We start from the raw sequence: 72,089 nt of genomic DNA, 5'->3' as shown, positions 1-72,089 counted from the left end.
TTGTGAATTCTTAAATTTTCGAAAGGAAGAAATATAATTACATATAGGAGATTTTATTATTTGTTGTATCACTATTTAAGTTAATTTAATAGAAAAATAAATCTGAAAATCGATAAATATGTCGCATAGGAGTTATTGCAGAAACAACGACGACATGTAGCTACACACAGGGTTGCCAGGTGATGAGTGATATTATGGTAACACGATACCGGTACTGAAGTTATCCTTTTCTACCAAAGATTATAATAAATTCTTACACTACGAAATATGCAGTTTGTATCAGAACTTTATTTTTCACTAAATAAACTCAACCTTAAACCAACAATTCTCTTTAAACCTTAAAACCTTTGATTAAACCAGTTTCATAATGTTGAAAAATTAGACAAGCTAAATGTACAAAATTGTGTTTGTTTTTGAGCAACATTAAACTGACACTGAGAATTTATTTTAACAATACGATAAAATTAAAATTCAGTCATTCAACATTATTCATCTCATATCTATATATAATCAGCTCATGATCTTTGTTATTCTATCAGAATAAATCACAATCTTAACTAATCATTACAGCATGCAGACTTACGATGTGGATTCGTTTCAGCCTAGCAAAATCTTTAAGTGCCACGGCCAATCTTCACAGGAAAAGGAAAACATCTTTTAGAATTTCAATAATTTCACCAAAATCCCACAATATGCACAAAAAAAAAACTCGGTGGGCTATAATTCAATTAGTTTTAGAGAAAAACCCAAGTACAGTGGCCAGTTTACCTTCACATCATAGGTTGAGATATAGGCCTATGGTTCCCAAACATGGACACCAAGCCTTTCCGGTCTGGGCTGATGGCTCCAGCTCTAGTCAGCTACTGTACAGACTGACTCAGTCTGCACCATCGAACTGGCGGCCAAAGGGCGATCGACGCATGCGCGTAGAAACGAGAAAACATATCAGAATTTACCACATCGAAAATCCTTCTCTGAATGCACATGCTCTAAAATTATAAATAAACAGCAATCATACATGTCATTACATCCTGCCGGATTACAAAGACAAATCATTCATACACATACCGTTACAATATCAATATTTACAAATGAGGGGATGCTTGGATTGTTTTTTTTTTTAACGGCAGGTCTGCAGTTCTTAACTAATCATGTACAACAGATGGCGAGGGATAAAGATTTATGTTTGTCATGTAATTCAACGTTTTCGAAGTTACATGAAATTCTGTCCCAACCTTGTATGCATTAAAAGTAAATATGTCAGTTGCTACATTAACCATTTTTTTAGTAGGTTATTTTACGACACTTCATCAACATCTTAGGTTATTTAGCGTCTGAATGAGATGAAGATGATAATGCCGGTGAAATGAGTGTGGGGTCCAGCAGCGAAAGTTACCCAGCATTTGCTCATATTGGGTTGACGGAAAACCCCGGAAAGAACCTCAACCAGGTAACTTGCCCCGACTGGGAATCGAACCTGGTTTCGTGGCCAGATGCGCTGACCGTTACTCCACAGATGTGGACTTAACCGTTTACTCTCCGCTGCTATACTCCCACCCCCCTTTGCGCTGCATATGTCTCCACATTGTGAATTTTCTCTTCATTCAATTGCACTTTGGAATTTTTTCAATTTCACTTGTCGACTATTGACTGTTTCTCAGTTGGGATTGTAGCCTGGTTCGTTACGAATCATTTACACAATTCTGAACTTTCTATCGCTTCGCATTCTCGAGTTACACTGCCAAGGCTACTATGGGACCTGCCAATTCGTGCCTAAACTTCCCCTCTATTGCAGTGAAGATAGATGATGTGACTCACTCAACTCAATGATACGTTGGATACATTTACCCTACTGTCGGTCTCCATTTACTTTATTGGAATGTGTCGCGTAGTTTAGGAATTATATGCATGACAAAACTGGCCTGAAAATGTATCGACCGAATTTCTGGGATATTACTTAGTGTTGAACAGAACTTATACACGCTAAAAAAATAAGAATGGCTTTAGTATAAATTTTCTGGCTTAAACACATTGGAGATTTGAAAGTAGGCTCTATTAATATCCTTCCAGCCTGTTACTGACCAGAAGAAACTAATACACAGGGAATAGGGGTTGCCAATTTCAGCTCTAGAACATTATTATCATTAAATGATACAATGAGTCTACTAGAGCTTAATATTCACAGAGTGAACAGTAAGTAATATCCATAATTTCAGGGAGTTGTTTGAGATATTTCAAACAAAACAGTTTAATACAATTTTGCTCGTTTTTGCTTCCTTTTGGAGATAAAAATTTTTTTATATGAAACATTTCATAGCATGTTTTGGGAAAGCCACTGATTTAATCCCAATATACTCAGTCAATTTAAGAGAGCAATGAATAAAATTATGATAATGAATGATTGAAAGAATTTTAGTTTTGTTCTTCAAATGTGCACAAATTTAATCCGGATAAATGTAAGATTGTTGTTGTTTTCTAATGCCAGGCATATGACAATAAAGTCATTTGACCTCTTGCACTCCAATATTTTTCAAAGATATTATCATGGTCAGCCACTGAAGCACAGATTTTGAGGTGTTCCGAATCCATTTCTTGGTTTCAGTTGCACAATGGGCAGTTAGGGGACTGATATATTCCAATTCTATGCAGGTGTTTGGCCACATAATCATGGCCTATTGCCAATCTAAATGCAGCTACAGACGATTTTTGTGGTAAATCGGGAATTAACTGTGGATTATGATGCAGAGAGTTCCATTTTTTCCCCTTGAGATTGTGTTATCAAATTTTGTTTGTTGAAGTCTAAGTATGTTGTAGATTTAATAAATCTTTTCACAGAGTAATATGTAGATTTAGTAGCAGGCTTGTTCTCTGGAGATCAAGGATCCATTGGTGTATAAATGAAGCCAGTTTTGTGGAAGGTACCTAATATTAATTGTCTCTAAAGACAATTGCTTCAGTATTTCAGTGTTTACTTCTGATTTCAGTATTTCTTCTGTTAAATTTAGATTATATTCTATATGTAATAGAGTTAAAGGGTTTGGTTTAATTTGTAAGTTTTCTTTTAAATTCGGGATATTGATTTTCTGTTTTAATTCTTGAACCATGGATATGAAACTTTTTTGAGTTTTCAATCTACAGAGAGGACTGTATGAATGCCAATTGTTTCCTGGTAATCTGATAAGTTTTTCATATTGAATCAGTGCTTTTTCTTCTATTGTCATTTTGATGCTGTTAATATTAGTGAGGAATCTCATAGAATCTATTGGAGTTGTTTTGATTCCACCAGTAATGGCCTGTGAGCTTGGTTTTGAACATATTCTACTTCGTTTATGACAGGTGAAGTAATTAAAATTTCTCCGCAGTATGTCAGCACTGACTGTATAGACATTTTGTATGTAGTGTTTAAAGTATTCCTGGAGCATCCCCAATTCTTTCCTGTTAGATTGTAAAATTCTTTTGCTGAACGAGAACGAGAAATTAATGACATTACTTACGGTTCAATCTGTATAAGGAAAAATACAGAAAATTGATTTAAAAAGCAATGGAATATATGAGGCACTGCGTATAGCAGGGTGAACTCAACAAAGAATCACGATTTCAAGTTTGCTCCTAATACAACGTATCCACAACGCCTCATACTCTTTCCAGCATAATTATTACTATTTTCTTTTCTTCTTCATAGCTGCCGAGTGGTGCATTGCAGTTATCTGATTCAAAGTAGGATCTCCTATAAGATATTCTGCACAACAGTCTTGCTAAGGAAAACAAGGAGATTCTAAGACTGAGAAAAGTACTGGTATTGAAAGTAAGTAATACTTTAGTATATATAAGTTAAATAAATCAAAATGTATGTTGCTGACAGACCTTTTATAAATGTTTTAACACTGGCTCTTCATATGACAAACATTTATTGAAATCAATTTTTAAACACATACTTCTTTACTTTGTAGAGAAGATATATTCATATCAGCTTTGGGATTGTAAGCTTTCCATTAAGAACTTTATTTTATTTTACTTCCACAAGGAAATACGTATGTGTTATTATCATCTGCTTTATACCCACCTTCCTTTTAGTACATAATAATGAATTGACACACATATCAGTAGAGCCCGGATTTTATGTAATATGGAAATGAGAAATATGTACTGTACATAAAGTGGCAAAATATGTAGATAAATATGTAATAAATAGGGCAAGGTAATTAATGATTTTGCATCTTTTTCTTATGAAGGTTTAAACATTGCTAGCATATATGGAAATGTATGACATTAAAAACCGGGTTAAATAAAAGCAATTTGTTAGGGCATTTTTTTGCATTTTCTTAATTTTTTTACAGATATGTCATTTTTTTAGCAATTTTTAGGTCATTTTGAGCATTTTTTACACTTTTTAGGAAGGCTGTGACATTATTTGTATTTGATTTGAGATTTTTATTATAATTCAGTATTTTCCTTGTCAATACAATTTCTTGGAATTAAGTAGATGTTTGCTAGCTTCTACCCCTATTTTTCCTAACTCTGCCAGCGAAAATAAAACATTATTATTATTATTATTATTATTATTATTTTTCAAGGTATGTGCATAATGAACTTGCCCACTTCTAGGAATTTTATTCAAATTCTTAGAGCGTATGCTAGCTTGTACCCCTATTTTTCAAGGCATAATGAACTTGCCCACTTCTAGGAATTTACCCACACTCCCACAGAGATTCCTTTCTCCAGGTAAACTGGCATTGTTATGCTGTTAATTGAGGTGGTCAGTTGTTTCTAGTCGTCTGTGTGAACAAGTCAAGAGCAAAATGCCTAAAGTAAAGGAAACTGCTAGTGTTAAATTAAAGGCATTTGTTTCAAAATATGGAGAAAATATTTTTTCAATGGATGGTCGTATTTTATTCTGCAAGATCTGTGATGTGAGAGTGGCTGCTGAAAAAAAGTTTATGATAGAACAACACATGTCACGGGAGAAACATAAACGTGGCCTGCAGAGACTTGAAAATAAATCTAGTGTAAACTTACAGCAAATGCTTCTGGGGGATACTTGTTCAACGTTTTCGCCATTTTGTGAGAAACTATGTGAAGCTTTTCTATCGGCTGATATTCCACTTCACAAACTGAATCATCCTAAGCTGCGAACTTTCTTAGAAGAGGAGACCGGAAAATTAATTCCAGATCCCAGAACATTGAGAAGAACATACATAGCTCGGTGCTATGACAAAACTTTGAAAAAAATAAGAGAAATGATTGGAGAAAGAAATGTATTCGTATCCATTGACGAGACAACAGACTCTATGGGCCGTTATGTAGCTAATGTTATTGTTGGAGTTTTAGAAGCACACAGCCCTGGAGAACAATTTCTACTACATTGTGAGCATCTGGACAAAGTCAACTACTCAACGATCAGCTTAGTATTTGACCATGCATTGAGAATACTTTGGCCTGATGGGATTCGAAATTCCAATGTATTGCTTTTTATAACAGATGCAGCACCCTACATGATGAAAGCAGCTGCTTCTTTAAGTGCACTGTACCCAAAAATGGTACATGTGACGTGTTTAGCGCATGCATTACACCGGGTTGCAGAAGAAGTACGTGCAAATTTTCCTGAAGTGGATATATTAATTGGATGTGTGAAGAAAGTATTCTTGAAAGTCCCCTCTCGAATTTCAGCATTCAAAACGGAAGCTCCAGAAATCCAATTGCCATTTTCACCTGTTTTGACTAGATGGGGAACATGGCTCCAAGCTTGCAGTTATTATTGCAAGAATTTCGATGTTGTGAAGAAAGTGGTTGATTCTTTTGATAATGGTGAGTCAGTGTCAATAAAAAAGGCGCAAGAACTGTTAGCTGATAAAGAAACTGCTGGTAAACTTTCTTACATAAATACTAATTTTGGATTCCTTCCTGATGTCATAACTGCACTGGAAAAATCCCAAATGACATTAGTGGAACAGCTACAAATAGTGGATAAAGTGGTGAATGATTTGAGCCGTGCATGTGGTAAAGTGGGTGATGCAGTGTCAATGAAAATGAAAAACTTTCTAAGCAAGAACAGGGGGTACACAATATTGTGTTCAATTGGCAGAGCTTTGTCTGGTGACAATTTTTCTCTTCCTGACTGTGAATTAAATCCAGGAGATATTGCTTGCTTTCAGTTTGCTCCAATGGTTTCCGTTGAAGTAGAGAGAAGCTTTTCCATTTATAAGTCGGTACTAGCAGACAATAGACAATCATTTTTGTTTGAAAATCTCCGCCAAGTTTTGATTGTTAACTGCAATTCAAAATTGTTGTAAAAGTGCACTTGAAATGAATTTTCTGCAATACAAGGTACTGTAACATGGATTTTTTTAAATTTTATGTAGTTCAGTAATCAAGTGAGTACTTAACGTAATTAAAAGTATTTTCATTGGCAATGCTTTACTTTTTATTGGACATTTTTTTGTTTTTTTTTTTAGGTCATTTTTTGTATTTTTTAGGTCATAAATGCATTTTTTATTTTGCATTTTTTACCAATTTATAGGTCATTAAATGTCTTGCCCTAGTAATAAAAAAAAATATGTAATTTAAAAATTAAACTTTATTGGATGTATTTTTGCACACTAATGAAAAATTACAGGTGCACATGTGATTCAACCTCAATTAATTATTGTTTGGTGGCGCAATTAATAACACTAGCCTGCGAATTTCAACTTTGTGTTTGTTGCCTAAACTAAGTAATGTAATTTTATATAATGTCGATGTGCTGAATCCGAATTTTTAATCCGTTTGCTTCTATCACGTCAGGTTTGTTTGCAAAATCACCTTAAATGTATTTTATGATTACGTGAATTTCATCACAAACTTTTTCATTTCACTTTTTTATTTCAAATTCAAAAACAATATTTAAAAGACACAACTTGCTGAAATTACGTGTATGGTTGTTCATACATGTCACTAGAGTGTTTTTGGTTTGTTTTGTCTTGTTTACTTCACTATTGGATGTATAAATTAGCACAATATATCACACAAAAAATTACACCACTTGCTTCTTGGTTGAGAAACCTCCTATTCCTCTTTCTTTTATGTTTCTCTTCAGGTATTTCACGCTTTAACATCCAACAATGATCACCAAGCATACTGATGTTCCCGTGTCCCTGGTACCTTCTTTCGAACTCCTGCAGATCCTTGTGAAATCGTTCATTTTACTATTAGCTGAAAAATCCTAGATTTTCGGCGAAATAATCTAGCTGGGAAAACAGAAAATTTTGATACTCATGTTACAACCAAATCCCTTGTATGCTTCAAGCATGTTAGCCACATGTTTCGGTAATTAGGATCCTTGTTGCCAAGAAATTTTAAAACAACTTCACAAAACAACATCCATGCTGATTTCTCCTTTTCATCCATACTGTTTTTAAATGCTGCACCAGACATGTTTTCTTATGTCAGGACCATTAAATGTCTATCTTCTTTCAATTTGGTTCAGATAGTAGTGGAAATTTCTCACAGATGTACTTAAAACAGCCTCCTTTCTTATTAAAGCTTTTACAAGCTGTTTCATTAAGCCAAGCTTGATATGGAGAGATGGCAGCACAACTTTAGAAGAACTCACATGGCTTTGGCACACAACATTCTTACAACCGACTTCCAAATTTTGTCGAGGTGGCCAGTCTTTCATAGTCCAGTGATCAACTCATGCCCTACTATCCCACAGGCAAAGAATGCATGGAAATTTGGTAAAACCAGATTGTTGACCCAGCAACATAATAAGAACTTTGAAATCATCACAAACTTGCCAGTTGTATTCTTATAGTCTAGTCGCAATAACAGCAGTTGCAAATTTGTGTATGATTTTTTTTGAGGATCACTGAATAGGCAACGGGCACTGAACCAAAAATGTTTCCGTTATGAAGGAGGAAATCCTTTAAACTTCGCTTGGAAGCATTAATGAACAGTCTCCATTCACTTAGGTCATAGTTTGGAAGTCCAAGTTTTAGCATAAATTCTTTCACATTACTGCAATATACAAGATTATCATCTTTGGAGAAAAAGTATTTAAAACCTATTTTATGTTGTCAGTACCATTAGAATGATGTTTGTTTAAGATTTTCTGGTCGCACAGGGATTGGTATACATTAGGCACAGGTAAAATGGCTGACCGAATAACTGAATACACGATTTGATTTTTATGTTTAGAATCGTACCCCTTCACATCACACGAACAGAAGTAGCAGTCATTACTATGGTTCGACTGCTCTCTCCAAACCGTAGGCACTCCAAAAGATAGCAACGGTCTTCTCCAATTGATCAAATGACGAAGTTCTTCAGTGCATACTCTACATACTTTGTGTGGTGCCCAAGCTTTACTTTGGTCTCCAAGTTTGATTCCAAAATAGGCATGGTATGACTTTTTCACAAAATCTGTAATATTATACCTCTGGTTAGGCAATGTGTATATCCTATATAAGTTATATAACAAAAGTGGTCTGGATTATTTAGACATCCTTGTTGCAACATGGTAAATACTTTCTTACTGAACTAAAAACTTTCAACATTCTACTCCACAATAAAGCTTCAAACTGATTTCGTTTCGTTTCCAGATGAAACGCAGACTAATGAAATGTGAGAGAAACTAGACGAGTTGAGTTCAGTCTCTCACCAAGGAGTGGCTGACATTTCTATCTTTCACAAATAAAAATAATGACAAGGCTGCACGTTATTTCGCCCTAACTTCCTTATGTGCTTGCACCCCCTATCTGCTAAGAAACATCCGGTGTCCTTGGTTTTCAATATAAACACCTTAAAAATATGTTGAATACATTTGGTTTTCATATCCTAACATACTAAACCTACATATGTTAAAGTATTACAGTTTAAATAATTACGCTATAAATTGTCGTCATATATTATAAGAAAATTAAAATAACAAAAAAATGGTACGTGATAGGAACTTTTTGGCTTTGAATTTGATTTCAGCATGCTAAAAATACCCTAAAAACATTAAAACTTTGGAGGCAGGAATTTCATCACAGACTAGTGTAATTAAATATTTTTTTCCATATTTTTTGCTGTCATTGATCGTCTCGTCAGTGGCAACCCATAAGTAGAAATCATCAAGTTCAGCTCTAATCGTTTCCATTGTGTCAATGTAGCAGGAGTTCAAATAATTTTTATGGAGTATTGATTCATGCGAAATATTGAAGTTGCGGTATTTGCGTAGGAAAGCTTGAAACTTTGGAACTCCAAGTTTATACCACGGTATGTTTGCAGCAACCATTGCCACGCACAAATTTTTATTAAATTCACTGGTACAAGATGAAGAATGTTGCACCACCACTTGTGTAACAAGAACTTGTTTCTTTTCAACGGAGCACGTTTTTTATTTCTCACGTGAAGTTCAATTTTTAAATGCTGTTCTAACTGTGACTTCATGGACTGCCCAATGCGTGCCACACACTTTGCACAGCACGATTTTACCATCGTAGTAAAGGAATCGTCAATTGAAATCCAATCTTTAAGCTTGGATGTGAATAGCAGTAGACTAGCTATTTGTATCACCTGATGTCAAAATAAGCTTCATAAGAAAACAGAAAAAAAAAAAACTATTGTTTTCTTTTAGAGCAATTGATTGGAGATGTTTGTGGGAAATGGTTATACCCATAGGGTAACTTTCACTTTTTCCTTCACCGCGTTAGCAGTACAATGACCCACCCTTCGCAGTGGTATTTGTTCCTACTTTACCGTTACTTCTTAAGGGATATACACACTATTAGCATTGCAAACAAATGTCCATTTTTTCACAGAATACGTTATTATTTTCAATTATTAAATTATATTTACGCACTGGAGACGAAAAAATAAGCTTTATAAACAATTTTAAAACATATAACTTAAGAATTAAGTAGAGGGAAAATTGGTGAAAAAAATGTGTATTCTTTCAAAATATGTGAAATATGCCAAAATATTTATTATGCACCAAAATGTGTAAAAATATGTAACTTTAAAACATTGGAATAATGATCTCTTTGATATGATTCGCCAACATTTTAGCTTTCCTTATAGCTACATACAGTGATGGACAGAAATATTCGTATGAACCCTTTATCTTCATTAAATTAAACATTCTGACGAATTAACGTTATAATTGTACTAATTTTTCTTTTTATCATAACATAATTCCTTATTGTTTCTATCTATACAGAGAAATCGGTGTCAAACTGAACATAAGCGACTAGCAATCGTTTGAACCATAATATGCTAGGACAGGATTATTCGAATATTGCAATCGTGGAGACAAACTATACAGTAAAAATGCTGTGTATACATTTGTTAGTGCTTCAACCATCGTTTTGATGCAGTCGATAGACAAACGAGTCACAATATTCTCCTGACACGCAAAGCTGTAACACGTGCTAGTGTAATGGGACGTAAAGGTAAAGAGACAACTATTCAAGAAAGAAGAATTACTGTATTATAAATTTACACAAACAACAGAAGACGTATGCCGAAATTGCAAATGCTGTCAACAGAAGCTGTTCTACAGTGTGTAGTATTATAAAAAATGTTAGAGAACGGAAGACATTAATAAATAGAGAGCGCACAGGTCGTCCACGAAAGCTAACCAACAGGGAAGAAAGGGAGATTATTAAGACAGTGAAGAAAAATCCAAAGATGAGTGCATCAGAAATAGCAGCTAATTTACAGGACGATTTTGGTACAGATGTTCATCCTAAAATGGTAACCAGAGCTCTTCACCGGGCCGGGTACAATGCCAGGGTGCCATGGAGGAAACCCTGTATAAGTAAGGTAAATAAATAGAAGAGACTACTGTTCGCAAATGAATTTGTCGACAAAGCTGCAGGGTTCTGGAACAAAGTTATATTTTCAGATGAAAGTAAATTTAATATATTTCATTCTGATGGGCGACTTTTGGTCTGGAGAAAACCGAACACAGAATTAGACTAGAAGAATATTATATCAACAGTTAAGCATGGAGGTGGAGGTGTCATGGTGTGGGGGTGCATGTCGGCCACTGGTGTAGGAGAACTGGTATTTACTGACAATTTACCCTTGGACAAGTTCAAGTACATGCAGATATTCCAGGACAATCTTAAGACGAGTGCAGATAAACTTGGTCTTTTAGGGGATTATTATTTTCAACAAGATAATGACCCAAAACATACTGCAGAAATTGTTCGTTTGTGGATTGTCTACAATACACCTCACACTTTGCACACTCCACCCCAATCCCCTGACTTGAATCCAATCGAACATTTGTGGTCTGAACTGCAGAAACGAGTCCAGAAACATTGAATATCCAACAGGAATGATCTCAGACAGAAACTTCTAGAGGAATGGCATCAAATAGGGCGGAATGTCACTGAAAAATTAGTTTCTTCCATGCCTGTACGATTGAAAGAAGTCATTCGCAGAAGATGGTGGGCAACTAAGTACTAATGTTTGTTTTGTTTATATTTTGTGTCTATTTTTGAATACTTTTGTCCAAGCTTCTTGCAGCCAAATCATACAATGTTTTTCTATATACATTTATAACATATGACAATACAATTATTTATTTTCTGTATACATTTATAACATATGACAATAGAATTATTTATTTTCAGAAGCATTCTCATTTCTCTTCATTACATTCCCACCTACAAGTAATTTAAAAGCTAATTATTACTTTCCCGAATACTTTTGTCCATCACTGTATATAGGAACAAAATATGTAATTACATAAAATCCGGGCTCTACATATCAGTGATGATGCTAAGGTATAAATACTGGGTAGCCTAAGCCGAAAAAATTTGCTTACTTTATATATTTTTATATAGCAGAAGATTCTCGGCTTTTCTATCATTTCTTTTTGTGACAGACCCCTCAAGAAGGTGAGGTCCACTCATTTTCACCCCCGAACAGAATACAGATATCGTTGTTGTTCCTGCAATAACTCCTATGTGCAAATTATAAAAGTTTTTAGTAGGAAGGAAAAACACATTTATTCAGCCTATGGCAGCCGTACATAGAAGACTGTGAATTCTTACATTTTCGAAAGAAAGAAATATAATTGCAAATAGGAGATTTTATTATTTGCTGTATCACTATTTAAGTTATTTACTAGAGCAAAAACCAAAAAATGATAAATATGTCACATAGGAGTTATTGCAGGAACAACGACGATATGTCTCATAACACTCTGTTAGCGAAGCATATTTCTTATATCATGAAAATTGAAAATTTATACTTTGTTTTCCTCCATGTGCTTTTTTAACATGTAAATTCGGTGTCGATCTTCTGTCTTTGTAAGCACATTTTGTTTCATACATCCAACTTGAATACAGTTTCTCTTTTAATTCTACAAATAATGACTTCAATGTGCCATTTTACACAAAATTAATATGCACAACACATATTCACTTTTGATTAAACTAATACTTAAAACGCAGCTCATTCAGAGAAAACCAATATGGTTGGTTGGTAGCCAAAGTTCTGGTATCATGGCAATGAAGCCATTAGCTCTCTTGCAGTCCAGTATTTTTCCGTGATGTTGAGGTGAACAAGGAAGGCTTCTCAATTTTCCAGGTGGTACTTATCCATGATTACGTCCTTTCCACATAACACACAATTGGGTGAGAGGGAGATGCTGATTCTATGTAAATGAGCTGCCAAAGAATCATGCCCGGTCAGAAGGCAGAAGGCTGTCACTGCTGAATTTCTTGGTTCTTCAGGGATGATGTTTAAATTTTGGAGGAGGGGTTCCCATGATTTATCTTTAGCTGATTCCTTTATTCTGTTCAGAAAATTTTGTTTGTATTGAATTTTTTTATTTAATGTGACAGAAATAAATGATTTTTGACTAATAAGTTTTTGTGTTACGGTGCAGCCTTTCGCAGCCAGTTGCCCACCAATTCATTACCTGTAATGCGCAGTGCGCTGGAACCTATTGCAGAACTATTTTCTTGCCAGTTTTTGGAGCTGCTTAATCAGGGTGCAGCACTGAGAAGTTGTGTGGAGTCCTTCCTGACTTCTTTATAGAGAAAAATTTATAAGTTCCTCCAGCTCCTGCAGCATCAAAATCGGTTAGTAAAGATCAATCACTGTAAATGTGTAGCCAGGTTTCACAACGATATTTGCTATTAATTATTTTGCTACGTTTGGATTTGTATCGTTTTTAACAATTGTTTATTGTTAGTAAAATAACATGTGCAAAAATACACTCTTAATTCTTACCTGAAGGAGTAAAAAACTCGTGCTCAGGGAGTTATCTAAACACATACTTAACACAAACAAAGATAATTATTTGACACAAAGTGGGTCAAGAAAAAAACAATTATAGGAATAAAATACAATTTCAATTTTAACAATTTAAATAATACAAATACATACACATATTAAATTAACATACTAGGGTTGGATAAAAAGTAATGGCAACAGCTCGATATTTTTGACATGGCTTTATTCACAGGGGTACAACATTTACGTACCTTCTATATAGTCGCCCCCCTTATTTATTACCTTTTGCCAAATGTTTGGAAGGCGTCGTACACCATCAGCGCGTCCATCTTTGTTGATGTTCTGTATTGACCACCCTAAAGTATGGATAAGTTCATCTCTGATATTGTATCGGGTCCCTCGCAGTGGTTCTTTCACTTTGGTGAAAAGATCGTAATTGCATGGATCATATCGGGTGAGTACGGTGGATGTTCCAGTAGTCCGCGTTTTCCGTCTGCCTTGGAGGTATAGCGTGGTGCAGTATTACCCCATCAATGTCATACACCACAATGAACATCTCCTTTACAGCACTTTGTGTAGGGCGCACTTTCTTTGGACGAGGAGAACCGGGATGCTTCCATTCATTTGATTGGCATTTCAAGTTTGGGTCATACGAGCGAGTCCAGGTTTCGTCCATAGCGACGATTCGTCCAAGAAAGTCGTCACCTTCCCTTTGGTACCGGTGCAACAAGGCCTTCCCGGAACGCTTTAACCCATCGTGGAACTGTGCGATATGGCAATGCTGCATCGCCACATGCTTCACGCAGTCCCTGAAAACATTCTTGTGCACTATGACCTCGTGCCATTTCAATTTTGATCAGGAATGTTGCTCTAGTTTTGTAAGGATGGTCGTAGGGCGCTCGCACTATCCCTATGAAAGTGAACGTTCTACACACTGCAGTAAATTGATGGAGTATTGTCGCCGCTGGCTGCACTAACTCATCTAACAGTCCTTGTTCATGTTCACACAGCTGGCAGCTCTCGAATGCACCATCGTCACTTGACAGCAGTGCTGCCATTACTTTTTATCCAACCTATGTATATTCTTTAAAAATTAAATTCCTAACGCTACTTTTGAAATTTTTTATACTAAAATTTTCCAAATTTGGGTATTTTTCAATTATTTTATTGTATAACCTTGCACCATAGTAGGTATCATAGCTAAGAGCTGGGCTTGTTAAACACTTCGTTTCCTCTAGTCGTATAAAATCGGATCTTTTAGTTACATATTTATGATGATACAATTTGAATTTATTACGATTTTTATCTATGAAGTTTAATAAGGCAATATAGTAAATCTGTTTAATTTTCAAAACATTAAAATCAGTGAACAAAAGCTCGGATGAGTAATCAATTGGTTTATTTTAATTATTCTTTTCTGAATAAGTATTAGTGGAGTGAAATTAGAATTACAAGCATTTCCCCATCCTAAAATTCCACATTGGAGAATGGATTGAAATAAAGCTAAGTAAATGAGACGAAAAAAATATTGACTGGTAAATATGACTGAAGTATAACAAAGATATAAAGTTTTACGTAATCTATTGCATGAATATGTAATACGTTTATTCCATCGTAAATGTTGGTCAATTGTAATGCCTAAATACCTAACTTCTGAGGATTCGGTTAATATAGGACATTCACAATTTTAAGAAGAACAATAAGAATGATGAATTTTGAGTCTACAAGAAGATTGAGGAGATTTAAGACCATTGGACCTTAGTGAAAACGGAACAACAGTTGTTTTGGATGTGTTTAAGGGAAGAGCATTTGGTTTGGTTTGGTTTGGTTCCAATAAGTTGTTTCCAGTTTGAATAGTTATGTATTCCAAGGGATTTTGTCGGATTTGTGACATTTCAATGTTAGTTTGGGGAATGAGATGCGTTTGTAATCTTTTAACTTTCTGCATAAATCCTTCTTGTGTGTTTAATTTAGTAACTTAGGCAAGATTTTGTATTTTCTCCAATAGCCTGCATTAGATAGTCTAATTAATTTCTCATACCGGATTTCTGCTTGTTCTTGAAAGTCGTGTATCAGTGGCTTTTGTTGAGTAAGTTGTCTCATTGAATCTGTTGGTGTGGATTTCCCTGCACCTATAATTAAACGTACTGCTTGGTTTTGAAATGTTTCTATTTTATTTCATTGTTGTGGGGTGCATGTGATGAGTATTTCACTACAATATTTGAGGACAGGTTTCATGTACATATAAGTGGAATTTAGTGTACCGGTATGTCTCTGGCTTCCCCATTTGCAGCCAGCTAATCTTTTTAACAGATTTAATCTCTTTTTGGCTTTTTCTATTACAGTATTAATATCATCTTTTCAAGATAATTTGTTACCAGTATCAACTATGACTCCTAGATATTGTGAATTGATTGCTCTTTGTAAGGGAAGTCCATTAAGCTTGATGTTTATGTTAACTGGTTTAGTGACATTTGTGAATATTTGATATTTAGTTTTGTCTGCATTTACTTGCATTAGGTTAGTAGAGCACCAATATTCCAATTTAGTGATAGCTGTGTTAATTTGGGTTTCCAATGACTTGAGCTTATTCTTTGGTTTTGAAATCCAGATGACGAGGTCATCAGCAAAAAATGCAAACTTTACTTTTTTGCCAAATATTTAGGAAGATCGTTGATAAATATATTAAATGTTGTACTCAACACTGCTCCTTGAAGTACACCCATAGCTGTGTGTTTGTATTTTGAAAACTATGACTGATATTTAACTGTGTTGAATCGCTGTGTGATAAAGTCTTGTAACTAACAGAGCATATTACCTCAGATTCCTATTTTGTGCAATTTGTCTACAAGCTTAGGCTACTCCTCCATATGCTGTCATAAGCAGATTTGAAATCAACGAAAACAACTGCAGTATGTTCTTTTTTGTTCATGGCTTCTTTAATACCCTGACTGAAATAAACAACTTGTTCGTTAGGTGAGTGCAGTGGTGATATTCGGCCGGCTCGCACCAGTATTGACGAACCGGTTGTTAAATTTTTCTAGGTAATATTTGCAATTACCATGGACATATACAGTATATGTTTAACATACATTACTGATTGTTAAACTTTTTGAATATCATCACTGGGTGAGTGGTATTGTATAAAGCAAGGGGGTGCAGTGTAATTTTTGTGTGGGTAAGCTCTGAAGTTTTCTTATTGACATTTCTTTTATACATATTAGTCATGACTTATGAAACTTACAGCTTTTCTAAATATATATATACGTACAGTGTGATTAACGAGGATTTACCGTCCCTTACGGAGCTTATTTTTAGCTTCAGAAAACTAGCCAATTAAAGAAATGGCACTTCTGAATAGTTCATTCTCTATTTGTAATATTTTTTTCCCGTAAAACTAAAGAAAAAAGATATTTTACTAACAACTTCAAATTGATGTAACTCTGAAAATATTGTGATTAGAACAAACGTTTATATGACTTTTTTCTCAGAATGTCTTCGCAAATAAGCTCCATAAGTGACTGTAAATCCTCGTGAATCACCCTGTATATATATATATATATATATATATATATATATATATATAGACTGTTTTAGCTACAGTACTACAAAATGTTAATAAATAATATTATAGCATTCTTTCATTAGGCTTACTTACATGTAATATGGCGATGAACAGCAACGACAGTAGCTGCAGAAATGTATTACAGTACTTATAAGTAAAGTCCATTCTTCTTTCTTGTTTTGTGAACTTTTTGATTACATCTTCATAAAATGTGGCAGATTGTATCACTTATGAAGAAGTCCCTTTTCAATGGATAGAAGTGCTAACCTGTTAAGACGTTCTTGGCTTTGTGTTGATCGCTGGTATGATTTTATTCTTCTAAGTGCAGAGAATGTTCGCTCTACGGAAGCTGTGGTGCTAGGGATAGTGACAATAAGTAATCCAAGTTTATAGACTTCTGGTAATGCTGTGTCAAGTTGTTTTTTCTTGAGTGTATTAACCACCTGGTATGGATGTTGTCCAGAAAATTCATCATAAGAGTAGAGCACAATGAGTTCATTTTTCAGACTGATAAAATCAAACGTGTCCGACTGATTTTCTTTCAAAATGTTAAATATAATAGCAGGAAAGTTCACCCTAAATTCTTCGTACTTCTGAGGATGTAACAAAGCCACAAAGTTTAAGTTATGCATAGAACTAAATCTTTCGTCAATTTGAAAGACTATTGTATCGATTATCTCAATGTAAAGGGCCTTTCTTGCAACTTCAGGGTCTTGTTCTGTGCGACGACATTTACTTGGAGTTCCATCATCTTCATGGTGGTAAACTACAGTTTCTATCCTTATAGAATCCCAAAATTTTCTGAGATTTTGGATATGTCTTTTTTGTTTCTGTAATTTTTTCACAGCAATGCTGAATATCTAAAGATTTGAACTGTAGTATATTGAAAATTATGTCAGTGTAGCTGAATATCTTACTGAAAATAACTAATAACAGTGATGTCTCAAAACTGGTCAGAAATGTAAGGAAGCCTTGTGCAGCAACAACTGTTACACGGTCCCAGGTAGAACTGTCTTCTAATATGTCTTGAAAAAATCCAATGAATTCATCCCTATGTTCCTTTACAGTCTGAACAAGACGCGGTGTGAAATTCCATCTAGTTGGAGCATGTCTAGGCATTTTCTTTGAGGTATATTCCTTAAGCTGTTGTTCTTTTGGATGATTTACTGAAGAAAGAACCCAAACCAGTTAAAGTCTGTAAAAATATTCTGCTCTCTTTCAAACACGTAAGTGACTGGGGCAAGATTAAATGTAATTTATGACAAACAGTGCACAAATATTGCCTTAGGATATTTTTCAAGAAATTTAGTTCTCAGACCATTTGTGTGACCAGCCATGACAGCAGCTCCATCGAACGTTTGAGCAACGAGCTTGTTGCTTATGTCATACTCAGTGGCTATACTTTGGACATGTTCGAATAAACCACTAGCAGATCTATCATTGCTTACATCAGTCAAACATATGAATCTTTCATTAATCTCACCATTCTCTGAATCAACATACCTAAGAGTGGTTGAAAGCTGGGATGCATTCATAATGTCTGAAATTTCGTCTAGCATGATTGCAACAAATGACGTTTTTGAAAGTTCTTGTTTTATGTTATCCATAACAACATCACTTACAGCGAGAATCAAATCATTCTGTATTCGATTTGAAGTTCCGCGGAATGTGGCAGAAGTTTCCAGATGATGGCTGAGGGTTAAGTCATATTTTGCAAGGTAATTGAGCGCACCTAAATATACTCCTTTGTTAACTGCCTCTTCTGACTCACAATGACCACGAAATGGCAATTCATGTGTGGCTAGAAAACAGATTGTGTCAATTAACCTCTTCAATATTTCCCTGTTCTTTCGCATCATTTCATTGTGTTGCTCGACACTGACATGAAGTTGTGAATCTGACTGTACGTCTATTCGAGATGATCCAAATGACTTAAATTGTAAAACACTAAAAATATGTGCCTGTGACTTTTCATGTTTATTAATGGCATTGTGCAGATTTTTCAGATTATCATAACCATTATTTTTAGACCAAACTGTTTCTTCTTTAGAAAACATAAGACAGGGCCAGCGAAAGAGTTTATTTAATTTCGCACTTCCTGCAATCCACTGAGTTGGGACGCTTGAAAATATCGAGTATATTCTTTTCCTTTGTTTTTATGAGCTGCAAAAAGCGTTGGCATTTCAGGACATGATCAATCACTTAGTATTATGTTTAATTTTTCTTCTAAAGAATGTAATCGAAATGTGTGTTTCAATAATTGTTCAATAGGACATAATGAATCACCCATTCTTAATCAATACCGTATTTAGCTTATACACAGAAAACTACGACATAAATTGTCACTCACAAAGAAACAAAATCTTCAAATAACTGAAAGATACTGAACACTATCTCAATTGACAAACAAATCTCATGTTTCACACACACTGCCAAATTCTACACTGGTATTCTTCTGCAGGAAGTCAAGTCTGGACAAGCGATAATCCCAGCGCTTATTCTTGCTGTGTACTGGCGTATAGGCAATACAGTGGTATACGAGGAAATTTTCCATCCTTGTCTACTGTCTGCGCATGCACCAGCACTGTAAAATGAGGCTTCAGGCAAGCTGTGAACGAAGAGCTGCCTTACTGCAGAAATGTAGTTAATCCAGAACACTTATATATAAAGTGCAGAATACACTTTATTAAAAAATGTTCATCTATAAGCTGAATGAGATAAAATTGATACATTAATTTGAAGTGTGTCTACTAGGGTATGCGGCGCTTACCCCACTTGCCCTAAATGCACGCCCCTGGTATAAACCCAGATTGCTGTTTTGAAAACAAGTTGTTGGATTCAAGGAACCAATTGTGACATGCAGCAATCATTCTTTCCATATTTTCCATATCTGGCTTGTAAGAGAAATAGGTCTGTAGTTATTAATATTAGATGAAGTTTTACCTTTCTTCAAAATGGGTATAATACTGGTAATGATTTTCTTTTTCAGTTAGCAGGTACCGGTACTGTAAAACATTCAGTATGGTTTTTTAGACTTGTCTCCACGGTTCTTGATAAATTCTGAACGAATTAAATCTGGACCAGAGACTTCATTGCATTTAAGAGTCCCAATAGCTGCATCTAGTTCATGGATTGTGAAACTAACAACAAACACTTCTCTTGTGTTTCATGTAAACACACTTCTTTTGCTCATCTTGATATTTTTTCATGTTTTTTTCTAACTTTTTGTGAGTTGTTGTGATTCTATATATTATTGTATATGTACTTAAAAAGGCGTTTGCAATAACCTGGGGGTCTGTTAGTTGTGTATTTTTGTAAATTATAAGTGAATTACTTGGTGGATTACTCTTTGTGATATTAGATATAAATTCGGGCAAGCTTTTATACCATCTTTTCTATACCGGTAGTCCATTTTAGAGATAAAATTGTTAAAACATTGCCTACAAGGGCGCACCCACGGGGGGGGGGGGTCCATCGGGTCCGGATGCCCCCCAAAGTTGTAACATTTTTACTGAATTTTTAAGCGTTGATAGCATATAATTCCGTTTACTCTAATTTCACCGAAATGATTCACGTCCATGTACAGTACGTAACACTTCTGATTTTTCCTGCTAGCCAAGTCCATCTAATGGCATCCTACTATAATCGTTGGTAGCTAGAGCTCTCTGCTGCTGAAAACGTAGCCGAGTGCCATCAGCCAACAAAGAATGCACAATTCTGTACTCGCTGTGTTTCAACCATCACATTGTCATCACTGCTTAGCAGATTGAGTTCAGTGTTGCCAAAGTATCTATCATTGATTATAATAAGTATTGGCGGTATTTGACTGGTCTGTGTTTGTTTTTCCAAGTATTTGTGTCTTGAAGAATTATTAATGTGAAGTTGTGAAAACTGTTATGTGATATATTAACTTAATAGTATTAGCACAAGTGCTCACAATGCAAAAACATAAAATTACCAGTTTTTTCAGCTCGGTTCCATCAAAGGTGGCTAAGTGCAATATTGAGACTGTACCTAACCTACAACCAACGAGTTAGAAAGAGAAAGATATAGAGTGGTCATTGCCCCGCCATGTTTGAAGAAAATTGAACGACCGTCGGTAATGAACTTATGCACCCAAAACAAAGTGGGCGTGGTGATAACTGACATTAGAATCGTCAGCTGTCTTAATTTCGTTTGCATAAATCAGTTAAACTGAAGTGGAAAAACCTAGTATTTCGTCAAATACGTGATAGGAACTTAATCTAAACTTATGTACGCTAAATTTAAAACACTTGAGCTATTCCTAGAAGGAATGCTTAAAAGAATAACCTAAGCAAATTTGTCATGTAGTATGACAAGAAGTCCTAGCAAATATACTGAAGAAAATGTTAATATTCCTAGGTTCTTTTAAATGCGACCTGCAACATTGCCTATAAAATGAACGAGTATGATTCGGATGATTTTATTAAATTGTTTTCCCAGTCTCTACATGTTGCAAAACTATTTACTATACCATAAGATATAGAATGAAAGAAGGCCCTATCTGTAGTAAACAACCTTTACCTCCAAGCTTGTAACGTGGGTGAAACATGACAAAACACGCTTTCAGTTTTTTTGTTACAGTAAAGTATAATTATTATCGAAATGTGAACGTGAGGCCAACAGCCGGCTGGTCTGTCTGAGCCTTTCAAGGGCTGTGGCACCACAGATAATTATTAGTGTATAATTGAGCACCCACGTACAATAATGGGGTAAGTAGTTACGAAATATATTCATACTTACCCCATTATTGCACGTGGGTGCTCAATTATGTTCTTTCATGTCCTTCCAGTCAAAATACTAACAACAATACGACCTACCCCAGAGTTTTGCGTTATTTTGGATGCGAGTGTCGAAATACAATTTTAATATTTGATTGCTATTACTAGGTTTGAAACGGAATTGCAGCGGTTTTATCCGTATTTAGTTTAACTTTATTACTAGTGAATCATTTATTTGATTAATCGTTTGTCTTCGAAATAGCCCTAACTTCTTATAAGCTACAGCTCGTCTTCTTGTATAAGCAGTAAGGACAGAAGGAGCAGAAATAAAGGATGCCGGTGTCGAAATACAGTTTTAATATTGTATTGCTATTTGTTTTTCACTGGGTCTGAAACGGAATTGTATTGGTTTTATCCGTATTTAGTTTAAGTACATTACCAGTGAACCATTTATTTTGTTTATGCCGGGCGTTGTTACACATTTATGCATGAAAAAAAAATGCTGCTAATTAACAAAACTATGGACTTAACTTCATAAATTTACATGAAATATGATATATCAGTTGTGTTTTTCCTTTTGACATTGCAGTTATATGCAGCACACACAACAGGCATGTTTTTTCTTCGTTTTTTTTGTACTTCTTACCTCCGTTATACAACATTGTAAGCAGACGAATTTTTACAAAGGTGGGCGCTTAGCTCAGATCTGCCGTGTTTCGCGGTGGCACCGCAAAGAGCGCTGTACAGGACAACATGGCCACTCTATAGTCTTCTCTTTCTAACTCGTTGCCTACAACATGATGCCAATATAGGTATTCTTGAACCGTCTGCATCGTCATCATCAACCCCAACATCGGTATTACTGAATGTGGACTCTTTTGTTAACAGAATACTTTCATCAAGGGAGAAATTTGAGACACTAAATTCCATTTGGGTGCCGAATGAGAATTTCAAGTTCCCAGTAAAACCAGTTGGAAAGAAAAAAAAAAAACCTCAGTTTCCAAAAGAGATGGCTCCAACGATGGAAGTGGTTAGCTTATTCAGACAAACAAAACGGTGCATTTTGTAAATGCTGTGTTTTGTTTGCACCTCAAGAGGTTGGAATGCACGAAGCTACACCAACAGGAAGGTTAGTGAATCAGCCATTTGACAATTGGAAACATGCATGTGAAACATTTAACAGGCATGAAAAGTTACAGTATCACCTGAATTCTGTGGATACTTACACTAAATTAAAATCCATCGAACAAGGTAACGAATTGCCAGTTTCTTTGCAGATTGATAAAGCACGAAGAGAGCAAGGGAATGTAAATGTTCAAAGGATACTCCCGATAATTAAAACCGTTATATTTTGTGGCCGCCAAGGCATACCATTACGTGGGCATAAGGACTTCGGTCCCTTTGATTTGGAAAATCCACCAAATCATAATGAGGGAAATTTTAGAGCTTTGTTAAGGGAGCGTGTTGATGCAGGAGATGATAACTTAAAGAGCCATCTATTAGTCTGTGGAAAAAATGCAAGTTACATAAGCTGGAAGACACAAAATGAAATTATATCAGCCTGTAACTATATTATTCGTAGCCAAATAGTAGTGAGAGTGACTGAGGCAAGATGTTTTGCTATCTTAGCTGATGAAAGTGTAGATGTCAGTGGGACTGAACAGTTTTCTCTGTCAGTACGTTTCCTTGAAAATGATAGCATCAGAGAAGAATTCCTACAGTTTATTCCAGTTTCTGAGACAACTGGAATAAATTTGGCTAGAACAATTCTTGAGAGCCTCACTCGATTTAATGTTGATTTGAAATATATGAGAGGGCAAGGATATGATGGTGCAAGTGCAATGAGTGGACAGTTTCAAGGTGCCCAGGCCTTTATTCTTAAAGAATGCCCTGCCGCTTTATATGTCCATTGTGCTTCTCACAGTTTGAACCTCGCCATATCAGATGCATGTTGTGTTCCAGAAATCAGGAATTGCATTGGCATTGTAGGTAAAGTGTGTGAATTTTTCAACACTCCCAAAAGGCAAGATGTATTAATAAATAGTATAAAAGAGCTTTGTCCTGAAAATAAAAGAAGCAAACTCGTCCAAATGTGTGCTACTAGATGGATAGAAAGACATGACTCTGTGATGGTATTAATGGAACTGATGGATGCTGTCCTCCCTGCATTGAAAACCATTTCTTTGTGGACTGACAAGGATGTATCTTCCAAAGCCGATATGCTGAATTCTTCAGTGACCAAGCCTGCATTCCTAATTTCCCTTCACGTAATCAACAAGCTCTTCTGTGTAACAAAAACCTTAAGTGAATACCTTCAGAAGACAGATATGAATTTGGAAAAAGCACTTAACCATGTAGAAAATGTTTTAGAAGTGTTACAAGAGGTTAGTGATGCAGCAAAAGACCAGTTTAAATCTATATTCTCGACGGTTTCTACTCAGCTGTCGTCACTTGGAGAGGAAATTAGAATCCGTCGATGTGCATCTGGACAACGTTCACAATTCCGCAGCAATGTTCCTGCTGATAATGCTGAGGAATATTACAGGAGGACTGTATTTTTGCCATTCCTATCTAATATGCAGTCTCAGATAAAAACAAGATTTGCTAAACATAACATTTTGACAAAATTTTTGCGTCTGATCAAGGAAGATGGGGTTGCTAGTGATTTTATAGTTCTGGCCAAGTTTTATTCTCAAGTAGATACTAATTTTTGTGTCCAAGATGAGGAATTGGTATGTGAATTTGAACTCTGGAACACATTTTGTAAAGGAAAACAGTACAAGTCAGTGTGGGAAATGTAGCCTATATTGCATGTGAATATGATTTCTATCCTCATGTGAAAGAGCTGTTGAAGATTTTATTAACATTGCCAGTGTCCACAAGTACAAGTGAAAGGTCGTTTTCGACTCTTAAGAGATTAAAGTCATACCTGAGAAACACCAGGTAAAATGATCGTCTAACTGGTCTTGCTTTGCTAAACATCCATCGTGATATCACAGTTTCTCCACAAGATGTGGTTACTGCACTAAAGATAAAGCCAAGAAGACTGGATTTTGTTTTGTAAAAAGAAATTGAAAGAGGTATGTTTGTGTGTATATGTGTGCGTGCGTGCATTTATGTAACTTGATGTTCTTTCATTGGACCCCCCCCCCCCCCAAGAGAAATTCCTGGGTGTGCCCCTGGCTGAGAGTACTTCTTTCTTAAATGTGGCCACTTTACAAGTTTCCAGTCTATAAAATTGTCTCTATTACTGTTCTCTTCTGCTTGTTTTCTGGCTGAATCACGAGCTACTTTTGATGTCATTGATTCTGGTTCACGTTAACATTTTGTTTAAAAAACTTAAAATTGTTTAAACACACGTTAAAAGTGTTAAAATTTTTTAAGAAGGTTATGTACCTTAGACAGACGGCCCGTTTTGATGCCGGTTCTGTATCATCTTCAGTATCCTACGAACTACTGATGTTCCTGTTGATCTTGCATACTGCCATTTGCATTCGTCAGTTGTAGGGGTGGGGGTGAGTTGCTCCTATGGTGGGGGTGTTTGTTTGTGTGCTATGTATCATGATGTCGAATAATGTGTGGGTATTGAACTGTAATTGTGTATTAAGTATATGTTGTGGGTGTGTTATTGTATGTTTGTATATTTCGTATTGTTCTAAGATGTTTAACTGTGGACTTTTTGGTGTGATGTGTAGAATTTCCATATCTGTTTCTATATTATTGTAGTCATGATTATTGTTGATAATATGTTCTGCGTAATTTGATGTGATGTATGGTTTGGTTATATCTTTAATGTGTTCTTTATATCTTGTTTGAAAGGTTCTTCCTGTCTGTCCTATGTAAAAATGTGGGCAACTATTGCATTTTAGTTTCTAAACCCCAGTTGAATTATATTTATTTGAATGTTTGATGTGATTATTTAGATATTTCTGTGTTGTGTTATTTGTTTTGTATGCTATCTAGTATTTTAGTTTTCTGAATGAAATTGCAATTTTGTAAGTATTGGTTGTGATATGTTAATGTTATTTATTTATTCTCACGTGGTGTTTGTGTTGGTTTGTTCTGTTTTTGTTTTGACTTTTTTATTAGTGTGTCTATCATGTTAGAGTTATACCCATTGTCTTGTGCTATATATTTTATTGTGTTTATTTCTTCAGTATTGTTGTCATTGTTCATTGGTATGTTAATTAATCTGTGTGTCTTTGTACGGAAAACTGCATGTTTATGTTGTATGGGATGGTTAGACGAATTGTGTATGTGTGTTGCAGTTGTGGTGGGCTTCCTGTATATTTTGAATTCATGTCTATTATTTGTTTTGGTTATGGTGATGTCTAAGAAATTTATAGCTTGGTTACGTTCTGTTTCTATTGTATACATTAATTTGGGATGTATTTTGTTGAGTTGTTGATGTAGGTTTTCTATTTGTCTTTTGTTTCCATTATATAGGGCTATTATGTTACCTACATATCGATGCCAGTACATTATTCTCTCTGCGTGTTTGTTGTTGTCAGTGTTTAGTATGTGTGTTTGTTCTATATTATGAATAAAGATTTCAGATAATATACTTGATATAGGTGAACCCATTGGTAATCCTTCAGTTTGTGTATAATATTTATTGTTATGTGTGAAATAATTTTGTTTTGTATTAATCTTTTTTTTAATGTTTCTTCCCTTTAGATCCCAAAGCAAGCAAAGAGCTAGTGGCATACTAGTTGGCATCAAAAGAGGAATACGGTAACTTTAACCTTCAACATTATTAAACAAATGACTGAGGAAGACAAATCTGAAGTAACGAATATATTATGCAAATCTGGCTTTCAGGTAGAAGCTCCCTGTTGTAGAAGTGTCATTTGCAGAATTTGATAACAAATGAGTTCCATCAATTCATACCCTTCCAATTATTGCATTTATACTGGTAACGATAGAGTTATAAATTCTTAACAGTGAGTAGTTTCAATACTAATGTAGTAAAGTCAAAAGAAGTATTTCCTTGATGTGCAATATTTCACGAGAATAAAATAAAATTCTCATAGTAACAGCTAAAATGCCTTGTCCATACTAGTTAAGTATTTAAAATGGAGCACGATTATGTACAGAAAAAGCACTGTTTAATAATGTAATTGAAAAAAAAAATTAAAGAAACATTTGATATTATCAAAACTTCTGCATTTGTGTCTGACTTTATATTTCCTTATAATATGATTGCATAATTACTCTAGTCCAGTAAATCAGTCAGCTCTGTTACACCATTCTGTTCCTATGGGTACACAGTTGAAAAAGAAATCCACCAATGTCAGCACAAGCCAAGATGATGCACAAAAAACCATCTTGATTGTACTGCTATGTTCACCCATTTTGATTTGTTTGTGTGTCATACTCTTGCTTTATGTTTTAGTCTAAGCATTAATTTTTACTCTGTCAGATCTGTTAGTGTTGTGTTTTCCACAAATAACAAGATATAAAGTCAAGATCAAGAGGACATAATAGTACACGTGTGCAGTAGTTAAGTTGCTATTTTGGAGATTTTTAAGCCAAAAAAAAAAAAACTTTAGGTTCGCACATGCTTATTTGCTTTGTCATGTCTGTTACCTGTCAGATCTGTTACTCCATGTCATGTCTGTTACATCATTCAAAACAGAGCCTCAATTTTTTTCTAATTATCTATCATTAAAGAAATTAAAGCTCAAATATCTTTGCCTTAAGGGCAATCTACTAAGATAATTGTTACTGAAAGAATGGTTCGGAGACTTCAAAGCATATAAATGTCCTACTAATCGGTTGCTAGCCGAGGAGTAGTAAGTTCAGTGGTGGGGTTGCCACCTTATAGCCTTTGGACCGGCTTTGGGACTCCGTTCCAGACTCCCAAGACAAATTCTCCACTATATACTACATGGAAGACGATCTTTGGGACGCCCCCTGAAAAGATGGACAGAGACCATAACAGGCCACTAGGCCTAATACCTGCAATGACGATGATGATGATGACGATGATGATGATGTTGATGATGATGATGATGATGATGATGATGATGGTTTCTGTTAATTACTGAACAAGTTATTATTTTATATTAGGTAAAAGATTTGATATTAAGATATTTAATATACTAATTGTTCATTTTTGATCTGAAGTTAGTTCTGTTACTATTCTAAGAACTATGCACTGTTTGAAGAATATCTGATATAAAAACAAAGGAATTCTATTTCTATAAAGATCCACTGTCTTGTCCCATAACACTCCTGACATTTCGTCGTGCCATCAAAGATTCATCGATGCTTGTAGAGAATGCTGTAAAGCAAGGTCAGTGTACAGTGGCTGATTACTATGGCAGAGACATTGCACTATATTAATACATGCAGAATATGCACTAAATAATACTTTAATTTTGACGTTCTCAATCGTCCATTTGTTATACAAATTTCGCAAATGACCCAGAAATGTATTGTAGTTCTTGAAAACAAAGAACTGTAATTGTTCAGCTGCAACATTGGCTTCCATTATTGCAAACATATCAATGTCTTTATCTATTAGAATTTTATGTATTTTAGTTTTCTTGGCTTGATTAAGGCCCCCAGCATTCCACTGTAAGACCTTCAGCTGAGGTAGAATTATATTGTGTTTTGTCTTCTTATGTGATGCTAAAATATTCCCCGTCCGGAGATCCGAATGAGGGGACTTTTTTACCTCCGAAATATTTTACTTCGGATTGTATTTGTCATTGGAGCATGTTGGATGGTCGTTTTTTTTCTATGTTCATTAAACATAGTTCAGGGGGTACCACGAGAAGGCGACCATCATCACCCCCAGAACACCAATATAGCGCGACATATTATTTTGGCAGAAGGCTAGCCTTGTTTCATACTGAGATGTAGTGAATTGATATCTCCTCTCTTGTCCCCTTCAAGCTTCCGAGTCAAGGTCGTAGCCATGCCTTTTTAGAGGTTTAGAGACTTCTGCCACAAATCTCGCACCAAACTCTGCATCCTGGAATGACTGTCAACAGTGAAGGATGTGAGTGAAAACCAAGTCTTACGATACATCATTATTGCAAACATATAGACCTATTGTTACTAGGTATAATAACTCAATTTTTTTGGGTCTGCTAAGAATCAAAATCTATTAATTTGAGAAAAAAAAAATTCCGGCACCTGGAATCGAACCCGGAACCTCTCAGCTGTGCGCGCTGAATGCTCTTTCCATCTGACCCACACCGGGACATGATCCATGGTGACGGCCGAACTTCTCTCATTGTATTATCAATAGCCTACTACCTGCAATTAAGACATTCAAGCCATGTATGCAGGAGCGCATATTTAAATGGCTTCATGGTCATTTTCAACAACAGTTCATGAGTTACTGTTAACATTGATATATACATATATATTTTTATATGAGGTCTCGCCATCCTCATTGAATAATCAATGGCTATAAGTAGCCATCAGAGGTCTGCATCGACGTTTTCGCTCGAGCGCTAAGTAGTTCATAGCATAATCGATAGGTAGCGCACATGCATGATGGGTAAAATTGTCATGAGCGATAAATCCTCGAACGGTATAAGCCGAGCGTTAGACATTCGTTCTTGTTACAGTGATGAACTGTGTAGTAACATCAAAGATGTTTATCATTTCAAAACTTTGCAGTGTTTAACTAACCTCTCCATAGTACAATTACAAAACTTGCATTAAAATGTAATATAAATATTGTAGGTAAATGTTCTTTTTTTTTTTTTTTTTTTCCACGCAGGAATGATTCTGTTTTTGCCATATCTGATAGATGTTATTGGATGTAAATGTAATTATTATAAATGGAGAACACAATCACGATAATGCAAGAACTGTATCAAGTTTTCTAGTAATAATAATAATAATAATAATAATAATAATAATAATAATCTCTAATAATTAGTGTATCAATCTTTGCGTCTGTAACAGTTGTGCAGCTTGATTATTCGTTTTATTATATTTTCTGTGACGTTATCTCTGTACTAATATTGTTATTAATCTACTGCTATATCAATAATATTTTGTAAAACGTTTCTACATTGTCACAGTATATAGGCGGAACACTATGTATGGACCTATCAAATTATATATGTGGTAAATCAAATATTGAATAATTATGAATTAGCAATAATAACTGTATATCGAAGTTTTTCATACTATTTTATTGATAACTTCATGTTCCTGTTTTGGTACGTTCCACTGACTGTTCCATTAAACGTTTGTCATAAACGCAGAAAATAAAGCCTTATTTTTACCATGTGAGCAAAACATATGTGTATCTTATTTGTCGCCTTCCATACAAGATAAGACATGTTGGTGAGGTGACCTTGTACTGTGCTTCTATTTATTACGAGCGTATCACGACCGATCTTACCTCACTCAAGGGTGCGACACTCGACCGAGTTCAAGCGAGCGATTTAACTCCAATGCAGCATTCTGATAGCTATACTGTAAATATCTATTAATTTGAGAAAAATTCGTTCCAGCACCTGGAATCGATTCATTGATTATTCAATGAGGATGGCGAGACCTCATATATGAATATATATGTACCGGTATATGAGCCTCAAAAGCCTCTTAAGAGCTTAGTCACTGACAGATATTCCCCTCAGAATTTGTCATTTGAGCTCAGCACGTGGAACGGCCAGGCGCTACATGCCCAGCAGAGTAGGCGAACTGTCTGGTCTTGCCTAGGCTCTCTGCCCTGATCATGGAACCTGTATGTAGTTTCGAAACGTTAGAAATGTTAGCTCCAGGACATAGTGCAATATCCAAATCACATTCACCGTGAAAACCTAAAAAACACATATAATTTAAGGTTATATAGAAGGTCTAACTCCAAACTTGTTAGCAGAATTTTTGTAATGTGACATTGTTTATGCATTGCCAAGTAGAGACAAATGATACTTTGGAGAAATTGCATTAATGCAATCTAAAGCATAAATGAATTCAGAACTGTGTTTTGTACATGTCGAAATGGAAATTAAATATTAAATAAAACTTGGTTTAATGTAACATAGTAGCAGCAGCAGTATCTATTGCCCAGACACTTGGAAGTTCTCCATTCACCTTCTAACTTTGCAGTATAATTTAGAGTCCGAATCCAAAAAATCTGATGCCAAAGCTGGACATTTTCGTAAATGTTCTTGATTCATCAAAGAGTCTTCTAGATTACACAGGATGCATTTTGGTGAACAAAAAATTTCAATTTTAAACAGGGTGCTGCAAACAGTCATGACCAGTTAGCATCCGAAATTTTGCTACTGAATCATGTCGAAAAGAATCAGATACCTTATATATTCTTTTTCAGTAAGTAATACTGACCAAGATTTATTATTGCTGTTTTCTTAAAATTTCTTCAGAATTTTGATTTGAAATTTAATTTTAATGTAACAAAACATGACTTAAAATACAGATTAGCCTAAAAAAAGTATACACTGTTCGTTTATAAATAACTTTAGAACAAATTCAGATAAAATTCTCATTTTCGGGGAAATTGTAGCTTAATGGATAGGTCGAAGAGGTGCTGTCGAGTACCCAGCACAGTCCTCAGACCTAACACCAATTTCTACATATGGGGGACCCTAAAGGATGTTGTTTATTGGGAAACACCAGCTACACTGGATGTGCTACGAGAACAAATCAAAATTTAACGTCATGTGCAGCTATGACACTGGACACATTACGGAACTTAGTTCGTGGAGCAGTTCGGCGGCATCAATAGTGTTTGGATGCTGTTGGTGGTCACTTTGAACAATTTCATGAAAAACGAGAATTTTTTCTCAATTTGTTTCACTGTTTTAGGACCCTATCTTCTTTCATTCAGAGCAGAACAAAGTACAGATCTAATACTTTTCTTCTTAGGCATAATTGACAACTTATCCAACTAAATATAACAACTATAAATAAACAGAAGACTACAACTATACTTATTTCACTATTTTTAGGTCTATGTAAATGTTTCTGTGTAAATGGAACACTCAGCAAACGAATATAAACCCACAACACAAAACTAAACACTCAACTAACGATTATAAATGCACAAAACAAACCAAACAAGGCTGCAGGCCGAGTTTGATAACCAGTCTACTATTGTAATATGAAGTTACGACATGTGTACCGTACAAAGTTTCATCCGCTTTGATAAAAAAAAATAATGTAAAATTGAATATTGTCTAAATGTAAAATTTTTATTGCCAGCTATATACATTTGTTTTGTAGGTGATCGATTCATATAGAGGGCCTTGTACGAGAAACATTTGAAGCTATATACATTTGCTTTGTAGATGATCGATTCATATAGAGGGCCGTGTACAAGAAACATTTGAAGAATGTTATTATTGTCGGTATTGTCACCATGACTATTTATAAATATAAGTGTCAATGGTATTGCATTAACAGCTGTACTGATTTATTAATTCCAACAAAATCGCGACAGAGGTATGAAGAGGAATATAAGAAGTTTTAAGAGTGTGTAAAAAAAAGTAGAGAATATTTCTGAAAAGTTTATGCTTGAATATTGTTAAATGAAAAGTGAAAAGAAGAAATCAAGTTCTCTGTGGATTCATTATTCTATGCTGCGGTGTACGGTATCACTGAAGAAAAACGTGGACATCAATCAGTAAGTAGACACAATAATTGTTAGCTTTTTAAAGCAAAAAAGTGAATTGTGAAAATGTTACCATTAATGTGTATAACAAATAAAAAGCTTACAAGGACAAGGATCCTGCTGATCCAAAGTTGCACTCGGGCATGGGTTCAATTCCAGCTTGTGCTCATTACTGGTAGTTTTTCCGAGGTTTTCTCCAACCATAAGACGAATGCGAATGTCAGGTAATCTATGACGAACCCTCAGCCTCATCTTCCCAAATACCATCACGCTATTACCAATACAATCAATGCCAAATATCCTAGTAGTTAATACAGGGTCGTTAAATAACCAACTAAAAAAATTGCAGAGAGCAATCAGAGTAGTATAATGAAGCATTAATGGTTGAAGTGTTGATCAAAACTTTTTAGTGGTTGTGGTAGCAGTATGTGTAAGAAAAGTAAATAGTTGGTGTACTATGGTTGATGTTTAAGAAAGTGCGAAGTTAATACAGTGCTAATAGTACCTCCATCCATGCCAACAACTCTGCTACAGAAAAGAATAATAAAGTTATGCCTTAATAAACTCTTGATAACCCTTCAGAACTGTTGTATTCAGGATTTAAAGTATTTGACTTCCATCAAATTTATAACAATGTATTATTGAATTTCGTACATAAAAACCGAAATATATTTAATTTATATTCACATAAATCAGTGATGTCAATTGATGCCCATAGGAGCAAGCGCGTGCTTTAGAGCTCAGGAGAGCCTGTTCAGGGATGGTCAGCACTGATTCAATAGATAAAGGGAAGAGAACTTATTAAAACTGTATCCATGTTAAATTTTAGATTTGTCTGGAAGTCTTGCATTATAAGAATGTAAGTTTTAATTTTAATGTTCATTTTTCACAAGTTTGATTTTTTTGTTCAAAAGAAATATTTTCTCAACTTTCTTTATAGACAAGTGAAATTTTCAGATACAGGCCTATTTATTTAGTAGCCTTACAGAATGTTTTCGTTAATTTAATATAACGTAAATGCATATTACTGAAGATAGTGTATTGAAAGTTTTGAAAATATTTGCATGGAAATGAATGACTAACAAAGCAACTACTGTTACATCATAAGCAAAAGATACATCCCCATGTGTTGTAAAAATGTCAGCTCTATAGCTTCAGCACATTTCGAGAAAATAATTTAATATTCTGATGATAGGAAGTTGCTCACCAATATCACCTTAAAAGCATAATGTGATAAGAGTTTTGTTATGGAATATTAGTTACACTTAAAACATATACAGCACCTAGGTAACTTTGCTTTGTACTGTAATATTTTCTTGATTAGTTGATTGATTATTTTTATAGGGCTAAAGGTATCATCAATATCAATTACAACTTGTCATGTCATACTCAATCTCTTTTTTTGGGATATTTAGTACAGTATAGTTGTACTACTATGGAATTTATGTGAATATTCCTTCTTAACTCTTAATTATGTTATTAACATTTAAAAACAACTGCAATATTAAGAAATTGGTATTAGTACTTTTGTTTTACAGACAATATAGATAATATCAAACAGAAAGAAGCCATATAAAAATAACGACATAAAATGTCACGTTCCGTTTGAAGTTTGTGCACCACTGTTTTCTTAATCCTACAGGCTGCTTACTCATATACACAACCCTTCCTCTTTCCATACTTAGCGCTTGATGCCCGCGCACGATGTCAAGGTCAGAAAAATGCGCTTGCTTTGACATCACTGACATAAATATAAAACCAAAAGATCAGAAAACATATATTATGCTTAACAGAACCTAAATGTATCATAACTGTAGCATATAATCACAGTAGCAATTTCGGTGCAAGGCTTTATAACATGGTAACTTAATAGCTAAATTCCCAAATATACACTATCTACAAAAAAGTAATTGGGCACTATTTTTGCCCCTTTAGAACCTCGTGGTACCACCTCTTGTTGCTATAACAGCAGCCACCCTTTCAGGCATGTTTTCCACTAGTTTGTGTGGGATATCCACTGGAATGCGTCGCCATTCCTCTTGCAATATGGCACTCAGTTGGACAATGGAAGTTGGCCGAATTTCCCGAAACCTCAATCGCCGGTCCAATTCGTCTTAAAGGTGCTCAATGTGATTGAGATCAGGACTCTGTGCAGGCCAGTTCAACTGGTCACCTTATTGTCTGCATACCACTGCACAGTAGAAACATGACTTGTAGCAATTACTTTTTGGTAGATACTGTACAATTTACTAATGCTCCTTATTTTAAAAAATCAATTAAAAATTCCTGTCTAGAGAGAAAATTTAAAGTTCAATTATTCTGATATGTTTTTCTTTTTCTTTTTTCTTTTTTTTCTTTTTCTTTTTTTACTTTTTACTCTGTTATTTAATAAAATATCTTAACATTATGTGGAATGCCCTCTGAGCACGAGTACGTAACTTACTCTTTCTGGGGATGCTAGAATGTTTTTATATAAAAAAGCAATATGTATCTTTGTTCTACGAGGGCTATTCATAAAGTAGCCATTTATTTTTTACAAACCTGTGAATGACGTTACAGAATTGGGTTAGAATACGTTTGAAATTGTACACTCAAATTTATTTTTCCACACATTTTCCAGTCACATTGAGACACTTGTCGTAGCATTTGACGAGCTTTGAAATTCCACAATCGTAGAATTCGGCCAACCTACGACGCTGATTCTCAACTCTTCGTCATTGTCAAAGCACTTCGAGCCAAGTCACGTCTTCATTTGCATGAAGAGATGGTAATCGCTAGGTACCAAATGTGGGCTATAGGGAGGGCGATCCAATACTTCCCAGTTGAACTTTCGGAGTTTGGTCACAGTATGACGCGCTGTATACGGCCGGGTGTTGTCATACAGGAAAATCACCCCAGAGCTCAACATTTGTTTTAAATGGCGCTTTTCAAGTTTGTTAATGTGTTACAGTAACGCTCAGCGTTAATTGTGGCATTCCTCTCCAAGAACTCCATTAGCAAAATTCCTTTTCTGTCCCAGAAGACAGTTGCCACAAGTTTCCTCGTGGAAAGTGTTTGACGACACTTTGTGGAATTTTTCAGGGAGTGAGTATGGCCCCACTGCATTGATTGAAGCTTTGTTTCTGCATTCACATACCGCACCCAAGTCTCATCTCCTTTCATAATCTGATCGAGAAAAGCATCACCTTCTCTTTCGTAATGCTCAAGAAAGGACAGTGCTGCTCCCATCGGCTGAGCCTTTTGTTCCTCAGAAAGGAGTTTAGGAACCCATCTGGCAGAAAGTTTCCAGTATCCCAAATCTTTGGTAATCACTTTGTACACAAGAGTACGACTAATCTGTGGAAAATCCTCACTAAGCTCTGACATGGTAAACCTGCGGTTTACTCTAACCTTTTTGTCAACCAAACAAATCAGATCTGCATTCACGATACTCGGTCGAGGTTCTCTCTTCATCATGGACATTGGTTCGCCCATTTTTGAACATACGGCACCATCCAATTTTTAACAGTCTCCCGACTTCCGCATTTCTCTTCTCTTCAAACCTTTTCCTACCTTATTTTTGCACAATGTAAAAATTAATTGAAACATTTAATTTTTACGTGGTTGAAGGTGATTTATATGATGGATTCTCTTGTTCCAGAGATGCCCTGGAATGTGCAGCTAAGCTTATACAAAGAGTGTTTTCTGTTATGAACATTAAGTAATCAGATATATACATACATTCGTATATATGGTCTCGCATCCACATTGAATAATCAAGACTACTATTTTTTGTTAGTAGTCAACATGTAGATACCTATTAATTTTGAGAAAAATTCGTTCCAGCACCGGGAATCGAACCCAGGACGTCTCAACTCTGCGTGCTGAGCGCTCTTTCCAACTGAGCTATGCCGGGACACGATGCACGGTGCCAGCCGAACTCTCCTCATTATATCATCAATGGCCTACTACCTGCAATTTAGACATATACCGGTAAGTCATATATGCAGGAGCACATATTTAAATGACTTTATGGCCAATTTTAACAAGCTTGTTAACATTGATATATACCTATACTCACATATGAAGTCTCGCAATCCTCAGATGTTCGAAAAAGGAGCGCGACACTTTAATCAAATCAGAACTGCAAATCACAGTCAACTTCAATTACTCATGTAGGAAATTTTTACAATTTGTTTGAAACTATTACACTAGATAAAATATCTCAAAATACTTTAATTTAAGCCTAACTGCCAAAATGTACAATAAAATTGTTTTTAGTGCCGCTAACTGAATTTAATAATTTTTCAATTTTTTATGTGAAATATTGTAGACCACTTAGTCTCCCATATTTTCTTCAAAAATAGTTGGCAACCCTAGCACCAACACTATTTCTACCCAAGTCTGAAATCAGAGTGAAAAGTCCATGTGCTTGTGTAATACTCATACATGTTTTCCATCTATTAGGAATATTCACAGTTTGCTGTATCTTCAAATGATTCTTTGGACATTCTGTAATATTCTGTGAATTTGTCTGGATGCTGTTCTAACTCCACCAATAAAACACTACAAGCACCATGATTTTCAACATTTTGAACCAATGAATCCGAAACCTATGCCTTTATCTTCACATTCTTATTATTGACAATAGCAGAAGATCTCCATCTGATGACTCCACACTGAATGACTCATTAGATCAAATAACATGGCGTTATGTGTCACGCTCCATGTGCCATGCATCATGTTTCTTGCATCATCCGGTGTGTTAACATGCAGGGTCGAATCTAGCTACTTGACGCCTCTAGGCAGAGAAAAATATTTCTGCCCCTTATTTCGCCCTATATGCGTCATTTGGATCAAATGAAATAATTGATTCTGCGTCATTATTACTGTTTCTAATATCAGAAACGCCTGACTAAAATGAACCACACGCTGCACTATTTTCGGTAACTGCTGTTCACCACATTATTACACTCTGATGTACCTGGACTCGAACTGGAACAAGCTGGCTATGTTTGTTTTTTAAATAACACATATTTTTGCACTTTTTCTCACCATTTCCTCTCTTTTTATTGCCTTGTCTTTCTCGAGTTTCCGGTATTGTTGTTTAGTCAACTGTCCGAAGACAGGTCTGGAACCCACAAGTGACACCATCAAGGCATCACTCATAAGGCAACTAGGCCAGGAGATAATGGGGTAGGGTGACCAGTTCCTTTCCCCCTCCATTGCATACAACGCTAACTAGCTACATATTACACTAATGAGATTTTAGATGCAGTTCATCCTCTGACACATATCATCAACTGAGATGTACTGTCTGGTAATAGATTTACATATCAGCCAGAACCTCAATAAGAGGTGTTTCTAGTATTGAGAACCACTGAGATTTTTCCGACTTTCACTCATTATAATGAATATTAAAATATAAATCACCTAGGTACAAAACAACTGCACCCTTTACCGTTTGAAATTAAACTGAACTCCCAAGCGTCCGGCTGATACAATGACTGGCGGTATTTTCTTTGAATTTAAGTCTGAATGGGGATTGCTGAGTGTTGATACTGGCTACTCTTATGACAGAGTTAGCGGCGTTCTCATCAGTTCATCACAAAGCTTGTGATTGCGAGCAACGAGATTTGCCTTCCTAACCTATCATAATATAATACCATAAGTTCTTTAATGTTATTATGTGACACTCTCACAGTGAGAGGGCATAACACTTTTTCTGTGCGTTTTCTGACCATTAGTTAATGGAGAAAATGGTGTTAAAAGATAGAGAGAAAGACTCTGTGCTACACTACTACTTTTCCAGAAAACTTTAATTTTTCTCTCTGAGTAAAGAACACGTCTGCTTGTCATGTGGTTCTGAAAATGGGTATATTTCCTGCTTTTGTTGTGTTTATTTAATTTGTGGGATAACGTAATAGTGTATTTGTGTATTACGCTGTGCTAAGTAGGCCTCCTTGAACTTATATTTTTGTAGTGAGTTATAGCGAGGCAATTACCACTTTGGCATCTGCCGAGTGCACAGGTAATGTGTCAGAAGTCTACAGGTAGGTGTTCTTATTTTCTACCAATATATAAAAGGTTAAGTAACACCATAAAACACTATTTTTAAAAATGAAGAGAGCCTGAAAATTCATATCCACATCTTGCCAATTGGACGTACTTGATGCTAGAAAAATTTGAGCTTTAATTGAGTGTAATCAGTGCAGTGCTTGACAAGGTCAGGAGAATTGAAGGAACTCTCTTAATATGGTAACAGGCATTGTGATGGATGAACATTACAGTACAATGTTGAGAACAATGTATACGGTAAACTGTAGAAAGAACTGTTTATAATAGCATTTGGACTTTGCTCTGTGTTATGGATGAACATTGCTACGTCTTTTAGCTAAAAATTTCCCGAAGATCTGGCATTCATCCTCTTCATGTTGCCTTGCTGCAGATGCCATCAGAATGTCAAATATGCCATATTGAGCCTCTATTCCTCGATTCTTCACTTTTTAGACATGAAGGGTGGATATAAGGCGTATTGTCTTTATTATTGTTGTTCTTTCTGTTTCTTTTTTAGAAGTAATGGAAACCAGGAAAGTTCGAGGGGTCCACTCTGTATTATTCTATCTGTGGCATTTGAAGAGTCAACTTAAAAAAAAGAAAACTTTTATTCATTTGGAACAACTGGATAATGCATACCATACAGCAGTGCCAAATATGCTCGCCATTGGGGCTCATGACAGGAAGAACTTGGCTCTGAGATCAAACTGCGCATGCACAGACTTCTCTTGTAGTGTCACCGTGATCCTTATCTGGATTTATTTTCGCGTGTACATTCCTAATCAAATGAAGTTCCCTTTGTACTCCAGTTACACATCTTGTATATACGAAGATTAGGTTTGGTTAGTTTAGGTTTTTATTAACCCATTAACGCCCAAATTATTTTTATTAAAAAAAAACGAAAATAATATATCTATTTCATAAATTTCATCCATAAGATGCCAAGAATATGTTTTGTTTATTCTGCCGTGCACCAAGTAGCTGAAAATCACCCGGTCTATAAATAGACCGCTGGGCACTTATGATATCTGCGTATTCATTTGCAATAAAGTAAATATATTTTTTTGTGTATTTAATGTAGTATAACCAGAAACATTTACACCAATATAAATAAATTTATTTATGACATTTTAGTATTTAATGCAACAATACAATGCTGCAGCAATAATGAAACATTTATTTTCGGAATGTCTGTCTTTACCGAGTGTGGTAAGGCTCAAAGCATTTTTGACAGAGGGTTTAATCACACTTCTTGCGGAATGTTACTGGTCTGCATTTACACCATTCCATCTGGCAGTGTTTCTGAGAGGGTCGTTTTGCCATGAAATGACCTCTACTATCTATCCTCATACCAAATTTCACTCATCGAGGTGATGGAATAGGGCACTCCATTCTCTTGCAGTTCAAAAACATCTAGAGATATTGAATTCAAGTAGGTCCAGGGAGTCTCGTCCATGTATTTCTCTGTAGACAATCCAACCATTTACTATAGCCATATCCAGCATTCTGACAAAGAGATCTCAGTACCACTTTTTTCCATGAATTGAAGTGGCATATTTCCCTGCTAACCAATCATGATGGTCCACTCCACCCATGTACTTACCGTATTTCTTGAGATTTTTCCGGAGTTTTCTCTCAACCCAATATAAGCAAATGCTGGGTAACTTTCGGTGCTGGACCCCGGACTCATTTCACTGGCATTATTATCTTCATCTCAAACAGACGCTAAATAACCTAAGATGTTGATAAAGTGTCATAAAATAACCTACTAAAAAAATATGACCTGTTGTTGCTGCACACTTATATTCTGTCTTATATTTCTGTCCCACCTGCTTGCAGAAGCCCCTACATCAAAGTTTGATCCTACAGGTACACATCTGTTGTCATCCTACTTCACGAACAGAATTTCACTATTAGTGTCAAATGTATAATCGCAGGACTCTCGTACTGCATTCTGTAGTAATTTCGTATCCTGAAGAGTAAAGGCATCCATTCTGTTTTCTCTCACAGTTTCTGTAATCCAGAAACCAAGATCCTGAAGGTGGAGCAAAAGGTCTCTACTTATAAAAAAAATTATCAAATTATGTGTCGTGAGCATGAGGATGTACAATGCAATCGAGCACATTCAGCACAACTCTGCTGCCTAAGACAAAGTCGTGCCTATTATTGACGTCATTTCAGCTGTGTCCTTACCAGAGATTTTTTACACAGGGAATAGAAAACCTCAATGTGATGTTGGCCACAGAAGAAATTAGTCAAAAGTGATACCATCTGACATAATATTACGAAAGAAAACGAAGCAATATGTCGTAAAAAAGTAAATCCTTGGTACTACAGCCCATGAAGGGCTAAGACCGACCAGCCGGCTACTGACCTCACGTCCACGTGCCGAAGCAGAGGTGGACGATCATCCAATCAGAATAGAAGTATCGTGTGGTTAGCACGATGATCCTCCCAGCCGTTGTAGCTAGTTTGTCAAACCGGATTTTTGCTACCTATCGTAGCTCCCTATGTGCATCACGATGCTGGGTGGGCACTGGTCCCATACACTGGCCGAAATTTCATGACAAAATTTCTTCCCCCATGAGGACTCGAACCACGTTCATTCCGTAACGCGAGTCCTAGACAGGATGCCTTAGACCATGATGCCACAGCACAGGACAGCAATATATCGTACCATCACAATATTGAATTTTTTTCTGTTTACTGTTATAATATGTTGGTGAAAATAGGATGCATGGTTTTCCTTATTGGTCGAGAAATATTATTGCATATTTTATAGACCTCTGTACTTCGAAGAAAGAAGGAATATATCCATTGTTCAAAAATGTATACACTGCAGACGTACACCGTATCACATTTATTTCCAATTTAGGGCATACAATAACATGTTCTGGGGATCGAATAGGTGCTAATCATCTTTCAGATGCTAATCTACTTGCAATAGCACAGTCCTACTGCCGACAGTCACTTGCTGATATCAACCGTTGTGGTACAGAATGCAATGACACACCTTTCTCCACTGTTATTTTCACGTGATATCATAAGTGCCCAGCGGTCTATTTATAGACCGCAGCCGTTTCAGTTCATATTGCTCCAATCATTTTACATAAATTTGTGTTTTTCTTTTGTGATGCAATAGTAATAACCTTGACACTACTAAATCACAAATCAATAACAATATCGACACATTATAATACGGAAAATTAATTATATTCCTTACACAGTGCGACATTATTTTATACCTAAATAATTCGAACTAAGATACCTTAATGAATTCTTATTTTTGAAGGAGGATAAAATGTTGGCAAGTTTAGTTAACATCTTACATGATATATTTATGATGATCATTAATATTGAATCAGTGGGGCGCCAATAAAAAAATCTAATGTAGTCGAGTGTGCAAGGGTCAATAAATAGACCATTGGGCGTTAATGGATTAATCAAGTCCGCGCATGCGTAGTTTGATCTCAAAGTAAGTTCTTTCTGTCGTGAGCTGCATGTGTCATTAGTGACCAGGCCATACTAAGCCATGTGAAACAAAAGAGAATCAAAATGTTGCTAGTAAAATTGGTGATGATATTCTTTAACACTAAATCCCTGCACTTTTAAGTGCAAGATCTAAGGAGTATAATGACGACTTTTTTAATACACTAAAAGAAGATATCATAACACTTTAACACGGCGAAATTAATGAGAAATATGGTGTGGTCCAGGGAATATCGTTCAAATCAACAGTGTGTGTAACTGACATTAATACATTATCTCCTCGTCAAACCCCAGCCAACCTTATCACTGGCAAAGTGTGTAATTAACACTAATGTACTTATCTCCTTATCTAAACTTGTTGCTACAGTCAATTTTATATCATGGAGTGCAGTTTGGTGGTTCCTTTGAACACCCCCTTACAGATTTATGACTTTCTACACAAACACCTCTGACCAGTCCATCACCCCAACATTGCAAAGTTGCCACAATCTTGGCGACCTTCGAAATGAGAGGATTAGTGGCCGTCATCCTCATCTGGACACCACGTGTTTTGAAAAAAAAAGCAACGTAATATCACGAGCTCACCGCTCAATGAATACTACAGAATACACTCTCAATTATACTTTCATGTTAACTGATGGGATTCTTGGAATTCAGAAAATCTTTGGCAACTCTGCCTCCACGTGGATTTGACAGGATCCTGTCAATTCTTCTGAACGAGGGTTGTGATTGGTTACTAACAGGCAAAGACAAGATTTTCATCACAGTAAGAACACATTTATTTATGACAACCAATTAGTAGGGGGCAGTAGAAGGTCTGTCGGCAAAGTCCTTTCTACGAAACTGCACTCCATGGACTATAATAGTGAAGCTCTCTCTCAGTAATGTTGAGAATGAGGGAATGAATGAGAAAAAAATAAATTTCTCCTCGTAATGACGTCATGCCCTTATGTTGGCAACATTGTATACTTGATTATCATTGCAATGCCACGTTGAAAGCTGCGGTACCTAATTCTCCAGTTTAGTGATTTATTTTTTTCTGTGGTGCTTTAAAATTATTCAGTCAGTTATTTGAGAAACTACACATGTTCCTTTCTGCTAGTTTTGAGAAAAGTGAATAAAACTGTCAGCTATATATGATTTGCAATATTCTTGACATTCTTAAGAAGCTTACCTTGTAATATGAAGGCGCAATGGGGCCCGAAATGTCCAGTGCATGTGTGATTTCTCAAATGAAATATTAGTAGCAAAAAAATCTGTATATTTTGCTTTAAGTACAATACAGTGTTGTTAAATTACATTTATATGTCATAATTGAATTATATATTTAAAATTTTCCTTTACAATGCAAAAAATCAAAGGCAAAATTGTATACTTTTTGTAGCTACAAACATTCATATATTAAAGCTCTTCAGGTGCTGTAAAATATTTTGATTTCATGCTCATTGGGAAAATACTTTATAACTTTTTTACATCATTTCCAACACAACATATTTTACATTATCATATGAATAATTTTGCAACCAGCATACATGTGCTTACCTTTGTCATTATCCCAGTGAATGTACGCATGTTACTTTAATTTACTGTACATTATGTTATCTCAAAACCCGAAATCCATCAAAACCAGTTTCAAATAGGCCTGTAAAGACTAGTTTAAGCAAACAAAGGCATAAACAAAAAGCGTATATGCAAAGCGAGTTTTCGTAAGGTCTAGCCCAGCTCTGGGCACAACAGGGAATTGAAACGGAACTCTGAAACCCCCACCCATGTCTTTTTCGCTTACACTGCCTTATAAACAAACACACAATAGGCTCTATGCATCGTGATGGATTGCAGGTAACCAGCGAGAGCTGAAAGTTTGTAAAAACTATGATGCCTGCCTTATACAATCTGTCACTCAGCAATGCTTACCTTCCTGTCTACTCGTCTCAGCCAGGGAAGGTGGAGTGGGGAGTTAAGGGGAAATCGGCAGTGACTCGATTGAGTTACTAGTGCCCAGGCCTGGTCTAGCCTAAACAAACCAAACCGAACCTGTCACTGATTCTAGATCTTACGAAAACTCGCTTTTTATCTATGTACATTTGTTTAAGCAGGTCTGCCAAGTTAGCTCTGTGGCAGCACGTCTGCCTCCAGACTAGCCGGTGGGTTCGATTCCCAGTGGGATCAGAGATTTTCATGTAAAATTTGTGGTGGTGCAGAACTAAATTGTGCACCAATATGCCTGGGTTAAATCCCAAATCTCTCTGCAGTGCATATGAAGAGACGGCATATGTCACTGTTGATAGTGATTAGACCATTGGATGAGGACGTTAAGCCTGGTGGCCCCCTTGTTGCTATTCGACAGGAGTAGGCTATGTGCCGGCACCATATTTCCCCTTCTCCCTTCCTCTTCATTATCATCCTCACCCATTCCCTACACTACACTTACACGAACAATTACACATACACTCACCCTAGTACACGACATAACTCTTCACATGATACACATCATGTACAGCGTGGTCTGCCGAAGTGGTGTACAATTCAAAATGGATCATAGTCCTGCCATCTATCCGATATATGCGGAATCTGAATCACGCAAGTGCACAGTGGGCCAGACTGAATAAAAAATGGGACAAAATTGAAAAAATGAACTTTTTTTTACAATACTTTTGACAGTGTATATTCATAGTAGGGATCCTGGTGAGCACTAAACTCATTCGTCTGGCTGTATGATCTAACAGACTCTGTAACTTCACTTCTGCACTTATTTCTGTCAGAGTAATATCACATGGATAGCAATGCAGCTTTGCTTCTCGAACTTCATTGTACGCTGGATATAAATCTACATTTCTACATTTTCTTGTAGTCTCAATAAAGTGTACTGGTACTTAGATAATTTCGTACCCATTATCAGGGCTAAAACGTCATCACCACTATATTTTGCAACATTTTTTGCAGGAACCACTATGCTCGTTATATGCAGTTGGAATTTTTGCCACACGGGTTGGTGTACTTACAGCATTTTCCATTAGTTTAGCTGCTTCTCTTTACCAGAAGCCTTCATACTTATCTGAGTAGCAAGAACAAGTGCAGCAGGATCAGCAGCTTCTCTGAGATGTTCAGTTTTCCTCCTCTTGGTCTTCTTAGATGATTCAGAGAACAATTTTCTTGGATGAGCAGAATGACTATACAACTATGAACATCCAGCCACATGTTCAACATGAAATTTATTACAGGGGGCAGGTTAAATTCTTGATCCAGTGAACTGCCAATTTTTCTTCCTATTTATTTTTCATTCTGTAGCAATACTGCTATCTTTTATTCTAATTACTGCAGAATGAACTATTTTTTTTCTTTAGTTCTGAAGAAAAATCTTGTTGACAATTTTCACGTTATCCTAATTATGAAATAACAAACTCATGAACAGCTGTCTTATCATTATTATTTGCAGCAAGGCTTCCATGATTTTACAGTGTAAAAAACAGCAGTGGAATAGTAATTAATACGAGAGGGATCCAGGAAATAACGACCGTTTTGTTGTAATAATTAAAAAAATATATATTTATTTGAAAAAACAAAGTCTGTTACATAACTGAAGCTTCCTTTACTTCTCTACATAATCACCACCTACATTTAAACATTTGTCGTATCTGTTCACTAGCTTTAGAATTCCTGTGTTATACTCCTCTGCCACCAGTTCATTAAGCCAGGTGTTCACTGTCTTCTTCAACTCTTCATCACTTCCAAAACGCGTACCACCCAGAAAGTCTTTCAGCTTAGTGAAAAGGTGAAAATCGCTAGGAGCAAGGTCTGGACTATAGGGCAGATGATCAAAGATTTCCCAACCGAATTGATCCAGCAATTCTCGAGTTGAAGCAGCAGTGTGCGGGCGGGTGTTGTCGTGAAGAAGCACAACTCCTCTCGAAAGCATTCCTCGCCTCTTGTTTTGGATGGCTCGCAGTAGTTTTCGTAAAGTCTCACAATAACGATTTGCATTCATCGTAGTGCCTTTTGGCATGAAATCCAGCAAAAGAACACCTTTGCGATCCCAAAAGACAGTAGCCATGACTTTTTGTGTTGAGAGAGTCTGTTTGAATTTTTTCGGTTTCTTGGGTGATGAGGGATGATGCCATTGACGTGATTGGCGCTTGGTCTCTGGGGTGTTGTCAGACACCCAGGTCTCATCACCAGTCACAATTTGATCAAGAAAGGCGTCTCCATCTGTGTGATATCGCATCAAGAATGTCAATGCTGAGGCCATTCTCTGAGTTTTGTGTTGGTCACTCAGTTGCTGTGGAACCCATCGTGCACAGATTTTGTGGTAGCCAAGATGTTGTGACACAGTTTCACCAAGCAAAGAACGAGAAATGTCAGGAAAGGCAATATGCAATTCGTCGAGTGATGTGCGCCTGTCTTGCAAGATTCTGTCGTTCACTTTAGTCTTCAGATCTTCTGTGATGAGTGATGGGCGTCCGGGTCGAGTTTCATCGTGGACATTTGTTCGCCCATTGTTGAACATTTCGCACCATTTTCTCACATTTCTTTCACTCATTACAGTATCACCATACACTTCTTTCAATTGCCGGTAAATTTCTGCAGGTTTCAAATGTCGGGCATGCAAAAATCGAATCACACTCCTCACCTCACAGTCGGCGGGATTATCAATCGCGTCGTTCATTTTGAAGTAACACAAAATGCACAATGGCGACTTGTTGCAACCAGTACTCACAACATTATGAGAACACATGTTAAGGAAGCCAGTTGACCTTCAAACAAGGAAGGGGAGTCAGCTGCGCGGCGGGTATGCGCGAACGGTCGTTATTTCCTGGATCCCCCTCGTAATACTGTACGTAGGTATCTGAATTTTCGCATATTAATCAGAAAAGTGCAAGTAGCTGCAGCTGAATACGACTTTTCTGCAATCTATAGGATCTGTTTAAACCATCGACACAAAAGTTTTCGTAACATCGAGTGACACGCACTTTATAACCCTCTTTAAATATTGAAAACTAAAATATATTAGCTTAAATTGCATTCCTCCAAGTTATCACAAATATTTACACTCTATATAAACCAATTCAAAATTACATGTATTCCTAATAAAACCTACCCTTTGTTCTAACATTCTCAGCCATTGTTATTTCCTTATTCACGAATATGATCACATAACACACACCACTGTCTGAAGCGCACGGCCTAGGACTGACTGGTGCGCTATCGCCTTGGTTACAATGGGAGATATTAATAATTTTGAGTTGTTATTTATCACTCGACAATTCCGAGTTCTAACTCGCATGTGTATTAATAAACATACTTATCTCTCAATCAGTCTGGCACTGACCTTTGATCCTTGAGTTACAACTCTCGATGACGCAACAGACGAGAGACAAGTCACTATTCCATATTAATGAACGTTACTACTCACTCATATAATTGACTTTATACTATCAACTTTCTGAGTTAACTGAATAGGTGACTCAAAGCAGTTGAGTGAAGTTAAAAAATCGTAATGACGAGGTATATTATTGTTGTATAACGCAGAAGAAAAGGTATAAACATCGTAGACAAGCTTGTAAACATAGTTACAAACATTTGTACAAATTTAAGAAGGAGAACGTACAGTGACTAGCGCGGAATTTCTTGCAAGATTCAAATGGCAGAAGAGGAAGAGCTCTCGATAATGAAATGAAAATGAGCATTTTCTTACTATTTGTGGGCGATCCAGGTTTTCAAATGGGCGTTCAAGAGGATATGGATATTTCCCATGGTACCATGTCACTTTTCATTTCATTGTATTCCATAGATCTTGTGTTAGCATTAAAGCTTCAAGATACGAAACAAGAGTTAAACAATTTTTTTGTGAGATGAAGTGAGGCCGAGGATTCGCTATAGTTTATTTGGCATTTGCCTTACGTTTGGGGAAACCTCGGAAAAAAAAAACTCAACCAGGTAATCAGTCCAAGGAAAAATCTAACCCAAGCCCGAGTGCAGTTTCTGATCAGCAGCTAGCGAGTTTGCCGACTAACGTAAGTTACCCTGGAGTAGGTTATTTTATGACGCTGTATCAACATCTCAGGTTATTTAGCGTCTGAATGAGATGAGATTTGATAATGCCAGTGAAATGAGTCCGGGGTCCAGCATCGAATGTTACCCAGCTTTTGCTCAAATTTGGGTTGAGGGAAAACCTCGGAAAAAACCTCAACTAGGTAACTTACCCTGACCAAGATTCGAACCCGGGCCACCTGGTTTCGCGGCCAGACGCACTAGCCATTACTCCACAGGTGTGAACTCAGTGAAAGAGTGTAGACCTACTCACAATGTACAAATTTTGGAATATCTTTTTACATGATGTCCTTCTATGTACCCTAGTCATTATCCTTATAGCTTTCTTTTATAAAACAAATTCTAACTGCTGGGAAGTTGCAGATTCTTTGAAATTAAAAGCATTTATTTGCTTTCAATTTCCAACAACTGTCCAAGAGTTACAGAATGCAAAAAGGAAGTATTCATTTCCTGACGTCATTGAAGCTGTGAATTATACCAATATTTTTATTTAAAAAAATCAACATGCCGATGAGTATTTTAGCAAAACAAAAAGGTATTGCGAGCTTTAATGTACGAGCTACCTGCAATGTCAAGGAAGAATTCACAAGCGTGGATAATTATTTCTATATTAGGCCTATATGGAGAAATTCGGATGTTTCTAGAGTAATGATTGGCAATAATGCCAATGCACTTCTTCTAGGTGATATGGGCTATGGAATTATGTGGTTCCAAGGCAAAACATGATATTTAAATTTTTGTTGAAAATGAGATTTTGTGATGATGTGTGCATCCTGCTGGTATCTTTATTGTGGCAAAAGATAACATGTATATCTCTATTATTTTTTTGTCTAATCCATTGTTATGAAACACAATTCCTACGATTTTATAAGGTTATTCAAATTATATCTGTACATGCTCGCTCTTGAAAAGTGAAAGAAATGACATAGAGGCCTAACACATTTTGCCTTGGAGCCACAGAATTGCTTCTTGGCTTATTACTTTACCATCACTCCACAGCAAAGAGCCTACAATAAATATATACCGGTAACGAAAGAACGTGCGATTATAGAGGTGTTTCGGCCAAGTGAAGCAACAATTTCCAATTTTCCGTAGCAAAATAAGAGTTACAATGGAAATTGTCTTTGATCATATTGTGCTGCCTTATATCGCACGATGTAACTAAACACCTATTTGAAGATTATGAAGTTTCATTACTGTAGGACGAAGTGAAGGAAGATAGAGTAGAATTACCGAACAGGTTGTATCACTCAGACGAGTCATTAGACATGAAATACTAAAAATATACAGCGTATACATATAGGTAAGTTTATCATCACATTATATTGTTACACATTCATAAGATTTTTTTTTTTTTTTTTTTTTTGTGAAGAGGAAAAGACTTCCTATTTCTCATTTCCGGTAACTGATTTAGTGAATAATATGTGGTGTTGTTTCAAAATATTAACAAATGAAGTTTGAAACTGCACACTTTCCTCCTCTATGATAGAAACAAAAGTATATTTACAAATCGAATGTGAGGAAGACTTCCCTCTGCAAGGAGCTCTAGTCTAAACATTGATAACTTGCACAGCTATGTCTAGGCGATAAAATGCGAGTAACAACTCAGAGTCACGAGTGAGATATGTCCAGGAGGGGAAAATATTTATTAATATGAAATTCAGACTAATCACTCACTCGACCCTTTACCACTCACTGAGTTGTCCGATACATCTCACTCACTCTCAAGCAGTTTTATTAATATCTGCCATTAGCTCTCTTTCAAGGCTGTAGCCACAGCTGTTAAAACATGTTGAATAGGAGATAGGAAGAAATTCAGAGTCGGTTTCCAAATGAGATGGGACTTCTTGTGGACAAACCTAAACCAGGAGAGAGTGGAACCTCAAACAACGGAATACTCCTAGAAGATTCTTCTCAAATCCCGAATTAACATATTCATCACTGGGATAGATAAAGACTTAATTATACGTTTTGCAGTTGTTCTTCGAGTAATTTCTAACGGAAGATATATTAAAATTGATTCTTTGGAACAATATACGCTAGAAAATGCAAAATTGTTCATTCAGAAGTATCCCTAGTTTAACCTCCCAGCTAGCATACACAAAATTCTCATCCATGAGTCTCAGATTATTAACTCAGCTCTGCTTCCAATTTCACAGTTATCTGAGGAGGTTCAGGAGGCTCATAATAAAGATATCAAAATATATCGAGAGCCCCACACAAGGAAAAGTACTCGTAAAAATACAATGACAGATTTAGTCAACAACCTTCTCATATCTTCCGATCTTCTCATTTCAAATATCAAGAAAGTCACATAAAAAATACAAAACTTCCTTGTGGAAGGAAGGATTACAACTATTGAAAGACTCTAGTGAGGAAGAAGAAGAAAGTGCCATTCATGAAGAAAATGTCAGTAATGAAAATGTAATGATGAGGAATCAGATATTGAATAAAAAACTATTATGTTGTGAAAGTGCTTTTAACTTTAAGAAAAAGTGAAAACTATTGAATAACTATTGATTTTATGCATCCAAGAAAACAATAGAGACATAAAATAATTTTGTCCCATTTTGGGTCGATTCTGGCCCACTGTGAAGTGAAGTGAGTAGGCATTAGATACACGCACACATTTAAGCTAGTTTTTACTAGATGAAACTGGTTTTGACGGATTTCGGGTTTTAACGGTATTACCGGTAACATATAAATTTTCAAATTAACATACACATACAGCCTACACAGCATAGATTTACCTTTAATAAATATGGTTTCTTTGCAGGTAGATGAATGAAAGTTATTTAGAATCATATATTGATTTCCTGCTGCCTCTAACTTTTTGCTTTCATTGCCAGACTCTTTCAACCTTCCCTTCTTAATGACTGGTTCAGGAATTTGAAACAATATATTATACGCAAGTACCTAGTTATACTCGCTAAGCTATAACACCAAATACAGCAGACCAGCTGTTACAATATGTTGAAGGAGGGCAATGCACATGAAAATCATTGCTACTTGACACATTTGTAAGGAAACTGGCGTGGTTAACTGGGTTGTGACGTCATTGAAGCCATTTGATGCTCATACATCACTTCTACTTGAGATACGCTACTAGTTAGACGTGTGCAAGTGGTTCTATATTTTTGTGTAATAGTTTGTAGTCGAGAAGTGTCTAGATTCAGTGACAGTGTTTCAGTGTTTTTATTAAGCCTTTTTTTTCACGCTTTCATATTATTTATTCTTTGTTCGATAATCTAGAGCCCCTTCGGGGGTCTCTTACTACTCATACATGGAAAACATTCCGGAAATCATGGAGGAAGCTCTGCCCATTACATCATTTCCAATTGAGCAACAATCACTAACCAGTACCAAGCCCCTTTCATCACTTAGATCTAACGAAAACCAGGATAGGTCTGATATAATGAAACCTCAGTTATCTTATCAATATATATTTTCAGATTCTGGACCCTTCTTTGTCACTATTAGAAGCAAGACTGTGAACATCAATAAGATGCATCCGATGAAGTTCGGTAAATGGCTATACACTAATAATTATGACGTTTTGCAAATTTTCAAGTCAGGATTTAATCAACTTGAAATACACTTTACTTCAGCCGACCAGGCTAACAAATTCCTTGATTCTGATTTCGATGAGCTGTTTCAGACGAAGTCATTCATACCCAATTACAATATCATGGTGCATGGGATCATTGGTGGAGTTGACCCAGACATTTCAATTACGGATATTATAACCAATATTTCGGTATCTGAAGGATTTATGGTCACAAACGCTTACCGCCTGAATTATAAATCCACGGACGAGAATGGAAAAACGATTTACAAACCTTCCTCTAAAGTTAAACTTATATTTCGATCACAGAAACTCCCTCAATACGTGGTCTTATATTATCAGAGACGTGTAGTGCATGTATATAAGGAGCAAATTATACAATGCAATAATTGTGGATTATTAAATCACAAGTCCAAGTTTTGTCACAACGCTATTCATTGCATGAAATGCGGAGGCCCTCATACCACAGCTGAATGTCAATCAGAGAAACCTTGTTGTGTAAATTGCAAACAGGCCCATTATAATACGGAGTTGGATAAATGCCCGAATTATAACCTAGAAAAAAATATTGCCGATACCATACAAAGTCTCCCAGTATCCAAATATCAGGCGAAACAAATATTTAAAGGGCACACTACTTATGCCACTATCCTTAGAACGAACAATAACACTCAGGGTAGCCCAGCAGCTAACTTTCCGCCCCTTCAGACATCAGCACCAATCTCGCCAAATAGTAAACCATCATCTCACAACCCGTGCAATGCTAACAGTACCCCGAACCCCCATACATCTGACAAGAGAGGGTAACGAAAACTGCCTTACAATACTACAGGCTACAATGTTGCTGAATATAAACGGGCACTCAAAGACAACTTTGATCATCCAAGATCTAAAAATCTAACATAGGCGTCAGGAGGGGTAAATATGAGACAAAATCAAAACTTTAATGTTTTTAAACAGAAAGCAAATAGTTAAAATTTTGGTAAATTATTAAAATGATGGTAAACTGCATGTTGAATTCAATTTTATAAGTAATATTGCTTCAATTTATATATTTTTTCATCAATAAAATAAAAAGTGTCTTTTTTTTTTACCCACCAAATGGGGTAAAAAGAAGACAGTTGGGGGTAAATAAAAGACAGCATTCAATCTCCATACCTAAGAGAGCTACAGGAATGGGAGTGCAAAAATAAGACACAGCAGTTTTTTTTTAAGTATAGTATGCTGAACAAACTTTTAATTTTCATTAAAAAAATACATTTTTATAAGAAATAAACAAACCCATGAGGCATTTTAGACGCTGATTTATGTTTATCTTAGTTTAGTTCAGATAGTATTAGTATTAAACAAAAATGATTGAAAAACATTCCAGACAACCTGCACATATTAGGCCTACTTTTCACACACATCAACTGGCTGTGCGAAGCAATATTGCATATGTTGTCCAGTGCAAGACATAAATGGTACTGGAAGTATGCCTATAATATCATTTTTGTGAATTAGTGACACATCTGCTTCATTCAACTTGAAAAGAGTCTTATTTCCAGATATCATATTCATACACATTACATCATACTCATCAGTTACAGGGTATGTTTTCTGCACAACACAAACATATTTATAAATAACTGTTTTTCTTTTACCGCCTTTAAACTGAACTAACACATAATCTCCAATCTTCACTTCATTTGGCTCAATCACCTCACATATTTCTGCAGGTTCATCTTCTAAGAGATCAATGTCCTGTAAACTATCACCGCTTTCCAGCCATTCTTCATCCTCAGAAGTTTCAGGATCTTTTGGTATGTTTCTCTTCTGCTCTCCTAACTTAGTTTTTCTGTTTCCTACAGGTTTAGGTCTACCATTTTTCAGTTTGCCACACTTGTTCTTTATCAAAGTCATATCCTCTTCTGACGTAACAACTTCACTATGTTGTTTTGTTTCAGGAATGGGAGTAGTCTTTTTAACTTGTAACAGCAAATCTGCAAAAGTGACACTGCTCTTTCCACAGTTTTGCTCAAGAGAACTGATAGGTTCAGGCCCATCTGATGTATTTGAAGGTCCTGGAAGAGGCTGTGACTTGCTAATGAGTGATGCAATTGTGATAGGAGGCCTATTTGATATATTCGAAGACCCTGCAAGAGACTCTTTTCCAACAGGAGATACCGTTATGGTAAGAGTTCCAGGCTCTGATGCATTTGAAGGTCCTGCCATAGGCTCTGACTCTCTAACAGGTAATGGAGTTGTGGTAGGACTAACTACCTCATTTGTATGGCCTGTTTGTATAGTCATTGCATAATATTTTTCTAATTTACCAGGATCTAAACGATGTTTCGGATATTTCTCTCTGTTACAAGCAAATATCCCTGTTGAATTAAACCCTGCTGGGATAGTTTTTTGTGAAATGCTTTCCTCCCATATACCACACAACAAATCCACCATTTCAGATCGAGATGTTTTCCTCATATTAAGGCGCTGCCACTCTTGTAGTCTTTCATTCCACATATCCTTCAGAGGTTTGAAGCATGCTTTGTCCAGTGGCTGAAGGGTTTCTGTTGTGTGTGGAGGAAGCTTTAATATGGTAATATGTTGCTCTCTAGCTTTTTCTAGAGTTGTCAGGTCCAAATGTGATAGATATCCATCAAATATTAATAGCAAAGGCCTTTCTTTAACCAGACTACATAATTTTATAAACCAATCTTGAAAAATGACTGAAGTCATATACCCTTTGTCAAAACTTGCATAAAAAGTTCCTTTTATGTCATGTTTTCCTTTCCTAGTTGTCCACAAGTGCTGACCAGTAAAAATTATTAATGGAGGAAGCACTTTTCCATCTGCTGAACAACAAGCAAGAATGCTAGTGTTGTCTTTGCCGGATCCTTGTACATTCTGATGTGCCTTCTGACCTTTACCAGCAACACATTTCAATCTTACAGGATTACTGCAAATGTAAGTCTCATCCAAATTATAAATATGAGATGGCTTACCCCCAATGCCTAATGAAGCAGTGACTTCTTCTAATCTATCATAAAATTAATATATGATAAATGGATCGGCAGTGGTTGTTCTTCAGTTCATCTATAATTTCTCCAAATTTCTAATGCTTAGGTTATGTCTTCGTAAGAAATTAGTCATCCAATCCTTTCCTGGCCTTCCTGTGTTGCTATTAAAGGGTGTACTGATGTTATTTTGGGAAACATAGTCAGCTACTACATTTTTTATTTCCTTAGTGGTTAAAGCAAATCCCCACTGAGCCATATCTCTTAAATGCGAAGCCAGCTTTCCTTCAGCCTCTAAACTTATTGCTGTCTTTCTTCCACGTTTCTGCAACACCTGTCCAGAAATACGCCTACTTAATAATGATTTTTCTAAATTGTACTTTTTTGTAATGTTTCTCAGTGAATCTTTCTTTTCTTTCCACTCTCCCACAGCACTCTGTGCATCATCTTCATTGATTTTATTCTTTTTCGCATAAGACCTAGGCATTTTTATAGGTTAGACCTAGGCAGTACACAATGCTAGTCAACCTGCAACAAATGATGCAGCCAAAATAGCAATGGTTCCAAAAGCACCAATAACAATATCACTGCGAATAATTGCACATGCTCTTACCTGACTGTCTTCTTTTTCCCCCTCTTCAATATTTTCTTTTGAAACTGAATTTCAAATCTTCAAACAACACCATTTCTCTATCAACTCTGCAGCAAACTAACCAGAAAGCACTATGACTGCTATAAAGCCTGGTAACAGTTCACCCAACCGTGTAGATACAAAATAACTAGGAAAGTTTGGAGGGAAAATTTGAATTTGTTCTACGAAAATTAGTATGCATGCATTTCCCCCCACCCCCAAATTCATTAAATATTTTCTTACATTCTTTATCTTGTAAAGGATCTTTCTATACTTACTGAAGAGTGTTGTAAATTAAATATATATTTTTGTCTACTAAAATATACGCATAATAAACTTGTTCTACCCCACTTTCTCTGTGTCTCATATTTACCCCTCCTGACCCCTATGTGACTAATCCCACATCACCTAAGCCTTCTCAATCTACTTCTAGGACAACTGCATACCAAAGCGAAGAGATAGAACACAATTCACAGGAATTGTCAACTACTCAAAAAGAGGTTCAATCTCAAAAACGAGTCTCTACTAAGCTAAATAAAACTCCATTCATTGCCTTTATTAATAACATTATACAGGAAGCACCTGACTATATTAGACCCCAGTTGGAAGATTTGAAAACTACTTTTGCATGGATAGACTCCAAATCCTATATTGGAACGCCAGAAGTCTAAACAACAAGATTCATGACATATCATACTTGGTATCCAAAAAATTTTATCATATAATCATTATTACAGAGACTTGGTTTCAAAATTATCGACAACAGAACATTAAATCCTACCATTTAATCTCCGCCAACCAGGAACATACTGGAGGTGGTGTCGAAATGTATATCCACAAGTCTGTTCACCTTACTAAGAAATATGAAACGTTTAATATTAATAATAAAATACAAATCATCTCTATCACAGTCAACAATATAAGTATCATGGGTGTATACTGAAAACCCAGGGAGAATATATCATTACACCAATAGAATCATATTTTAACAAACGTTTCTACTCTTTCAATACTAATATGTGGCGATTTTAATATAGCCAACTTTCATATGCATAGACGATGACAGCAAATCCATCATCCTCTCATAGAATTTGCTATATTACATGATTGGCAACTTGCATCTGAACATATTTTAACTAGAAAAGGAAGATGGGGTCAGGATGATTCTCAACCAGACTTAATTTGGTCATCCGAAGACTTACTACAGCATATTAATATTAATAAAATTTTGGATACTATGAATAGTGGTCACTATCCGCTTGATATAGATTTATACTTAAACCAAGCCATTTTCCTCAATCAACCTAATCCAGCACAACCCAGACATATTAATAGTAACAGGGTGGATGAGATAATATCTAAATTACAGAGTTTTCAGGATACAATAAAGGATTTTGACGACATACATAACTTGTTAATGGAAGAATGCCGGAAATGTCCTCTCTCTAAACAATCTGCTAGAAATAAAACGCCTCCCAAACCACCTTGGTGGAATGAAACCTGCAACAGAGCAGTCGCCAAACAAGAGGGCTTGATATATGAGAGGAGTTCATAAGCCGGATTAAGTGTAATCTGTCAAGAAGCTTCTCTCAACTACCAGAGGAGCGCCACAAGCAAGCAAAAAATTGCGGGAATTTCAAAAGACTTCTCTTCACCTGCCCTCTATAGCCTATTATTATTTACAATTTATTACTTACAAATACTCTGCACCTCTCCATTATATTAATATTTATATCAATGTTTGAAATATAACCATCCCTATTAATATTTTGATTTTTTGTCGTTGGAATGAAGATCTCGAGCCAACACCATCAGCATTTTCAGATCGTGATATGCCAGGAAGTGAAGGAAGGAAAAGGATTGTGAAATATGAAATGAATTAGACATGACCTACCAAATCTGTCGTGGTTAGAATGCATTAAATTTATTTAGGTAACAATATTTTTTTCATAAACATACAATATTATATTTTGTTACAATTAACTTCTACAGTCTTATTGCAATACAGAAAGATTTCATGATCCTATTAGTGCAATAATAATTACAATTAACAACATCACAGGGAAGTGTTGTATAAAAAAATCATATGTATACTTGTCTATTGGAAATCGGAGATTATTTCATAAAAAATGTAAAGGCAGTTTATTTAATTTTCTTCAATTTCTAGATATATTATTAGAGTTATTGTGTTATCATCCTCAGTAGAAATCGAAGTCTGCAATGCTGTATTCTTAAAGTCTTATACAAATAAATATTGATGTTGCAAATAAGCGGTTACAATGTGTGTGTGTTTTGCCTTGTGATAACATAGAAGGCTAGTGTAACTGTCATTGTGTTTAAATTATATGAAATGTTAAATATGATATATGCAGTACCTTTCACAAGCTTTGTTTAGTGTGTCGAGAAGATAGCTCCTGTGTTTTATATACAACCCTGGCCACAATGTGTATTACACAATAGCGTATTACCAGGATCACTTTCTGCATCCAGTTTCACAAGCACATGTAAAGTCCAAAAGGCACACAGCTCTTCAAATCTTCGTAATGAAATTTTTATTCTGATACACCATCAGTGCTAAGAGGAACACCTAGATGAAGAAGCTTGACATTGCCCCAGAAGTTTCTCCACTTAGAATGCAGACAGAAATAGTTGAACAACATTCACTCCCGTTCTCTTCCGGAAAGACAGTAACACCAAAAAGGAGGAAAATTCGAAGTCTTCGCATCCAACTGTACCGCTAGAGTATGGAAAGGGAAAACAAGGTACGAGAAGAACTGAAGACAGAACAAGCCCTGTGCACAATGAGGCAAGTTGTGCCTAAGCAATTACATGAACCAATAAAGAAATTGTACAGCTCTTGTTCACAATTTGCTCAGGGATGTCACTGCTCATCAGAATTGAAATGTAAAACCCTTAATATTTACTTACAAAGTCCAAGTGCAACAGAATTTTCAGAAAGTCATTGAAATTTCCTTCTAAAGCCATACTTCTACATAAGTTTGCTAAATATACAAATGATGCTGATTTTGTGAGAAAATATTATATGAGCTAAAATATGCTTGTGACAAAATGACTGCCAGGTGAGCCGCGCTGTCACATGTGCAATGAAATGCCACTAAATATCAGTTTAACTTGTAGCAATAATAATGAGGATACTGTTGATAGGTTTGGAAAACACTCATTATCAGGTAAAACTGCAAATCAGGTGCTTGTGTGTGTTTACGGCAAGTGGTCTTTGTCATAATTACAAGCAGGTACAGAATTAGTTTTTAACAAATTCCGGTACTCCTGATACATAGCTAGTAGATCTTATTTTCAATGCAATTCAGGCATTACAGAACATTGGCCTTAAGGTAGTAGCAACTGTATATGAGCATAGGCTTAATAATCAAAAAGCTTACATCTTGCTTGGGGTAAAGCCAGATCAACCATTCTATTCAGCAAATGGTCAGATAAGAATTGTTTAATTTTTTTACACAAACCATCTCTTAAAATGTACACGAAATATGTCGAAAAAGTATAATGCAATAGTTCAAGACCAATATAGGAAAATGGAAACACGGACATTAAGCCATGCAGTAGCTGCAGACATTTCCTGCTAGCCAAGACTGGCAGTACATGCAGGAGATGCAACACATAGAGCAGAATTTGTAGGCAACATGGACAAGACATTTGATTCACTGAATGGAAGTACAGTTTTCGAGAATAGGAAGACAGTATGTGCGGCTATGGAAGAAAAGTCTATGCATGTATTCACCTGGAATGAAATGTTGAATTTTTAGTAGTGTCAATTTTATAAATAGTGACAAACTGTGCATGTGCCATCCACATCTCGTTGAATTTATGACTTAAATGGAGCAAAATTACTATGGGAAGTTGTTAAAAATTTACACTGATATGCACTCGCTCTAAATTTGGAGTATTAATCAAGATTATTTAGAGATTTACTTTTGCATAATTAGAAATAAGGATGGTAGAACAAGCCAGATAACTCTTCCTGCAATGATATTCAGTACAGTAATCGGGCATTGCTGCTTAAAATAATGTTATGTTCTAGTAACAAATGAAATTGTGAAAGAGGTTAATAGCTGGTGAGGGAATCTTTTAATTTCTCCGATGTTGATAATGAGATCGTGAATGCAAATGCATTATAATATATTCCTGATTATATTGGTAAGAAAGCATGTGATGCTAAACAGTGTGTTTATTGTCGTGCAGCTCTTTCAGACAATGAAAAATACTTACAAGAGGGCATAACATTCATGTTCAAAGAATATGAAAAAGTAAATGAAGATCCTCAGTTGCCCTCAACGCATTTATTAGAATGTGTAACACTGATGACCAAAATGTTTCATAACAGCTTAGAAAATCTGCTGTCAGACAATGATATAATAAAGCAATTTAATGAGCTTTATTCATGATAGTGTTAATTTTGATTTTCTTTCACACTGTAACTTCGAATGCAAAAATTATTTTTTTTCTCACTATAATGTTAAATCAATGCAAGACTCAGAAAACTGAATGAAAATATGTCTTCTGATAATATCAAAAAAAAAAAAAAACAAAAAAACAAAATTCATCTTGCACCAATAAATTGCTAACATTAAATAGCATAAATGTAATATAATCTGAAATTATATTACATAAAACTCCATTTTATTGATGCAGGACTTTTTTCATTTTCTTTCCTTCCTTTCTGTAATCATCACTTGACAGATTTTCATTCATTCGCCGTAATCTTGCATGAATCAGCACTCTTGTGAACAACGAAACCAAATATCTTTTACAATCAGAATTACAATTAGGTGCAAGGAAATCAAAACAAACTTCATCCTGAATGAGGCTAGTAAATCTCTGTACTACATCAGACATAGAAATCAGGTTTTTGAAGTTATTATCAAACTTATGTGTCATATCTTCAACACATTTAAGTAAATTTGCTGAAGGATATTGGAGAACATTCGTAACTTTTTCATATTCCTTAAAAATAGGAAATGTTATACCAGCTGGGAGGACTTTTTCAGAGTCAAGAACAGTTGTGCAACAGTAATTACAGCACTGTTTTGCAGAACAGAGCTTTTTGGCAAGATAACCAGCAACATAAAACATAGCATTGCTGTTAACAAGATCATTACTCAGGTCAGAGAAATTACAACTGCGTGCAATGAACTGATTCACCTCAGAGTTTGGTGGGTTAACCACCATCTCACAACTAGTACCTGTTGACCCTATAGATGCTAGGACAACATCATAGTCAATTTCACAATTTCCCTTGTCACTACATATTAGCATATTCTGGGCAGCAACTGCTCGGAAAGCATAACAAAAGTCGTTACACGAAGGGTTGTCTCTATTACCACCTTTCCTTCTGATTATACAAAATGTGTTTTCCAAACAATTTTGGTTTATCCTCCCCATCAAAAGTGAGTGCATGCCCTCTTTCTTAGCAACCTCCCACAACAATTTTGCAGCATAAAAATGTTGTACCCAACCATATGTGGATGGTGCATGTATTGTCTTTCCTTCAGTATTTATAAATTGGACAGACTGAAAAAAACTCGCCATTTCCTCCCAGACTCCATGGCGGCTGGTACCTTCCTTCACTGCACCACATAATGGCTTCATAATGTCCGTCATCACTCTGCCATTTAATGAATCAAAAGCTTTATCCACATAACCTACGAATTTTCCAGTGTGTACTCCTCCTTCAAGCATCCCAAAAGATGACATCGTGAGAATGGCTGCAGCAAACAAATGACTTAAAACTCTTGCTGCTGTGTGCACCCTCGTAACTCTGAAACCAGACACATAATCATCTTTATCAGTTAGTTTAGTCGCACGAAACTCATTATCTTTATCTGAGTTATATAACTGCACAATGTGCTCCCATTTTGCAGTGTAATTATCGTAAAACTTAGCAGAATACTTTTTGAACATGTTTCGTGTACTTTTAATCAAGTGTGGACTGTCAAAAAATGGTACAATTTTCCTGTCATTTATTGTAAAGGAGGGCTGATCTGTAGTAACTTCCAATAAATGATACGCCTTTTGATTGTTAGAGCCCTGATCACAAACAGTAGCTACTACTTTTAAACCAATGCTTCTCAGCTTCTCTATTGCTTTGACAATGAGTTCAACTCATGTATTGCTAGGGGTGCTTGAATGTGCTAAGAAATAGCACAGAACTTGTTTGTAATTACTTCAAATATCTCTAACCATAAACACAAGACCTTGGTTGGCAATTCTATCTGATGAATAATTGCCAGAATACCTCTCAAAGCCATCTACGATGTCTTCATTACTATTGTAGCACAAGTTTGCTTTTAAAGATATTTCATCCCACATAAGGCAACACAGTTTGTCAGTCTCAGTTATCTTACTACAGGCATTCCTTAGTATGTCAAATAGTTTATCACTAAAACCATCATCAGTGGTAACTAAAATTAATGACGATCTGGACTCAATCTGGACATGGACACGGAAATTACGACTTAAACTAAATCCAGAAAAATCATAGTCAATCAGGGTGGGCCATTCACGTTTGTTAAGCACTATTACCATACCAAATTTGTCCCCGATTAAAATATACGGCACCGAAATTCCGTTCAGTGAATCAGTAAAGAATCCAGGTGTTTATGTGGATAAAAGTTTAAATTGGAACATTCAAGTTTCAGAAACCTGCAAAAAAGTATTCTCATTAATACACTCGTTTAGGCGATTGAAGAATTTTCTACCCTTTTCCATGAAAAAAATATTAATGCAAACACTCGTGATGCCCCACTTCGATTACTGTGATATTCTGTTTACTGACCTAAGCGTTACTTCGGCGCAGAGACTACAACATGTTCATAATATGTGCGTCCGTTTCGTCTGCAATATTCGCCAGGCTGATCACATAACACCATCCCTCGAAATGTTGTCCTGGCTCCGTCTAGAAGATCATAGGAAAATCCACTGTCTTTCCCTTGTCTTTCACATATTGCATTTCTCCACTCCTGTCTATCTTGCGCCTCGTTTTCAGAATTTATCCACCCATCATAACTTAGACACATGATCACAACACTCCTTAATGTTATCCATTTCCTCCCACCGAACATCCTCATATTCGTCTTCTTTCACTGTGGCTGTTCCTCAGCTTTGGAATTCCCTACCGAGTAATGTCAGGGACTGTCAGACATTAAACCAATTTAAGAATACGCTAACAAAATATTTTTCTAACAAATCTTTTAACAATAATAGCTGTTTCAGGTTTCTCAATGTTTAATGGTTATATATATATATATATATATATATCACAATTAAATATCTAAATTATCTCATCATTATTATTATTATTATTATTATTATTATTATTATTACTATTACTATTATTATTATTATTATTATTATTATTATTATTATTATAACTATTTCTTACCAATGTTTATTATTGTCACACTAACATTACTTATCCAACTTTAATTATTTACTTTCATGTTGTTTTATGGTCTAGATATTAATGTAATAACTATGTAAGCAATTGTATTCAATTAGAATTAGAGTCTGGCTGGGCGGAAGAGAAGGCCTACTGGCCTTAGCTCTGCCAGATTAAATAAATACATAAATTATTATTATTATTATTATTATTATTATTATTATTATTATTATTATTATTATTATTACTTTTGCAATACTCTAAGCAATGGAGGCTTTGAAGGGAAATTTAATAACTTCCTAATCATCCTATAGGAACTTGGGCTCTGTAAATAAATGTTAAGAGCCTTTGTTTTCATTTCTAGTGACCACCAATTCCTCTGTACACACCGTGCATCTGAAGAGATACAATTTCTTACTGGTTGATATAATGGCCCAGGAACCTTACTCTTTATACATGCAAGGGCAGTGTGTATCTTCGGTTCTTTCTGCGTAGTCTTGAGAACTCTTCCTCTCGAACGATGCAATTGTACTCAAAGATGCGAATCTTTCTCCTCTTTGGTGTTAGGTCCCGCAGAATCTGTATAAAACGAAACAACAGAAAATATATAATTATAAACTAACAGTAAGAGTAAGCAGGCCTATAACACCACGAATAGAGGGTGCAGTTATGGGGTCTACTAAGCCCAATACAGGCTACTTATCTTTTCCTATAAATAACAATTACATAATCTTCAATTTTGACAGAATATACTGTATGTGTGTAGTTCTGAAGCATTGAAATTGCATATCATCGGCTTATTTTAAAAAATCTTGTAACTGCATTTCAGAAAATTGCACATAAGAACTTTTTATTTTTATACCCAGCTAACAATTGTTATGCATTTGTTGTATACAAAAAGTAGAAGCATTTTCATACTAACGAGGTGTTATCAGGAGACGCATTTTAAAAAATAATAAATTTTGACTTGGTTTTAGAAGTAAGCTGATGATACCTAAGAAGTATATGGTTACCTTGACCGATGGAGATAGCCTGAACTTTGCAAGGTATGGCTTCTCTATTCAAATGTGTGCAGAGGGTACTTGTGAAGTACTTATCTTCAAAATGGTCCGCACACACCGAAAGCTGTTATGCAATTTCTTGGGCAGATTCACCTTTAGGTCTTCTCTGCCCATTGCTTCTAGCCATCCCTTGTATCTGAAATAAAAAAGGGAAATAAAAATAATAGGATAAATATAAATAATATAATGTATCTATAATACAATATAATATAATATAAATATAAATGATGAGCACAGGAACACTATTTCGTGGTACCTTGTAAAATCACTGGGATATGCTAGAAAATGAAAAGAAATTGCTCCAGTGACCTTAAAGATAAAATATAAATAATTCCTCCATTTGTAATACTTTTTTGGTTAGCCTTTTTATATGTTGGAAATTTGTAGTAAAACGGTTTAAGTATAAACTACCATGTCTCAGTGCATCTGATCCCTTCGATTTTCTGCTTTATCTGAGTGATTTTATAAAGAGATACAAACAAGCGTTCCTGTGATTATCATTCGGTACTTTGCCTCATCACACATGACAGAATAAAGTTACTTAAATCACTGAAAATAACTTCTAAAATTGTAGCAAACCAGATAAATCAAACATCGGTGTCGTGTGCAGTAGGGTACCGGAGTTTCAGTACAAAGAATAACTGCAATAGATCGTTCTCTTGAAATATATCCACCACGTGGTATTGTTAATTTAGATGAATACATAATACAGAAATTAAATATAATACATATATGTATTATGGAATGGCCATGGAATGAGATCGGAGAAACAGAACAGTTTGACGTTATTTATGTGAACTTATTAGTGTCATTTAAGGTGTTTCGACTTATTTTATGTAAGATATACATAGTAATTATTGTTTTTTAAACAAAGTGGTATTCGCATAATAATTTATTGAATGACTTTTGGAAAATAGCGACTTTTTCGCCTTGTTTCCTGCAATGTTGTGTGTTGCTATAGACATTTTATCAACAACGTCCAGGTTTTATTGGTTTTGCATATCGTGATATGAAAGTTTTATAGTTCTGTGCTGTGTCTGATATAAGTTTTGGAATATACTGTAGGTGAGACTATTGCGATATATGAGACTTTACAAATACCATATATTATTATTAATTTATAGACCCTTACTTGGTCAAGTATAAGCAAATCTTTTATATTTCTTACTACATGGAGGCTGCAACAGGAGAAGAGTCAACCGACATAAATAATATTTCTTTAGATACTTGTAACACAACGCAGAGTTCTAATCAAATTCAGTGTGATTATTGTGAAAAATGTTTCTTAAATTCAACATACATATTAGTAAATCCCACCCAGATATTCATCGAGAACGTCTCATTCGTAAACAACCCCGATGTTCAACCACCGTGTGGAAGAACAATTCCAATAATTTAACTAATAATTCTGAAAACCACTCTACTGCTAATACAAGTCCTTTATCCTTCTACAAACAAAATCTTTCTACTTGGAATGATAAATTTAGTGCACAGTTATCCGACAATGTGTTTGATGATGTGACACAGCAATTCCTGATTTTCTTATCCGAAGCAATTGATTATCTACCTGGACCCAAACATCCAACCAGGAAATATTACGAAGCAAGAAAACTAAAGAAAAATTTAAATAACCAGAGGACTTACAGCAGATCCACTAACCCAGAAAGAGCCACAAAACGAGACCGACAGAAAAGAAAAAACAGATTTCTTTATGAGAAAACACAATTTGATTACTTCAATCAACGGCGGAAAGCAATAAGAACAGTACTGAGTCAAAATAAACCAACGTGCAAATTAGATGTCAGCGAGATGCAACAACTTTACAGTTCAAATTTTTCTCAACCAAATAACAATATTCGATCAGAATATCCATCCCATTACACCGAAGCAGAAATACTCGAATTAGATGAAACATTCCAGAAATATATCACCAAGTCAGAAGTTGCGCTTTCAATATCTCGAATCGCGGTGGACACCGCTCCTGGCCCAGACCACGTCCTGATGAGAGTTCTGAAGGATGATACTGCTGCAGAAATCATCTCCTCCATAGCTACAAGAATGCTCCATATTGGGCACGTACCTCCATGCTTCCAGACCGCAAGAAGTGTTCTCCTTTATAACTCTGGTGACGAAAATGACTTTAAAAACTGGAGACCAATTACTATTTGTTCCGTGTTACGTAGAGTAATTGAATGCGTCCTCGATAAATGCCTTCGGGAATACATAAAATTCAATCCTCATCAGAGGGGATTTACACATTCTCCAGGAACAATAGTTAATACATCCCTTCTCAGGTCCACTTCAATGTCCGCAAAATCTAAAAAATGTAATGCAACTCTCGTTTTCCTTGACGTTAGTAAGGCATTCGATAATATCGGGCACTTGTACCTATCAAACACATTAGATAGCTTGGTTATTCCAAGCTTGTTGAAAACGTTAATTTTGAAACTTCAACTAAATAATTCCACTAGAGTAGAAAACAATCATAAAAAAACTAATCCCATTGGTTTGCGAAAAGGAGTTATGCAAGGATTGCCCCTTTCACCCGCATTATACAATCTATGTACTGATCACATCCTTAATGAAATGTCAGAAGACTCGATCGCTGCCAAATAAGGTTTCAATCTTGTTTCAGGTTTAAAACCTATTACTGTACTTGGTTTTGCAGATGATACTGTTATCATAGCTAAAAACAAAAACTCTGCTTTAGAACTCACAAGGATGCTATTGATTGTTTCAAAGCTATTGGTTTAGATATAACTTACTTACAAATGGCTTTTAAGGAACCCGAAGGTTCATTGCCGCCCTCACATAAGCCCGCCAGCGGTCCCTATCCTGTGCAAGATTAATCCAGTCTCTATCATCATACCCCACCTCCCTCAAATCCATTTTAATATTATCCTCCCATCTACGTGTCGGCCTCCCTAAAGGTCTTTTTCCCTCTGATCTCCCAACTAACACTCTATATGCATTTCTGGATTCGCCCATACGTGCTACATGCCCTGCCCATCTCAAACGTCTGGATTTAATGTTCCTAATTATGTCAGGTGAAGAATACAATGCGTGCAGTTCTGTGTTGTGTAACTTTCTCCATTCTCCTGTAACTTCATCCTGCTTAGCCCCAAATATTTTCCTAAGCACCTTATTCTCAAACGGTTTAGATATAAATGTAAATAAATCTGTAGCTATTAATATTTCTCGCGGTAAATTGCATCCAAATCAACTAAACATTTCTGATGACACTACTATCACATGCTTAACTGCAAATGAGCATGTACGCTACTTAGATGTTAATTTTTCTGATGTTTGTATATTCGATTCCCAAACCGTTTTAAACGACCTGAAAACTAGATTAGATTTGCTAATTTCGTCTCCTTTATTACATCCTGATCAAAAGTTTTGTATATTAAATTCCTCAATTTGCCCATCATTAATCTACACATTTCAGACAATACCCTTGAAAACAATACCCAATACTTTTTTAGATAATGCTGATAAAATTATTAAAAGCACTCTGAAAGAAATTTTGCAACTACCAGCTGACACACCCGATTCTATGATATATACACATCGTAAATATAAAGGTCTTGGTCTTTTTAAGGTATGCTGGGAATCCATGCTACAACACATTAACGGCTTAAGGGTATTACACAAAACTAATGATCCTTACATTACTTCCACTAGGGACCTTATTGAGGAGAGTAAAACATGTTTAAAGAGCCTTAAATTAACTCCTGCTAATTCTTTTTTAAATAATCGTGAAAATTTTGTGGACTCTCGAAAAGTTAGAGACGCTTTAAGAGACAAAGAATTTGAAAATTGGTGTACATTGTAACAAAAGGGTAAAGGAGTGATTCTTAACAAAGAGTTCCCCCCAGCAAACAGCTGGATAAGAAATCACAAAGGTCTAACGCTCTCAGAATGGATAGACGCCCTTAAAATGATAGGCTATGTCGCTCCGGTCCGAGCTGTACCGGGTAGAAGTCGGAATGGTACCCGCTGTAGGCGCTGTCTCAGCGAGATTGAAACTCTTCCCCATATCCTTGGCTTCTGCCCCTATAGTGAGGCCCTTCGCAACATCCGTCACCATGCTGTCTGTTCTATGCTGGCCGAGGCACTGAAGGAAGTAGGGTTTACAGTCCATCAAGAGGTGCAGGGACTAGCCACACAAGGAAGTGTTCGGCGAATTGATATCATTGCCATTAAGAACAACTCGGCATATATTCTTGATCCCACCATCAGATTTGAGACACATGCAAATCAACTGCATGAGGTGGACAGTGAAAAGAAACGGATCTATGAACCAACAATCCCGTTCAATAAAGATAAATATAGCCTGTCCCACATTGATGTGATAGGTCTGATGGTGGGAGCACGAGGTACCATATCCTCCTTCTTTGCCAACACATGTAAAAACTTGGGCCTAACACACAGCATTGTGAAGGAAATAGCCATTAGTGCCCTCAAAGGATCGGTTCAGATATTGAGACATCATTTGTATGGGAGTGATAATGGAAATTTCAAGTTATCTTAACCGATGGCTGTTAATTGGTTTAGATATCAATGCCAATCAATCCGTACTATTATTTTTCTCGTGGTATATGGCATTCAAATCATTCTAACCTATCTGATGATATTTCCCCCCCTTTCTTAACTGTAAATGATCACAAACGCTACTTAGGTGTAAATTTTTCTGACATTTTGCATATTCGATTTCCTAACCGTTTCAAATGTATATCATTTTACCTTTTAGGTGTGTTTCCAAATTGTATGTAATACGCTTTATCAAATCTGGCAACCTTTCCATAAGGGAAGCTAAATTTATTATTATATATAGATATATATATATATATATATATATATATATATATATATATATATATATATATATATATATATATACATATACACACACACACACGAATAGTATCTGGTATCTTATATAATTTATAATGATGCACGTGACTAGAAAAATCTACAGTACATCAAATTTGTTTAAGTGATAAAATTACTATTATTGTAAATGAAAACTCACCATTCACTATCTCGCGATATTTTGAAGAAACACTTATTTGAGTGGCTGTCCTTCTTATTTCTATAATTCAAATATTCACACTTCACATACGATGGCATCTTTCACAGTACACAACAGATACAAGACAAATCAAGATGTCTTCCTTCTCCTTCGGTTCTTTCTTTCACCTTCCTACCTTAACAGGACTGACAACTTAAACCAAAAGCACGCATGCTCATTGTCCATTTCTTGGCATCTGAATTCAGTGCCGGAATGTTGGTAAGAAATGATGGTAGCGTTCGTAGTGTCGGTTAAAAGAGTTAGCGGCGATTGAACCCCTCTATTATATTTAAGTCCTCTTGGTCTGGAATCAATACTCCATTTCATATAGAAATATGAGAACAAATGGATGAGCCATTTGCAATGTATGAGATCCCCTAGAATCCCAAAAGCTATGCTTCACTATCAGTCCCATTGGAAGAGATCTCTGGTACGTCCCAAAAAGAGCTGGGGAGAAAATTCCTCTTTATTATGAGATTGTAATGGCCTACAACTTGTATAGATGATGATGAAGTAGAGGTGTTTGGGAATGCTTCTTGTAGCAAAAGCATAGTGTGGTGGTTTTGGTTTTTCCACACCCACACTGCATATGCAAGGAATTTATCGCCATTGGGTACAATTTAAGAGAAAAATATTATATGCTGACAAACATTTCAGAATATTATTGTTTTACAAAATATCTTAATTTGGGGCTTTATACCTGAAAATGTGCTACATTACATGCTCAGCAGTCTCTTATGTACAGGAACACCTGAAATATGCAAAAATATGTAGAATTGATTTTGAACATTCTGCATTACAGCTGTTTAAAATGATTTTACATCACTTGCAAATGGACAGTAAAATATGCAGTTGCATATGACTCCTCACCCTATTAATATGCCATTCAATGAAAGCCTGTGAATGCAGTTAATTTTGCTTGCAGGCTACCCAGGACCATTCGAGGCCTTGTGTGTTATCCCGCAGCTCCCACATCAGCAGAAGATGAGGAGGAGGAGGAAACAACGAAGAGTTGCTGCTGTTCATGTTTGAGATATATATTTTATGGGCTTTGTAGTCGTTTTATGCGTAAGTAGTTATAAATTGTATGCTAAAGCCATTTTTCAGATAGATCGCCCTCAGCCTGTTCTTATATTTCCCTCCCCACTTGTTCAAAGTTGAGCTGTTACAGTAGTAGTGAATTATGTGCACTCCTTAATGTTACCAACCATTAAATCTTTCATTTTGTTTGGCGATCTCTCTCTTTATGTGCTAAAAATGTCTGAATCTCATGCTCCGTCCCTTGGTTCCACTCAATGCGGCGATAATTAAGCACATGTGGTCGAATTTTCCATTTAATTCCTTTGTTTTCCGATAGGCACAACATGCTTAGAAATGTTTGGAGCTGTAGGCATATTATAAATTAATCATATTTTTATGGCCATGCAACAGGAAAGGGGTGTACGTTTTTCTTGGTTCTTCTTGTTTTAACACTTCGTCCCAAGAAATTTCTTTTCTTTTGCTGCCACTAAAGTGCACTGAAATTAATCTGTGAATGGCAACAGACTTACTGCAAGCTAAACCCATGCATTTCCTTTGTTTTCTTGAATATAGTTAGTAATTACGAATGTTCTAGAATTTTTAAAGATTATGTGGTATTTTGTTGGAAAGTATATTTAAAGACCATGTTGGGTCCGATAAGCTGTGAGAAATTCCAAAAGTTTTATTAATATTACAATAACATAAATGTTTTATTTTAACATTTTGATGAATGTTTTCGGTTCAAGGAACCGTCATTAGATCCCCAATTAACCTACAAAATCTTATGAACAAAGTATTATAAACAATCGGTGAAACCATGGGTTTTATAAAATAGATTCGGATGCATAATGAATTATGATATCACATATTGAGTCACAAGTAAATGAGTAAAATTCATAATAGTACCATAAAACAGTAAAAACTGTATGTACAAGAATAGAATTGTTAAAAAGTAAATGATCAGTCCACTTTTATGAGTATAAGATTAAGCTATATAAATAGCATAAGCACCATTCAATGTGACTGCATAACAAGATTAACATGAAGGCTGCATTTACAAATGTCAGATCGATATGCTGATGCGAATTGGCAGAGTAGTGAAGAGAGGTGAATATGCAGCTTCATGTGTGGTAAGACTGGAGTAACACTTGAGACATGCGTGGTCTTGTAATCTGAAAGTATGTACAAATTCTTATTTACTATATTGAAAGGATTAATAATGAAAATTATTTATGATTTGTAACCAAATGATGTTAATTCACGAAACACGAAAAGAAGGGGGGCAACCAATTAAATAAAGAAATTACTTACCTAGACGGAGCAAAAGAAAATATATCCGTTGTTGTATAAAGTTCAGCCACAAATGTTGACGAACGTTACGCTTACAAAAGGACTAAGTAACATCAAATTGAAGGGTGGGGGGGGGGGGGGAAAAGCATATTGGAGTATCGGAAGTCACGTGTGTAAGGAGAATTTAAATTATAAAGCAGACTATGTATGTTTGGGAATTGCTCATTCAGAAGGGATAAACCATTATTTAATGCTTGTGAAATATAAAATTCTTCAGCAATATGTATATGTGGATTGTCACCCATAGGATGAATGCCCTGTAGTGTATTATTTATATTGGTTAATTCATGACCTTGTTCTATCAGATGGGTTGCAAACTTTGATATTCGTTTACTGTATTTGAAATCGGAAACATTTTCATTAAACTGGGTTGGTAATTTCTGTGAGTTTGACCAATGTATTTGCTAGGCCAATTTTTCCATTGTAGCATATATATGCCACTATTTTGAAGTCGATCTCTATTATGAAATTTTTTATTAGGTATGACGTTATTTAATTTATTATTAGTGCAGAAGGCAATATTCATATTGTGTTTTTTGAAGAAGTTGTTCAATTGGTTAGAAATCGGTCCAAAGTAGGTCATGCTTGTCCATGTTTTTAGGGGTTATTGGTTCAAGAAAAGTGTGTTGAGTTTTTTGTAATTTGTTCTTACGTTTTTGGAGGAGGCTGTCTACTGTATGTTTTTGCAAACCATTATCTTGGGCTAAAGAGATAATATAATTATATTCTTTATTATAATTAGATTTACTTAGTGAAATAGTTAATAATCTATCAATGAGGAAACGAAATTTACTAATTTTATGAGTTTCTGGATGGTTAGAAAGGCTGTGTATAGAATGATTAGTGAAGGTTGGTTTCCAGTATGTGTCAAAATTAAAACGGAAATGTTTTATAAAAGTTTTGAGGTCTAGGAAGTTTATTGATTGGTTAACAGCTGACTCGGAGGTGAACGTTATGATAGGGTGTAAATCATGAAAGGAATTGGTAATATTTATTTATTTCTCTAATGGCATGGAACATTAACAAATAGTCATCAATTGTCCATCTGATTGATTATCTTAATCCAGGCTTCCCAATAGTTTCTGTTCTGCGAAGGGCCAGGCATCACATTAAGTGGGCCCTGTCCATATCTTCATCCAGATTACAGAGCATGCAGGTGGGCGTTTGAAGTAACCCAAACTGATAGAGCTTCTTGTCTTGGCCATGTAAAAAAGTCTTCCAGTTTGATTCTAAACTCATGAGGTATTGTTCCTTCATTTGTAGAGTTTAGAGCA

General features: G+C 35.7%; 1 long non-coding RNA gene across 2 annotated transcripts; it reads left to right on the top strand.

The window, feature by feature from the left end:
- The first annotated feature begins 30,514 nt into the window (after positions 1 to 30,514).
- On the top strand, positions 30,515 to 70,862 carry LOC138711815 (uncharacterized). 2 transcript variants are annotated; one of them, XR_011335473.1, is made up of 3 exons: positions 30,515 to 34,867; positions 34,907 to 36,100; positions 69,371 to 70,862. It is a non-coding gene; the product is annotated as an uncharacterized lncRNA (long non-coding RNA). The 2 variants fall into 2 exon arrangements; XR_011335474.1 differs by lacking the exon at positions 69,371 to 70,862 and adding an exon at positions 38,682 to 41,121 and having other exon boundaries at positions 30,515 to 36,100.
- The last annotated feature ends 1,227 nt before the right edge of the window (positions 70,863 to 72,089 follow it).

Source organism: Periplaneta americana, chromosome 13, assembly GCF_040183065.1.
Source record: "Periplaneta americana isolate PAMFEO1 chromosome 13, P.americana_PAMFEO1_priV1, whole genome shotgun sequence".
In the NCBI taxonomy this organism is placed as follows: domain Eukaryota; kingdom Metazoa; phylum Arthropoda; class Insecta; order Blattodea; family Blattidae; genus Periplaneta; species Periplaneta americana.
This window is presented reverse-complemented; position numbering and strand designations above follow the sequence as displayed.